Raw genomic sequence first — 72,089 nt, forward strand, 5'->3', positions numbered from 1 at the left:
TTGAGATTGCGATGCGATTTGAGTGTGATTGACAGATCGACCAAAGCAACATGTGTTATTTGTACAAGATGACGTACAAATATGACTAGATTATTGAGATTTCTGTCAGAAAAGTGGTCAGATTACACAGAGTACCGAAAGGTGATTATATCAGACCATGACTTTGGTTAGCTTTGCACGTTTGGCAGAATGTATAGCAGATTCTTCTATATCTCACCTACAGACGGAGGAATAATCAGAGCGGACTATCCAGATATGAGAAGATATCCTTGAAACTGTAGTGCTTGATTTTAGCACCAGATGACAAGATTCATTGTATTGTGTGAGTTTTAATACAACAATAGCTATCAGACGAGTTTGAGATGACTCCTCTGAGGTGTTGTACGACAAGAAGTGCAGATCCCCTCTTTATTGAAATAATATCTTTGAGGTTCTTGATATTGAACCTGATATAATCAGAGATAAGACTGAAGAAGTGAAGTTGATTCAGAAGAAAATAAAGACAGCTCAGAATAGACAGACTAAATATACCAACGTCGGATGATGACCGTTGGTATTTGAGACAGAAGAGTACATATTGGAATTGACTGGGATTGAACAGATTGATGGCAGATAATGGTGTTGATTCGTTATGAGCTGTTGATGGGTATATACGGATGCTGTATAACCTGTATTTGAGATCGATTCTATCAGAATTATTTCAAATGGTATTATGATATTATACTTCTTGAATTATTATTTCATATTGAAATCAGAAATCCGTGAAAGAGAGATACTTCAGAATGAAGACTACTCTGCTGTTGGAAGTACAATAAAGTCATTAGGGCCTCGAAGAGGCTACCTGGAAGACTGAGTCTGATATGAAGTAACGATGTTCAGAGTATTTCACTGATGTGAGTTTCTGATTGATTTTGTTATACATTTCTTTTTCATCTGATTTGATTGCCTGTGATTTCGGGGACAAAATCATATCTAAGGAGGGGAGAAATGTAATGCCCGAGATTTAATTACTGTAATCAGACGTTGATTAATTGACAGAATTGAGGTTATAGGAACTCAAATGAAGAAGCAGGGCATCGTTACAGTATAAGCCAAGATGTTGGACCGAACATCTGGTGCCCGAGCGATAGAAAAGAATCGCCCGAGCGCCAATGCACCATGAATTTACTTCTTGTACAGAATGTTTGGCGCCCGAGCAGTAGAATATTACCGCCCGAGCGCCAGGAGATGATCGGCTGAGTATCTCGACAGAAACTTTCGCGCCCAAGCGGTAACTTGTGACCGCCCGAGCGCCAACCGATGTGTGTGAAAAATGATGACATGTAGCCTTACATGAAAATTGGATATATATATGTTACATTCCTTCCTCAGCAATCAAAAAAAGGAAAAACGAAGAAACGAAGGGGAAAAGCTAAGTTTTTTATTTTAATTTGGAAGCTACACAAGATCTGCCCGTCTGATTTTGAATCCGAGTACAACACCGTGTTCCTATTGACGAGAGCTTTAACTGGACGTAAGTTTTACTACGTTTCGATATGTCTTGGAATTATGGTATTGTCAGAATCGGATATGATTCATATATATGATGTTCCTGACATGTTAGACATCATAGAATCGAAGTCAGATTGAGAAACAGATTGATTATGAAATTGTTATGATTTTTCAGAAGTATATTGATTGATATTGGACAGATTTGGATTATTGATTGATTTTAGATGGTATTGGATATTGGTTATGGATTGTAATTGATATCTGTTGATATTGTATTGACGGGGATATCGAGATTATTGCGTTATGTCGTTGATTTCGAGTTAGATTCATAATTATACAGATATTGATTACAAACCGTGATATTGTATCTGTGATGTTGAGATTGACGGGGTTACTGAGAGTGTATTGTTATGCCGTCGAAACATCAGCAAATTGATATTGATCAGATTCAGTATTTATTGAGATTGTACCGTATGTCGTTGACATTGATCAAATTGTATGTTGATTTGAGTATTGATCAGAACAGGTCTTGAATTGAGTTATACATTGATACAGTGTATTCGATATTGTTATTGACAGATTGATTTGACAGGCAGTGAATTTGAGACTTCGACAGAGTCAGATCGACATAAAGAAACGAAAGGTATAAATAAATGTTGATTCGGGATTGCACAACTCGAGTAGATTTGACTTGAGTTTCCCAAAATCACATACTGAATGATTATTGCATTCGATATTTGCAATCCTTGATATTGATATGCTTACTCTATTGAATTGTAGCAAAGCATGACTTAAAATTGGGCAGATCCACCTAGTCTTTGGTAGAACCGCCAAGTCACTGGACTTTTGGATATATATCTATAGACTGAGGAGAAGACCGAATCCTATTGCAGATCTTCGATATAGACCGCCATAGTCTGGGACTAAGAACGTATGTAAGGCCCGAAATTATATCATTTTAATACCGAGATTATTTAATTTACAAATTTTGGAATGATGAATTAAATTCCACGATTTTTGTAATTAATTAGGATAGAAATGGAATTAAAAAGAGTTTTGAGGACCAAATTGCAAATAATGAAGAATTCAGGGGCTAAAGTGCAATTATGACTTTAGTGGACACTTGTCACACATGCAATTTGTTATATATATATAATGTATATTCTTCATTTCTTCGAGACCAGTAGCAAGAATCGAAATTTCCCCTACAAATTCTCTCAAGTTCCTCCAAGCTTTGGATTGTGAGTTTGTTTGACTCGGTTATCCAAATTTTAATCCGACTTCAGTTCTGTGATCCTCGCTTCGACAGCTACAACTGGACGTAAGTTTGATTGTGTTCTGTTATCATTTGAAAATATTATGTTGTAGGAATTTGATTTGATTTATATATGGTGTTATGGACATGTTAAACATCGTAGAATCGAAGTCAGATTGAGAAACAGATTGATTATGGAATTGTTATGATTTTTCAGAATATATCGATTGATATTGGACAGATTTGGATTGTTAACTGATTACAGCTGGTATTGGACATGCGTTATGATTTGTAATTAATATTTGTTGAGATTGTATTGACGGGAATATTCAGATTGTTCCGTTATGCCGTTGATTTTGAATTAAATCCAGATTGATCCGAGTTGGTATTGATTGGAGTAGTATATTGATATGGTACTATTGATATTGCCATTGCCAGATTGAGGGATTGACAGACCTTGAATTCCAGACAGAAACGACATCAGAATTTCAATAAAAGAAAGGTATAAGTCAATATGGTATTGGGAGATCGACTCAAGTAGGATATACTTGGGTTTCCCTAAATCACATACTTATTGTTATTATATGCATTGATTTGATTATTATATGATGTTCTATTGATTTATAGGAAGCATGTAATAGATGAGTATTAGACGAGTGATCTTGTGACAGAAGTGCCTGATAGTGGTGGGATCGCCACGGGCACATTGCACGATGTCACAAGATAGTGTGTTGGCGATTGTGCCACAGTCTGTGACGGATAGGTCAAGACACTGGATGTTTGGTTATATCGACGTGGATAGAATCGGAGTTTCTTGTATTACTGTTGGTCGATATAGGAATGCCATCGTCTGGAAACCGGGATCCCTAGACTAGGATTGAGTCTTGTCTGAGTCGTGGAGTCACGAGTATTGTCGATAGTTTTATATTGATTATATTTCAGATTTTGATACATATTGCTGTTATCTGTCCATGCTTTTATGTTTATCATATGATTGCATGTTCGTTGATTTATACTGGGATTATATTCTCACCGGAATTATCTGGCTGTTGTCGTGTTTGTATGTGTGCATGACAACAGGTGGGATAGGATCAGGGTCGAGGAGATGACGAGAGATCATGAATAGAGTGGAGACCACGGACTTTGACGTTGCTGTAGATAGAGTTTGGACACGTGATAGCTAGTTGTTGAACCTGAGTTTTGAATGATCGTATATAGTATCAAACTTGTGCTTGAATACTGATATGTATATCAGAATGATTTCCATTACGTTCCGCGTTAAAAAAAAATTAGACCCTCTTTATTATAATTGATTAAATTGTCCCAATGACGATTATGAACTTGATTAGCGTCCGGGTCCCCACAACAGGTGGTATCAGAGCGATAGATCCTTTAGATTGAGATAGGAGCTAGTGAGCGGGGTAGAATGTGTGTTCTTTCCTGCTTTTGAATGCTAGCATGTCTTACTGCTTTAATACATGTTACTTGCTTATCTGATTTGATATGGTAATATGTTTTATTGAGAATGAATCAGCACCGATTCTGGATCAACAGTAAGATGATCGGAGGAGGACTGAAATAGAATTCTTGTTTGGGGTCACTAATCCTTTTGATTATCAGATATGCCTCCGAGAAGAATACCAGAACAGGGTAGTACTTCGAATCCTCCGATGGACGTTACAGCCACTTCTATGGAGACATTATTGAAAAGGTTTCAGTCGTTCCATCCACCAACTCTGAAGGGTACTGAGAATTCAGTGGATTGCGAGAGTTGGCTAGACGATATTGAGATGCTTTTTGAATCCTTGAACTATAATTATGAGAGGAGAGTGAAACTGATAGGGCACCAGTTGCATGACGTGGCAAAGAATTTGTGGATTACAACAAAACATGCATTGTAACATCGAGGTACGACTATTACCTAGAATGTCTTTAGAACTGAATTCTATCAGAGGTTCTTTCCAGTGTCGTACAGGAAGGATAAGGGAGCGGAGTTTGCAAACTTGAGACAGGGCCAGCTGAATATTGAGGAATATGTGACTAAGTTTTCTACTTTGTTGCGATTTGCTCCACACGTGGCCGAGAATGAAGAAGCTATTGCTGATCAGTTCATCAATGGTTTCAATCCTGAGATTTTTACATTGGTGAACACAGGGCGACCGAATAATTTTACTGATGCCCTGAACTGAGCCAAGGGAGCCGAAGCCGGTCTGATAAGACAGAGAGGAGCTTCGTTTTTGCCTTCAGCACCGAGACCACAGATGCCTCCACCATCTCCCAGATTTGAGAGTGGCAGTGGGAGTGGAAAGAAAGATTTCCTGAAAGCTAAGGGAAAGCAGTTCAAGAAGTCTGGCAGCAGTTCTTCCAGTTCTAGTGGCTCGAGACAGACTGGTCAGGGCCAGAGTTATACAGGACCCTATTGCAGCACCTGTGGAGGGAAGCATTCCACTGAGCAGTGCCGAGGAGTGTTCGACAGTTGCCGTATTTGTAGGCAGCAGGGACATTTTGCTCGAGTTTGTTCTCAGAGAGATTCTCAGAGATCACATGATGCAGAGTCATCTGGATCAGTGGCTCAGACAGGGAGACTGACCATTTGCTGTTAATTCTTTCCAGCCAGCACCGTCTACTCAATCACAGCAGAGTCCAGGAGGAAGCCAGACAGTGAGCCAGCCTCCGAGACAGCAGGCCAGAGTGTTCGCTTTGACTGAGGAGCAGGCTCAGGATGCACATGATGATGTTGTTGAAGGTAACTGTTTTATTTCTGGGTATCCTGCATATTTATTGATTGATACTGGTGCATCGCATACATTTATTTACGAGAGATTTGCATTGATGCATGCATTGCTTGTTGAGTCCCTATATACTGTAGTATCTGTCTCTTCACCTTTGGGGAAAGGCCTTGTATCAGTGACTTCTGTTAAATCTTGTATGCTACAGTATGACGGACATGAGATTGAGTTAGACTGTATTGTGCTTGGGATATCTGATTTTGATTGTATTATCGGTATCGATATGTTAACCAAGTACATGGCTACAGTCGATTGTTTCCACAGGATTGTAAGATTCAGACCTGAGATGGCTTATGAGTGGAAATTTTATGGTAAGGGTTCTCGAGTTAGAATTCCTTTGATATCAGCTGTGAATATGACTCGATTATTGCAGAAAGAAGCGGATGGATTCCTTGTATATTCAGTTGATTTACTGAAGTTGAGTCCATCATTGGCGGATTTGCCAGTGGCGTGTGAGTTTGCTGATGTCTTTCCAGATGAGATTCCTGGATTGCCTCCGATTAGAGAGATAGTGTAGAACCCGTATATCAGTAGACGTATAAGCCATGCATAATTCTAGATTTTTAAATTTAATTGACTTCATTGCATGATTATTTTAAATGCATTTGTTTGAAGTTAATTATTTTATTATTTCAGTTCAGTAGTTTGATTTTTAGCATTTCAGTTATTTCAGTGAGGCCGGACCGGAGTTGGAGTTTTGAGATAGAATTTAAGATTCGAGAAATATTTCCAGAAGTTAATTCAGCTAGCAACCAAGTTCATTTAAGTTAGAAAGGGAGGTTTGAGGATTTAATTTAATTATTTGAGGTGATTAAGAAATGAACTCATTTAAGTTATTTAATTAAGGGGTTAGCTCACTAAAATTATTTAAAGGATTAGTAAGGCTTTCAAGGATTATTAGTTGACTAGATAATCAACATTTCCCTTTATTTTATCATGCATTTTTCGGCCACCCTTAGTTGCTAGAAGATTCATTTTCCAACTCATCAACTTTGACCAATTCTTTGCATGTAATTAGTAGGATAATTTTAGGATTTTTGGGAGCACAATTTAATTAAATAAATGGACATATCCTAGACTAGAAAATAAGCAAAATTTCGGCCACTACCTCCTAGAAGCATCCACCAACTCATTTGATATCAATTCAAAATTTAAAATTCAAAGGGGAGTGGACTTGGTCTTGATTCTTCCTTATATTGTGCACCCTTCTCCTCACCCCTCATAACCATTTTTCCCCCCCTCTCCTTTTCGAAAATTCAGAGTGAATTCACACTCATTTTCAGTAGAAAAATCGTGAGGTACCTAGCAAAAAAGAAGAGAGAAAAATCGAGAGCAAGGTAAGGTAGAAAAGAGAAGCGCTCCACCTCCTCCGTGCCGCGTCGTCGTTGTTTCGTTAGTTTTCTTTCGAAAAGAAACCAGTCATGTCTAGATTTCTTTCAAACCTCAATCAAGTCATATTATCATTTATTTTTCAGTACATGATCATGTTTATTCAAGTAAAAATCGAGATCCATGTCAAAACATTTTGAAACCACACATGCAGAATTTTCGAATTCCATGGCAAGCTTCACGGTTTCTTTTGGTTTGTGAGTTTCAGGTATTGGATCGACTCCAGGCTCCCAAGGCGGCTTGTATACATGTAGTAGGATGCATTAGGACCATGTTGGTCCATTCAAACCAGCCCCATGCTTGCTGGAAATTCAGAATGACAGCAACATCCCCATAGGTGCAGAAATGTTGTTCGAAAAATTCAGTTTCTTGTCATGGAGGAAGGATCTGATCTTGGCTGCCCCAAGGGCCTATATCCATGGTTGGATCACTTCCCTAGCAAGTCTAAGACGTGACTAAGTTTCCCTTTTGGTGGCTTGGTCCATGGTTCATCGGTTTTTAATAAAAACATCACAACAGCCCCTATACCCCTTCGGCTACTTCGGTTGGACAGCTTTTGGTTTCGGTTTGTGTTTGCTTGGTGTAGATCTTGGTTGGCCTATGGCCCTTAGCCACGGTTCATATCATGCTCCTAGATGTCTAGATCGTGCCATGGTCAATCAAATGGCCATTGGAACGACACGAGACATCGATCATAGCATAAACACTACACACGCATGAACGTTGCTCTCGGTTGGACCCTTCGGTTGAGTTATGGTGTGATGCGGATTGTGGCTGGCCTAGGGCCCTTAGCCATGGTTCAAATCATTCCTTGGGATGTTGGTAAGAGTCTCTGGTCGGTGGTTCACTCCCCTAATGGCCGCTAGTCTCGAAACCAACGCAAGTCTTGTAGTTGCGCAGCTGCTGGAAATTACAGCAAGTTGCTGTGTCGGTTCAGAGGCTCGTTCGAGTTCTTGGTTGGCTTTTAGCCCATGGCCTTGGACTGGACAGTGCCTCATTGAGTTAGGAAGGTCATGTTTTTGACCGTTCGTCATTTGGATCATTTTTGAGGTCGTACGAGAATTTACGGTGCAATGTGCCAAATTGACTCTCGAAAGAGCATTTCGTGTTTTGGCCTCCATTTCACCTAGATTTCGACCCTATCATTTTAGGAGCATTATTTTATGATTTTTTCAGCGTATTTTAATCATGACTATACGTCGGTTCAGTGTCGGTTCAAGTTGGCTCGGAGTCATGATTAAATGCGAAGTCATTAGGCGTCATAGTCGCATCTTTTGAACGTAAATTGCGTAGTTGGTCAAGTTTAAGCTATTGCATATTTTTCATGGCACAGTTAGGTTGCAGCGAGCCTGGGAACGATCCAATCCAATCCAGCTGGTAAAATTACGGGACATTTTCATTATGCCAGTTAATTATTTTACGTGCATTAAATAGAAAATGATTATTTTTGAGATTTATGCGATATGGCTTGTGGTTCATTCACTATGTGAGAGTGTTATTTTATACGGTCGCCAGTGACCGATCAGTTCAGTATGGTACCACCCGGTCGCCAGTGACCGGCCAGCTCAGTTCAGTTTCAGCCTCCCCGGTAGCAAGTTACCGATCAGTTCAGCTTAGTGCAGTGGCCACAGGCGTAAAACATAATCTCAACAGAAAATTTTACCAGATATTTCAGTACAGGCTCCAAGGAGCAAATATTTTTACAGTGATTTCCAGTTCAGTTATGCACGCATTATAATTGCTTAGTACAGATTATTTTCAGTATGCCTCAGGACAGGATATGTTAACTCATGCATATTTTAAATTCAGATTTTTACTCGTTACCTGCGATATATGCATGCTGAGTCTTTAGGCTCACTAGACTTGATTGTTGTAGGTACTGATGAGGCCAGGGCCGAGGGCGGGGACCAGTGAGCCAGCTTGGGTCGGCAGTAGTGGCGCCCGAGGACCTCAGAGCAGCAGTTGTTATTTTTTTTCCGCAAACAATTTTATCAGTCGTTGGATATTTTTAAATCGTTGTTGTTGGCAAAACTTTAATTTTCTTCCGCTGCAATATTTTGAAATATTGAACTTTATTCCCCAGTGATTTTATGAATGAGGCCATTTAAGTTCTTTTAAAAAGAAAAATTTTTAATTTTCCGCAAATTTTCAAGAAAGGAGTTTTAGGCCCCTCACAGTTGGTATCAGAGCGGTGGTTCTGTATAGGGTTTCACTACTACTGACCGCGAGAAGCTCACAAAGCCACGCCTTTGGTCTGTAAGTTTTTCAGTTCAGCATTTTGTTCAGCATTTTAGTTAAAGCATGAATTAGTTTGTCAGCATGCTTCCAGATTTTCAGTATTTCATAGTCCATTTAAAATAAATTATGGAATTATGCATGTTAGTTACGTATGGGTTATGTTGGAACAGTATGCCCCCTAGACGCATTTTAGAGCGCAACAGAGAGGAGGAGCCTCGCCGAGAAGACAGGGAGGAGCGTAGACCAGAGGGAGACCTACCACCTCCTCCACCGCCCCCACCGGACATGAGTGCCCAGATGTTAGCTGGGATGGCACAGTTCTTCGCACAGTTTGCGGGGGGCAATGCCGCAGCCGTAGCCGCAGCCGCAGCCAGGCCGACAGGGCCCGAGGCTGTGTATGAGCGATTCATGAAGATGCGCCCGAAGGAGTTCTCTGGGGCGTCTGACCCCATGGTTGCCGAGGGATGGATCAAATCCCTCGAGGTTATCTTCGATTTTATGGAGCTGGGGGACGCAGACCGAGTCCGATGTGCCACCTACTTGTTCACTGGAGACGCCCGCTTATGGTGGGAAGGAGCTTCGGTAGCCCTGACATTGGCTACACTTTCTTGGACCCGCTTTACGGAGGTTTTCTACTCCAAGTATTTTGCTGAGGAGGTTCGCACCAGGCTGACCACCGAGTTCATGAGTCTGAGACAAGGGGATATGTCGGTTACGGAGTTTATCCGTAAGTTCGAGAGGGGCTGTCACTTTGTGCCCCTGATAGCGAATGATGCCAAAGCTAAGCTGATGCACTTCCTGGTGGGTTTACGGCCGATCTTGCGCCGGGATGTTAGGGTATCTGACCCTGCTACTTATGAGGTTGCCGTCTCCAAGGCGTTAGCCGCAGAGCAGGATCTGCGGGATATCGAGAGGGATCGCCAGGGCAAGCGCCCAGTCCAGGCACCGCACCGCCCTCCTCCTCATCAGCATCAGCAGCAGAATAAGAGGCCTTTTCATGGACCGCCCAGGAACCGAGGCCAGCAGCAGCAGCGGGGACGCCCAGCCCCGAGGACTCAGGAGCACCCAGTCTGTCCTAGGTGCTCACGTCGCCATCCTGGAGCATGTATGGCTGGCTCAGGAAAGTGTTTTAAGTGTGGCAGTCCAGACCACATGTTGCTGCAGTGTCCTTAGAGGCATCTGCCTACCCAAGGCAGAGTTTTTGCTCTCCATGCCGCGGAAACCAACCCGGAGACTATGTTGTTGACAGGTACCTTTAAACTTTAAGTTATTATTTGAATTTCCGCGTTTTGGGAATCGGGATTTAGATTTTGAACTTAGAACTGTTATAGGATTGCATGCTCTACTCAGATTTATTTCGGGGAAATTAAGCTAGAGGAACCTTGACCTTTGCATGTCTATAAGTTTAGATCTTGTAGTGGGATTCAACTTAGAGCTCCGCTCTTTCAGGGAGAAATTTTATATCTGGTTCCGCTACCAAGGCCTTGATAGATTCAGGGGCCACTCACTCGTTTATTTCGGAGGTCTTTGCTAACTTCCTCAAGATCCAGACCATTGGGCTAGATACAGCCTTTTCAGTAGAGTTGCCGTCAGGCGAGGAGATGGCAGCTACCAATGTTATCCGAGATATAGACCTTGAGCTGCACGGTAATCTTGTTTATGCGGATCTGATTGTGCTACCGATGCCTGAATTTGACATCATCCTAGGGATGGACTGGCTATTGAGGAACAGAGTGTTGATAGACTTCCAGCGGAGATCTGTTCTTGTCCGACCGCCTGGAATGGAGCAGTTCTTATTTGAGCCGGACAGGTACTTTCCTTTACCGCGCATTATTCCTTATGTTCAGGCTAGGAAGCTCATGCATAGAGGGTGTCGGGCATTTCTAGCAACCTTTTTATCTGTCCCCGAGGAACCCAGCCAGTCAGCCTCAGATGTTCCGGTTGTCAGAGATTTCTTAGACGTTTTTCCCGAAGACGTCTCTGGTATGCCACCAGAGAGAGAGGTGGAGTTTTCCATTGAGCTTATGCCCGGTACGGCTCCGATATCCAAAGCGCCGTACCGACTAGCACCGACAGAGATGGCAGAGCTTAAGAAGCAGATCCAGGAACTTCTCGACAAGGAGTTCATTCGCCCAAGCTTTTCTCCATGGGGCGCGCCAGTCTTATTCGTGAAAAAGAAGGATGGCACGATGAGGCTTTGCATTGACTACCGGGAGTTGAACAGGGTTACAGTGAAGAATAAATACCCACTGCCGAGGATTGAGGATCTGTTTGACCAGTTGCAGGGAGCTTCGATTTTCTCCAAGATAGATCTGCGTTCCGGTTATCACCAGTTGAGGGTGAGAGGTGCTGATGTTTCGAAGACAGCTTTCAGGACTCGTTATGGTCACTACGAGTTCCTTGTGATGCCGTTCGGTCTGACGAATGCGCCAGCGATCTTCATGGATCTCATGAATCGCGTATTTCAGCCGTACCTCGACCAGTTTGTGATAGTGTTCATAGATGACATTCTCGTCTACTCCAAGAATCGGGAGGAGCACAGCAGGCATCTGACCACAGTGTTGCAGACATTGCAGAAGCACAAATTATTCGCAAAGTTCAGTAAGTGCGAATTCTGGTTAGAGAAGGTGGCGTTTTTGGGCCACATTGTTTCTAGCAGTGGTATTGAGGTAGACCCAGCAAAAGTTGTAGCAGTCAGAGATTGGGTTGTGCCTCAGAATGCATCCGAGATCCGCAGTTTCCTTGGGCTAGCAGGATATTACAGAAAATTCATCCAGGGATTCTCCTCTATCGCCGTTCCACTCACAGCACTGACAAAGAAAGATGTGAAGTTTGTGTGGAGCGAGGAGTGTCAGAAGAGCTTCGATACTTTGAAGCAAGCTCTTATTTCAGCACCAGTTTTGGCCATGCCATCAGGGCCCGGCGAGTTTGTCCTTTTTACCGATGCTTCGAAGCTTGGTTTAGGTGCAGTTTTGATGCAGCATGGGAGAGTGATAGCGTATGCTTCTCGACAGCTGAAAATCCACGAGAAGAATTACCCTACCCATGATCTGGAGTTAGCGGCCGTAGTTTTTGCTTTGAAGATTTGGAGGCACTATCTGTATGGAGAGAAGTGCCAGATCTTTACCGACCATAAGAGCCTCAAGTATTTCTTTACGCAGAAGGAGCTGAACATGCGTCAGAGGCGTTGGTTGGAGCTTGTGAAAGACTACGATTGTGACATTAGCTACCACCCGGGTAAAGCTAATGTAGTTGCGGATGCTTTGAGCAGGAAAGTCGCAGTGATGGCTCATTTGACGATGCAGAAACCTCTTCAGATTGAGATGCAGAGGTTTGATCTTGAGACTTACCCTCGAGGTAGAGTTCCTCGTTTATCTACCTTAACTATCCAGTCCTCTCTTATTGACCGTATTCGCAGCGGTCAGGCAGCAGATGAGCAGTTGGCACAGTGGAAGAAGAGAGATGAAGCCAAGGGCAGTGTTTTGTATTCAGTCAGCGACGGTATTGTGAGATACCGAGATAGGATATGGGTTCCTAGCAGTGATTCTATCCGAGCAGATATCTTATCAGAGGCCCATACGTCCCCGTACTCCATTCACCCTGGGAGTACGAAGATGTACAAAGATCTGCAGCTATTGTATTGGTGGCCAGGAATGAAGAAGGACATCATGCGTTTTGTATCCGAGTGCCTGACTTGCCAGTTAGTGAAGGCCGAGCATCAGAGACCAGCAGGTTTGCTCAAGCCTCTCCCTATTCCCGAGTGGAAGTGGGAGAATGTTACCATGGACTTTGTGACCGGATTGCCGAGGTCAGCCAGAGGATCGAATGCTATCTGGGTGATTGTAGATCGTCTTACCAAATCAGCGCACTTCTTGCCTATTAAGACGACTTTCACCATGGTTCAGTATGCAGAGCTGTATATCCGAGAGATAGTCCGACTCCACGGTATTCCAGTTTCTATCGTATCCGACAGAGATCCCAGATTCACTTCCTCGTTTTGGAAGAGTTTGCATTCGACTTTGGGTACGAAGTTGCTGTTTAGCACAGCTTTCCATCCGCAGACAGATGGACAGTCGGAGCGAGTTATTCAGATCTTAGAGGATCTTCTCCGTGCTTGCGTCATTGATTTCTCTGGGAGTTGGGAGTCGAACTTACCATTGGTAGAGTTCACCTATAACAACAGTTTCCAGTCGTCCATAGGTATGGCTCCGTATGAGGCGCTGTATGGCCGCAAGTGTAGATCTCATGTTCATTGGGATGAAGTAGGAGAGAGAGCAGAGTTGGGTCCAGAGGTTGTTCAGCAGGCAGCAGATGTAGTAGTCAAGATCCGTGATAGAATGAGGACTGCTCAGAGCCGACAGAAGAGTTATGCCGATCAGCGGAGGAGAGAGTTAGAGTTTGCTGTGGGCGATCATGTCTTCGTGAAAGTGGCACCTATGAAGGGTGTCATGAGATTTGGCAAGAAAGGGAAGCTCAGTCCGAGATTCATTGGACCGTTTGAGATCCTCGACAGAGTTGGGACGCTAGCGTATCGTGTGGCTCTTCCGCCGAATCTGGCCGGAGTACACAATGTCTTTCACGTCTCCATGCTGAGGAAGTATATGGCAAATCCTTCGCATGTGCTGAATTTCGAGCCGTTGCAGCTTACTCCGAACTTATCTTATGAGGAGAGACCCGTGCAGATCCTAGACAGACAGGAGAAGAAACTTCGGAACAAGTTGATTAAGCGAGTCAAAGTCAAATGGCTCAACCATTCAGAGGAGGAAGCTACGTGGGAGTCTGAGCCGGAGATGAGAAGTCGATACCTTGAGTTATTCGGTGAGTTCTAATTTCGAGGACGAAATTTATTTAAGGGGGGAAGGATTGTAGAACCCGTATATCAGTAGACGTATAAGCCATGCATAATTCTAGATTTTTAAATTTAATTGACTTCATTGCATGATTATTTTAAATGCATTTGTTTGAAGTTAATTATTTTATTATTTCAGTTCAGTAGTTTGATTTTTAGCATTTCAGTTATTTTAGTGAGGCCGGACCGGAGTTGGAGTTTTGAGATAGAATTTAAGATTCGAGAAATATTTCCAGAAGTTAATTTAGCTAGCAACCAAGTTCATTTAAGTTAGAAAGGGAGGCTTGAGGATTTAATTTAATTATTTGAGGTGATTAAGAAATGAACTCATTTAAGTTATTTAATTAAGGGGTTAGCTCACTAAAATTATTTAAAGGATTAGTAAGGCTTTCAAGGATTATTAGTTGACTAGATAATCAACATTTCCCTTTATTTTATCATGCATTTTTCGGCCACCCTTAGTTGCTAGAAGATTCATTTTCCAACTCATCAACTTTGACCAATTCTTTGCATGTAATTAGTAGGATAATTTTAGGATTTTTGGGAGCACAATTTAATTAAATAAATGGACATATCCTAGACTAGAAAATAAGCAAAATTTCGGCCACTACCTCCTAGAAGCATCCACCAACTCATTTGATATCAATTCAAAATTTAAAATTCAAAGGGGAGTGGACTTGGTCTTGATTCTTCCTTATATTGTGCACCCTTCTCCTCACCCCTCATAACCATTTTTCCCCCCCTCTCCTTTTCGAAAATTCAGAGTGAATTCACACTCTTTTCAGTAGAAAAATCGTGAGGTACCTAGCCAAAAAGAAGAGAGAAAAATCGAGAGCAAGGTAAGGTAGAAAAGAGAAGCGCTCCACCTCCTCCGTGCCGCGTCGTCGTTGTTTCGTTCGTTTTCTTTCGAAACGAAACCAGGCATGTCTAGATTTCTTTCAAACCTCAATCAAGTCATATTATCATTTATTTTTCAGTACATGATCATGTTTATTCAAGTAAAAATCGAGATCCATGTCAAAACATTTTGAAACCACACATGCAGAATTTTCGAATTCCTTGGCAAGCTTCACGGTTTCTTTTGGTTTGTGAGTTTCAGGTATTGGATCGACTCCAGGCTCCCAAGGCGGCTTGTATACATGTAGTAGGATGCATTAGGACCATGTTGGTCCATTCAAACCAGCCCCATGCTTACTGGAAATTCAGAATGACAGCAACCTCCCCATAGGTGCAGAAATGTTGTTCGAAAAATTCAGTTTCTTGTCATGGAGGAAGGATCTGATCTTGGCTGCCCCAAGGGCCTATAGCCATGGTTGGATCACTTCCCTAGCAATTCTAAGACGTGACTAAGTTGCCCTTTTGGTGGCTTGGTCCATGGTTCATCGGTTTTTAATAAAAACATCACAACAGCCCCTATACCCCTTCGGCTACTTCGGTTGGACAGCTTTTGGTTTCGGTTTGTGTTTGCTTGGTGTGGATCTTGGTTGGCCTATGGCCCTTAGCCACGGTTCATATCATGCTCCTAGATGTCTAGATCGTGCCACGGTCAATCAAATGGCCATTGGAACGACACGAGACATCGATCATAGCATAAACACTACACACGCATGCACGTTGCTCTCGGTTGGACCCTTCGGTTGAGTTATGGTGTGATGCGGATTGTGGCTGGCCTAGGGCCCTTAGCCATGGTTCAAATCATTCCTTGGGATGTTGGTAAGAGTCTCTGGTTGGTGGTTCACTCCCCTAATGGCCGATAGTCTCGAAACCAACGCAAGTCTTGTAGTTGCGCAGCTGCTGGAAATTACAGCAAGTTGCTGTGTCGGTTCAGAGGCTCGTTCGAGTTCTTGGTTGGCTTTTAGCCCATGGCCTTGGACTGGACAGTGCCTCATTGAGTTAGGAAGGTCATGTTTTTGACCGTTCGTCATTTGGATCATTTTTGAGGTCGTACGAGAATTTACGGTGCAATGTGCCAAATTGACTCTCGAAAGAGCGTTTCGTGTTTTGGCCTCCATTTCACCTAGATTTCGACCCTATCATTTTAGGAGCATTATTTTATGATTTTTTCAGCGTATTTTAATCATGACTATACGTCGGTTCAGTGTCGGTTCAAGTTGGCTCGGAGTCATGATTAAATGCGAAGTCATTAGGCGTCATAGTCGCATCTTTTGAACGTAAATTGCGTAGTTGGTCAAGTTTAAGCTATTGCATATTTTTCGTGGCACAGTTAGGTTGCAGCGAGCCTGGGAACGATCCAATCCAATCCAGTTGGTAAAATTACGGGACATTTTCATTATGCCAGTTAATTATTTTACGTGCATTAAATAGAAAATGATTATTTTTGAGATTTATGCGATATGGCTTGTGGTTCATTCACGATGTGGGAGTGTTATTTTATACGGTCGCCAGTGACCGATCAGTTCAGTATGGTACCACCCGGTCGCCAGTGACCGGCCAGCTCAGTTCAGTTTCAGCCTCCCCGGTAGCCAGTTACCGATCAGTTCAGCTTAGTGCAGTGGCCACAGGCGTAAAACATAATCTCAACAGAAAATTTTACCAGATATCTCAGTACAGGCTCCAAGGAGCAAATATTTTTACAGTGATTTCCAGTTCAGTTATGCACGCATTATAATTGCTTAGTACAGATTATTTTCAGTATGCCTCAGGACAGGATATGTTAACTCATGCATATTTTAAATTCAGATTTTTACTCGTTACCTGCGATATATGCATGCTGAGTCTTTAGGCTCACTAGACTTGATTGTTGTAGGTACTGATGAGGCCAGGGCCGAGGGCGGGGACCAGTGAGCCAGCTTGGGTCGGCAGTAGTGGCGCCCGAGGACCTCAGAGCAGCAGTTGTTATTTTTTTTCCGCAAACAATTTTATCAGTCGTTGGATATTTTTAAATCGTTGTTGTTGGCAAAACTTTAATTTTCTTCCGCTGAAATATTTTGAAATATTGAACTTGATTCCCCAGTGATTTTATGAATGAGGCCATTTAAGTTCTTTTAAAAAGAAAAATTTTTAATTTTCCGCAAATTTTCAAGAAAGGAGTTTTAGGCCCCTCACAGATAGACTTCAGCATTGAATTGATGCTAGGTACAGTTCCGATTTCTAGAGCTCCGTACAGAATGGCACCGATTGAGTTGAAAGAATTGAAAGATCAGTTAAAATATTTACTGGCCAAGGGTTACATCAGACCGAGTGTATCTCCTTGGGGTGCTCCAGTACTGTTTGTAAGGAAGAAAGACGGTTCAATGAGAATTTGTATCGACTATCGGCAACTGAACAAGGCAACGGTAAAGAATAAATACCCCTTGCCTCGCATTGATGATCTATTTGATCAGTTGCAGGGTTCCTCGGTGTATTCCAAGATCGATTTGAGATCTGGATATCATAAACTGAGAGTCAAGGATTCTGATATCTCAAAGACAGCATTCAGAACTAGGTATGGACATTATGAGTTTATTTTCATACCATTTGGTTTGACGAATGCACCGGCTGTATTCATGGGGTTGATGAACCGTGTCGTTCAGAGATGCCTTGATGATTTTATTATTATATTTATTGATGACATATTGATTTATTCGAATAATATGATTGAGCATGCTGATCATCTGAGAACTGTGTTGAAAATTTTGAGGGCTGAGAAATTGTATGCTAAACTGTCGAAATGTGAGTTTTGGTTGAGACAGGTAGTATTTCTGGGATATATTATATCCGGAGACGGTATATAGCTGTTGATCCCAGTAAGGTTGAGGCAGTGATTTCTTGGCCGAGACCGACATCAGTGCCCGAGATTCGCAGTTTTATGGGTTTGGCAGGATATTTATCGTCGATTCATCAAAGATTTTTCTAGTATTGCCAAACCGATTACACAGTTGACTCAGAAGAATGCTCCATTTGTTTGGTCTGAGGAATGTGAGATCAGATTTCTTGAATTAAAGAAAAAACTGACCAGTGCACCGATCTTGACGATTCCATCAGGTACAGGTGATTTTGTGGTTTATTGTGATGCATCTCATCGAGGATTGGGTTGTATACTGATGCAGCGAGGGCATGTTATTGCTTATGCCTCGAGACAGCTGAAACCACATGAGACTCGTTACCCAATTCATGATCTTGAATTGGCGGCCATTGTCTTTGCTTTGAAGATATGGCGACATTATCTGTACGGTGAAAAGTTTGAGATCTATTCTGATCACAAGAGCCTAAAGTATCTGTTTTCACAATCCGAGTTGAATATGAGGCAACGAAGATGGCTCGATTTATTGAAGGATTTCGATTGTGAAATAAAATATTATCCAGGAAAGTCCAATGCAGCAGCTGATGCACTGAGTCGAAAGGTATGTTCCTTACCCTTATCGACGATAGGTGTCTCGAATATGATAGAAGACTGCTATTTGTCTGGATTAGCTTTTGAAACAGATTGTCAACCTCTGAGATTATGTGCAATTCGAACTGAACCAGAATTGATAGTGAGAATCAAAGAGGCACAGAAAGTTGATCAGAACGTACAAAATTCGATTGCTATGGTCAGAACTGGACATCAATCGGAGTATCAGGTTCATGATGGTATTTTGTATGTGAATAATCGTATTGTTGTGCCGAATGTTTCAGATTTGAAACACCGAATATTGACAGAAGCGCACAACAGTCGTTTTAGTATTCATCCTGGTGGCAGGAAAATGTATAATGATTTGAAGACACAATATTGGTGGAAACAAATGAAATCTGATATTACTGAATTTGTAGCCAAGTGTCTGAATTGCCAACAGGTGAAAGCCGAAAGAAAGAAACCAGGAGGATTGTTACAGAGTTTGTCCATTTCTGAATGGAAATGGGATCACATTTCCATGGATTTTGTGACGCAGTTACCGAGATCCTCCAGAGATTGTGATGCGATTTGGGTCGTGATTGATAGATTGACCAAATCTGCATGCTTTATTCCGTACAAGATGACATACAGATATGATCAAATGGCCGATATTTATGTCCGAGAAGTGGTCAGATTGCACGGAGTGCCGAAGTCGATTGTTTCAGACCATGATCGTCGGTTTACTTCGCACTTCTGGCAGAGTTTGCAGCAAGCTCTAGGTATGAAGTTACATCTGAGTACCGCATATCATCCACAGACTGACGGACAGTCAGAGCGGACGATTCAAACATTGGAAGATATGCTGAGAGCTGTAGTGCTTGACTTTAGCACTAACTGGCAAGATGCATTGCCACTTTGCGAGTTTTCGTACAACAACAGCTATCGGACGAATATTGAGATGTCTCCTTTCGAAGCGTTGTACGGAAAGAAATGTCGATCCCTTCTTTATTGAGATGATATCTCTGAAGTTCCTGAGATTGGACCTGATATGATCAGAGATATGACTAAAAAAGTGAAAATGATTCAGAAAAGAATGAAGGCAACACAGGACAGACAAGCCAAATATGCCAACATCAGACGACGACCGTTGGTATTTGTGGTCGGAGACCGAGTATTTTTGAAAATTTCACCTTTCAGAGGAATTGTCAGATTTGGCAGGAAAGGGAAGTTGTCTCCACGATACGTTGGTCCATATGAAATTCTCGAAAAGATAGGAGATCGTGCCTATCGACTCGCCTTACCGCCTTCATTATCAGGAATACATGATGTCTTCCATGTATCTATGCTGCGGAAGTATCTCCCCGATGATTCTCATTTTATTCAGCCAGACGAGACCGAGCTGGATGAGACATTGAGTTATGTCGAAAAACCGATTCGGATTATTGATCGTAAAGAAAAACAGCACAGAACAAAGACAATTCCGCTCGTGAAAGTGCAGTGGACTCGTCATGGCACTGAAGAAGCTACCTAGGAGACTGAATCAGACATGAGACAGGAGTTCTCAGAGTTATTCCACTGATGTGAGTTTCCTATTTCAGTTTCTGTTGTTTCTGATTTGATTGCCTGTGATATAATTGCTTGAGATTTCGAGGACGAAATCATGTCTCAGAGGGGGAGAATTGTAAGGCCCGAGATTATATCATTTTAATACCGAGATTATTTAATTTACGAATTTTGGAATTATGAATTAAATTCCACGATTTTTGTAATTAATTAGGATTGAAATGGAATTAAAAAGAGTTTTGAGGACCAAATTGCAAATAGTGAAGAATTCAGGGGCTAAAGTGCAATTATGACTTGAGTGGACACTTGTCACACATGCAATTTGTTATATATATAATGTATATTCTTCATTCCTTCGAGACCAGTAGCAAGAATCAAAATTTCCCCTACAAATTCTCTCAAGTTCCTCCAAGCTTTGGATTGTGAGTTTGTTTGACTCGGTTATCCAAATTTTAATCCGACTTCAGTTCTGTGATCCTCGCGTCGACAGCTACAACTGTAAGTAAGTTTGATTGTGTTCTGTTATCATTTGAAAATATGATGTTGTAGGAATTTGATATGATTCATATATGGTGTTCTGGACATGTTAAACATCGTAGAATCGAAATCAGATTGAGAAACAGATTGATTATGGAATTGTTATGATTTTTCAGAATATATCGATTAAAATTGGACAGATTTGGATTGTTAACTGATTATAGATGGTATTGGACATGGTTTATGATTTGTAATTAATATCTGTTGAGATTGTATTGACGGGAATATTCAGATTGTTCCGTTATGCCGTTGATTTTGAATTAAATCCAGGTTGATCCGAGTTGGTATTGATTGGAGTAGTATATTGATATGGTACTATTGATATTGCCATTGCCAGATTGAAGGATTGACAGACCTTGAATTCCAGATAGAAACGACATCAGAATTTCAATAAAAGAAAGGTATAAGTCAATGTGGTATTGGAAGATCGACTCAAGTAGGATATACTTGGGTTTCCATAAATCACATACTTATTGTTATTATATGCATTGATTTGATTATTATATGCTGTTCTATTGATTTATAGGAAGCATGTAATAGATGAGTATTAGACGAGTGATCTTGTGACAGAAGTGCCTGATAGTGGTGGGATCGCCACGGGCACATTGCACGATGTCACAAGATAGTGTGTTGGCGATTGTGCCACAGTCTGTGACGGATAGGTCAAGACACTGGATGTTTGTTATATCGACGTGGATAGAATCGGAGTTTCTTGTATTACTGTTGGTCGATATAGGAATGCCATCGTCTGGAAAGCGGGATCCCTAGACTAGGATTGAGTCTAGTCTGAGTCGTGAGTCACGAGCATTGTCGATAGTTTTATATGTATTATATTTCAGATTTTGATACATATTGCTGTTATCTGTCCATGCTTTTATGTTTATCATATGATTGCATGTTCGTTGATTTATACTGGGATTATATTCTCACCAGAATTATCTGGCTGTTGTCGTGTTTGTATGTGTGCATGACAACAGGTGGGACATGATCAGGGTCGAGGAGATGACGAGAGATCATGAATAGAGTGGAGACCACGGACTTTGCATTGCTGTAGATAGGGTTTGGACCCGTGATAGCTAGTTGTTGAACCTGAGTTTTGAATGATTGTATATAGTACCAAACTTGTGCTTGAATACTGATATGTATATTAGAATGATTTCCATTACGTTCCGCGTTAAAAAAAAAGTTTAGACCCTGTTTATTATAATTGATTAAATTGTCCCAATGACGATTATGAACTTGATTAGCGTCCGGGTCCCCACAACGTACCACCATCTAGCTGGGGTAAAGTAGATGGGAGAACGTTGCGTTCTTATTCAGATCGGGATCCCTAGATTAGGACGAGTCGAGTCAGAGTCTAGGAGTCACAGAGTATGTTTCAGAGTTTGTATTGATACATGTTGTTCAGATTTGATACTTGTTATTGATATGTGTTTCATGCTTCTATACATGTTTTTATATGAATGCATGTTTACATTGTTTATACTGGGATATATATATCTCACCGGAGTTATCCGACTGTTGTCTTGTTTGTATGTGTGCATGACAACAGGTGGGACAGGATCAGGATCAGGAAGAGGATGAGAGATTATAGTTAGCGTGGAGATCCGGGCCTAGAAGCAGAATAGGATTCAGCACTGGATGTATAGTAGTTGAACCTAGTTGAGATAGAGACATGTAGTACATGATTTGCACTTTAATTTTGATATGTATATCAGATAGATTACTATTACGTTTCTGCATTTATAATTTAAGAAGAAAAAAAAATAGTCCCAATTTTCTTAATTGTTATATTTGACATTAATAATGATTAGAAGATGATTAGCGACCAGGTCCCCACAGCATGGGAGGTTGGTTCAGGGGCTGGGTGTGACACCCTAAACACAAAGGTGCATAAATGCATTTAAAAGTTTATTATTATAACTAAATTTTATTATTTTCATTTTATTGTTTTTATCACATTATTTTTTCAGTACCAATTTTATTTGTCCAAAGTATCTAGAAATACATTAAAATACATCACAATACACTTAAAAATTCATCAAGTACTATAAGTTCTCATTTCAAGACCAAATACCCAAAATATAATAAAATATTATAATTAAGCTCAATATATATGTTAAGTAATTAAGTACAATAATTATTAAGTTCAATGTAAGATAATTTATAATTAGGTTTAATACATAGGTTTAATATAATATAATAATTAGATACAAGAACATAATAATATTAAGTTTTGGATAAACATAATTTTTTCCATTTAATAAAAAATAAAAATTACTATGGATAAATATTAACTTTTTCATTTTAAAATTTTTTTAACAATTAATAGGATAAATATGAAAATCAGGCTATATATAGCTGAACTCCCTCAGTTTCAATTCAAAAAAACCAACCGAGAAGGAGAGAAGGAAACGAAAGAAGGAAGAAGAAGGAAAGGGAAAAAGTGGAAGAAAAAATAGAAGAAAATCCATAAACCTTTCCGAAAAAATTCCAATAAATCACCAACTATTCACCTCATATCGTAAAGCAATAAAGCACTGGAGGTGACGTAAAAGGATCAATTAAAAACAAGAAAATCAAACAAAGATATTCTGAAAAACGGCAACGGAATCTCGTTTCAAGCAAGGACTTGCTTCAACAATTCGGATTAGTAATCAAGCCTAAACTGTAAGTTATTAGGTGAGGAAATTACTATTCATTCTTCTATTAAAGCCTTTGGAATTTGGCCTGGAAATTTCAATAGCATTTATTTAAAGTTCAAATATCATCTACAGTTCATTTCGATTACTAATATATTTTCTTGCATATTGAATGGAGTCATGGACAACGGATTTTGGTCCGGAAATTGAATCCATTGGACAACGTGGCTTCGGCCCGGAAAGTGAGTCCAATGAACAACGGGTCAAAAGTCCCGGGTATATGGTTCATCTGAACAACGCGCACCCTATATTTCGGTCCGAAAAATGGTTCACCCGGCTCGTAAAAGGATCTTATAAATGCTCAATTAGAGCCACCAATGTTAATTTATGAAATAATTGCATTTATCTATTATTCGTAGTAATTTTATAGCATTCATTACATCTAATTTGTTAGGCTTATTACTTCATGCACAATTATGTTGAAGCGCTATTTTAACTTATTTAAAAGATATATATTAATTCAAACTCACTAAGTTCTCAAAGACTTAACCCTCTGTTTCTCTTCGTCTATTGTAATTTCCAGACACAGGAACCCCAAAATGGGAACAAGAGGAAAATAACTGAAGCTGAAATAAGAGCATTTGAAATACGTGATGATCTGATTATAAATAAATGTTAAACTTCCGCTGTAAAATAATTGTAGATATTTGAAATAAGAATGTAAATATTTATGTATAATCTTTCAATGATAGTAGAAAATATTTAAATTTTTATCTACAATATTTTTTAATAATAATGGTAAAAATAAAGATAGCAGTTCAATAAATAAAGATTGTAGAAAATGTGGCACTCAGTAAGGAAATAATTATGAATTCCTAAATCGGACGTCACACTGGGCACGCTGGCTAGAACCTAGCAACTTAAACGTAGAGTCCATGCTAAGAGAGAGTCTCAGCCACTTCTTGGTTGGAGGTTTGGTTTTGAAGTTTTGGTTGAATCCTATGGGTTAGCTTGGGTCCAGTAGGTTCCTAAGTGGTCTGGGAAGGGGTCGTCTCGTGATGGTCCGAGCTTGGCTCGGTGAAAAACTAACATGGCTCGGTGATGGCTAGAACCGAAGGTTTAAGGTTTTTTAATTGGAAAATTAATCAAAACACGGCTCACGGGAGTCGAGTCGTGGTTCACGAGGGCTAAAATAATATAAAAAGTCTAAATTTTGAATTTAGAAATTTTATATTAAGGTTTGAAATTTTTCGGGATTAAAACGCATTAAAAACGAATAATCACGAATTAATTAAAAAGTCTAATATTTAAACTAAATAAAATTATGAGAAAATTATTTTATGCTTGAATAATTATTTGGTACATGTTAGAGTCGGGGAAATTAAGAAAAAGCCAAAAATGGGAAATTTTACGTTTAGGGGTAAAACGTTAATTTTACACCTGAAAATTAGTAAACGTCATGGCAGTGTTCTGAATGCTGTTTTATATGCTATTATGTTTATTTTAAATGTTAAGGATTTTCATATGCTAAAATGTTTATTTTAAGGGTTTATGGAATTTTATGATTTATTATGAACCGATAAAGTTAAAAGATATGTTGCATGCTTGTTTTTAAAAGAAAAAGATATTAAATGCATGATTATTATAAAGTGATGAAAATGTAAAACGTTGAAGGAAGTGAAGTAATTGTGACTATTGAGGATATGAGGATAAGAATGGGGATATCGTGAGGTAAAAAGCCCCAGAAGGAGCCCATTTATGGGAGAAGACCTCAGAGGGAGCTCGACGATCATATTTCCATTCGATGAGGATATGCCAAGGCTCATTTGACGAGTAAGTGTCTCTAATGTCCCCGCCGCCCAGTACTGTGGTAACATGTAGATGGATCCATCGACTTTATGAGGATGAGAAAAGTTACAATTAACGATCTGAATTCTATAAAAAGAAAAAATATTTATGATCATGATGAAAGGATACATGTTATGAAATGAGAAAAAGGAAAATGTTGAGGTTTATGTTATGCATGTCATGAAAATGCTATTTTTACGTAAAAACTATCTTTAACTGTTTTATGTGATTTTATACGTATTACTTGTTATCAAGATTATGGTTTGTTGAGTCTTTAGACTCACTAGGTGTGAAGGTTGCAGATGATTATGATGTTAATGTTACTGGAAGTCTTGATGGTTGAACTTGCTGGACTGTCGGTGCACATAACCCGAGGACTAGTGCTTCTACTTTTCGCACTTATTATTTATGTTTACGATTTACGTTAAAAGATTTTTAAGACTATTTATTTATGCTTTAGAGTGGTTTTTGAGAGGATGATAATTTTCAAGTTTATTGCTATTTAGGTTGGTAAACATTTGATGATTTTGTGCTTTGAGATATTTCTTTAAATTTTCAAATACTACTTGGTTGATTTATTTTTTTAAAATAGTGAAAAAATATGTTATATATGTACGCAAGTATTTCGGCCGAAATCATGAGAGGTTTTAAAAAAAAATATTCTAGTACTTTTTAAGCAAAACGATTAGCAGATGTTTCAATCACTTCTCGGGGAACCTTTCCTTCTGCAAGTGTAGCCATACCCAATCACCCTTCTCAAATACCACATTCGTCTTCCCCTTGTTCGCTTGTTTGGCATATTGTTCATTTTTCTTCTCAATGTTGGCCTTGGCCTTTTGATGCAAACCTCTAACAAACTCAGCCTTCTTTTTGCTATCCATGTTTAACCTTTCACTCACAGGTAAAGACATCAAATCCTACGGAGTCAAATGAATAAAACCATACAAAATTTCAAATATCGAATAATTTGTAGTAGAATGCACTCTACGATTATAAGAAAACTCAACAAATGGTAAACATTTTTCTCAATTCTTTAAGTTCTTTTTAAAAATAGCACGCAAAAGTGTTCTTAAAATTCTATTAACAACTTCAATTTGTCCATCCGTTTGAGGATGACACGTAGTAGAAAACAACAATTTTGTGCCAAGTTTAGCCCTTCCAAAAGTAACTCAGAAAATTAACATCACGATCAGACACATTAGTCTTAGGCTTGGCATGCAACCTAACGACTTCTCTAAAGAACAAATCTGCAATGTTAGATGCATCATCATTTTTATGACAAACAATAAAATGTGCCATCACAGAGAATCTATCAAAAACAACAAATATTGAATCTCTCCCCTTCTTATTCATAGGCAATCCCAAAACAAAATCCATAAATATGTCAATCCAAGGTTCACTTGGAACAGGAAGTGGGGTATACAATCCATGCGGTTGTATCATAGACTTATCTTGTCTACAAGTTATGGACTTATCACAAACACGCTCAACAACACGCTTCATATGTGGCTGATAGAAATGTTCATGTAAAGAATTCAAAGTTTAATCCATACCAAAATGTCCCATCAAACTACCCCCATGTGCCTCCCTAACAAGTATTTCACGAATCGATGACTTAGGAATGTACAATCTATCTTTTCTAAATAGGAAACCATTATGAAAATAAAATTTGTCTTGTAGACCATGCATACATGTTTCAAATATCTTCTTAAGATCCTCATCCATCGCATACAACTCTTTCACATGCCCAAACCCAAAAATATTTGATTCCAAGGAAGAGATAAGTATCTCCGTGATATTGCGTCGGCAACTACATTTTTCTTACCTTGTTTGTACTTGATTATGTAGGGGAATGTCTCTATGAATACCACTCACTTGACATGCCACTTGTTCAACTTTTGTTGCCCTTTAAGGTGCTTTAGAGACTCGTGATCCGTTTGAATATCAAACTCCCAAGGCCTCAAGTAGTGCTGCCACGTCTCTAGAGTCCTCACAAGTGCATAGAGCTCCTTGTCATATGTCGGGTAATTCAGCGCTGCTCCATTAAGCTTCTCACTAAAGTATGCCACCGCACGTCCTCTTTGCATCAAAACTCCACCAACACCTACACCTGAAGCATCACATTCAATTTCAAAGGTATTAGCAAAGTCAGGGAAAACAAGTAAATGAGCATTAATTAATTTTTGCTTAATAATATTAAAGGACATCTCCTGCTCCTCGCCCCAATGGAATTGAACGTTCTTCTTTATCACACCCGTCATCGGTGCTGCCAGTCTGTTAAAATCCTATACAAACCTCTTATAGAAGCTTTCAAGGCCATGAAAGCTTCGGACTTGACCAATAGTAGTAGGCGTTGGCCAATCTCGAATAGCACTTACCTTGTCTTCATCCACTTGTATTCCCTGTTAGCTTACCACAAAACCAAGAAAGACAAGTTTGCTAGTACAAAAATCACATTTCTTTAAGTTAGCATGCAAACTCTCTGCTCGAAGTGTGATTAGCACAAGTTTTAAGTGTACAACATGCTCTTCTAAATTTTTTCTAAACACTAGTATATCATCAAAATATACCACAACAAATTTCCCTATGTGTGCACGCAAAATATGGTTCATTAACCTCGTAAAGGTGCTGAAACGTTAGTTAAGCCAAAAGGCATTACCATCCACTCATATAACCAGTATTTGGTTTTAAAATCCGTTTTTCACTAATCAACTTCCCTCATTCTTATTTGGTGATAGCCACTTTTCAAGTCAATCTTGCTAAAAATACATGCACCATGCAACTCATCTAACATATCATCTAGTCTAGATATGGGATGCCTATACTTAATCGTTATGTTACTGATTGCCTCTACAATCCACAAACATACGCCATGAGCCATCTTTCTTAGGAACTAATAAAATAGGTACAACACAAGGAGACATGGATTCACACACAAAACCCTTATCTAACTACTCACTTACCTGTCGTTAAAGCTCCTTAGTCTCTTCTGGATTGCTTCTATAAGCTGGATGATTTGGCAATGCACTTCCTGGCACAAAATCAATTCGGTGCTCAATCCCCCTCAATGGTGGTAGTCCTTGAGGTAACTCCTCCAGAAACACATCTTCAAATTCCTGCAAAAGTGAAACAACAATGCTCGGAAGGAACCCGTCTATATCACTTGTGTTAAGGAGGATCTTCTTGTAAAGAATAAGCACAAGTGGTTCATGTGTGTGTAACATTTGCTTCAACTCACTCTTTTGGGCCATATACGTTTTTTTCTTGACCTCTTTCCTCTCATTTTATTTTCTCTCTTTTTTCTTTTGTATGGCCGTCTCACTTTCTTGATCACTCTTTTTTTTCAGCCATCTCATTTTTGTTCTCAAAGGTCATCTCACTTTTTTGTTCACTGGCTTTTTCAGCCTCGTCTCTCTTTTTTTTTCAATTGGTCCTCCAATACTTGTTTCGGGGACAAACGAAATAAAACAATGTGTTTCTTCTTGAGGACAAAATAATCCCTATTCCAAAACCCATCATGCGTCACTCGCCTATCATATTGTCATGGTCTCCCTAACAAAATATGAGAAGCATGCATTGGCACCACATCACACAATACCTCATCAACATACTTCCCAATAGAAAAAGACACCAACACTTGTTTGTTCACCTTCACTTCCGCACAATCATTCAATCATTGAAGCCTATATGGTTGAGGATGCTTCATTGTTGGTAAACCCAATTTCTCCACCATTCCAACACTAGCCACATTATTACAACTCCCCCCCATCTATGATTAGATTGCAAAAATTTTGATTTACAAAAAACCTAGTATGGAATAAGTTCTCTCTTTGGTTAGTATCCTCCTCCTTGACTTGGGCACTCATGATATGCCTAGTCACTAGTGGTTCGCCTACAACCGCCTCATATCCCTCATCAGGATCTTCTAACGCATGCATCTTATCATCATCACCCTCTTTCTCACCCTCACTTTGAGACTCATATTCACCATAGCAATTCAATATCAATACCCTCTTATTAGGACATTAGCTAGCAATATGACCAACTACTTGACACCTAAAACATTTAATGTAACGTACCGTACCTTTTAACTACTTTAAAATTTGTGAAAAAATAAAAATTTTCTTAAATACAAAATAAACTTTTAAGTTTCGGTCGTCAACAATTGTTCATCCAAAACTTTTATAATAAAAGAGGTCACTAATAAAGTTTTCTAAAGAAAAATACTTGTTTAAACATCGTAACCCAAAACATGAAATCAGAGTAGTTAAATCATTGCATAAAACTAAAAAGAAACATGGGCGGTTCTCGGTTTTAGCCCCCCACTCAGTCCAAGCCAGCTCACTGTTCCTCACCCCTCGTCTCCTCAAAGTCATCCTCACCTGCATCGATCAATTCTAGTGAGTCTAAAGACTCAACACGTATAAACTGGGCATAACAAGTATTACGTAGTAAAACCACATGAAATTTTTAAAATAGGGCGTACATACTTGAAACTTGAACATGCATATAAAAGCTTGAACATACATACATAACATAGACGTGCCATAATGTGCAACTTTTCTGAAACATGTTTGCAACATGCATACTTGAACATACATGAACTTCATCATTTTGCGTAGAGATATATTTCAAAGCTAGTGACCCATACATAAATACACCTGATCAGACTAAACCACAGTACTGGGTATGCAGGGAAAGTCCATTACCACATACATGAGATCCTCGTTCATGCTTTAACGGGTGGATTGGTCCCTGGTCATGCTTTACCGCTTGCCAATCCTGATCTAAACCCGGTCATGCTTTATCGAGGTGGAGAGGTCATCGACCACGTTTACCGACTTCCAAACCCATACATAATTTGGTCACAAAACATTTAGCATACCTCAAAAACTTAAAAATATTTTCTTTTGCACGTCGAATATACTTACTTGGCGTTGAGGAATTCGTTGGATCTCGCTTGGGGCCACTACTGCACATACTAACATGAGTTCAAACACTTATCTTTCATAGCTTAGACATAGGTAATCGTGCTCACCACCGAAGTAAATAAATAGCTTATGACATTCTAAATCACTTGGGACTTGACCTCGTATAATCATCGTACTAAACCAAGACATCGAACCCCAAAACAATCAACATAATTTTTCCCAAAAAGGAAGTACACGGACCCCGTGCCCAGGTCCGGCTACGGGTCCGTGTAGGCTCTGTAAACTATGCCCGAAAAGAACTAAGGACACAGACCCCGTGTCAGGGTCCGTCTAAGGATCCGTGAAGGCTCTGTAAGTTGACACTTCGAAGGAAACAATGGCATTGTCCCCGTGTAAGGGTCCGGCCCCGGGTCCGTGTACCTGCGGGAGAAGTAAATCAACGAGAATTTATGTGCTTGTGATTTAGTCTCCCCAACTCGATCATCCCGACCTTGAAACAACACCTCGAGACCCATCCTAGAATACTATAGCACTAACTCAAGCCTATACAAATGCCCCAAAACAACTACGCATCACAAGCAACGCAACAATTCCGTGAACACGACATTTGACACCAAAAGCATTCCTACGACTTCTAATTCAACCTGGTGCTTAATGACACAAAACGAATCACCAACAGTCATCTCAACATCATTCTCGACATACCTAAACATAGCAGCAGTCACCCGTTGATCCCTAACGAAGCCTGCAACCATAAAACTTCAAGAACACATCAAGAACGTATTTTTCGGAAACATGCAGTTTGAGCAGTCCCACGAAAACGATCATAACTCACTCAATTCTTATCCAAATATTTCGAATTTTATATCAAATTGAATATATCAAAAAGTTCTTCGTTTCATATGTTAAAATTTTTTCAAGAAAAGCGACCGAAAAATCACAGTAATTAAAATGACAGCGAATTCGTGTTTTGAGATCCAAAAACAGTTTCAAAAGTGATCCAAGCATCTTTTCTCAAACTCCTACATAACATACACATGGTTTTCATACAATAAACATCAAAATTATTACTATGACAAGATCGATGCAGAAACGAAAGAATATACATGCCTTTTGATGATTTGAAATATCGACACGAAGATACCAAAACGGGAACGGTGCGAGGATTGATCCGAGACGAACGTGGAACGATTTTCTTGGAAGAAAAGTAACAAAACTCGCTGGAAAATATACAGAGGATGGAGCGTCTGCACTCTTGCTAGAAGAACCCTAGGTTTGCTCTCAAAATAAAAAAAAAAAAAAAAAACTAATGGCATATGTGTGTGTGTGTGTCACGTTTGTGTGGTGTGTGTAAAAGTGTGTGTGTGTGCGTGTGTTACTAATTAAAATGAAGTTAATTAGGGGCTAATTATCTTAATTAAATAATTGATGAGCAATTACATAGTAATTAAAATACCAATCCCCCCTTAAATTACTAACCTCCCTAAATTTAAAATAAAATACACAAGTGTTAAACTTTAAAGGTTTTAAAATCTTAAAATCACTAAATAAATAATTTAGTATATAAAATGCTAAAAACATAATAAATCATTTAAAATGCCCCATCTTAACTTTAAAATAAAATACCACATTTTAAAATTGCCAAAATCGTTGCTAGTCTCTTTTCCTCGATCTCGCATCGAATAATCGCCTGAAACATGAAACTCGTGAAAATATTTTAACGTACATCACATAAACATAATTAATTTAAAACAATGCATTTGAATAAATCATGCATCGCTAAAAATCCATTTAAACTTGAATAAATCATTAAACAATTAAATAAATGTATGGGTTTTACGTGTAATGAATTTGGGCTCTACAGTTCCTCCCCCACTTATATAAATTTCATCCTCGAAATTAAATCTTACCAAACAACTCTGGGTAGCGATTCCTCATATATGCTTCTGTTTCCCAAGTGGCCTCCTCCACTGCTTGATTCAGCCATCGGACTTTGACAAACTTGGTCACCTTGTTCCGAAGTTTCCGCTCCTGTTGACTAGGATTTAGACGGGTCTTTCTTCATATGACAGATCTGGAGCAAGCTGCAACGGCTCATAACTCAAAATGTGCGAGGGATTTGCTAGGTACTTTCTCAGTATCGAGACATGGAAACACATTGTGTACCTCGGCCAGGTTCGGCGGGAGGGCAACACGATAAGCTAGTGTCCCAACTCTGTCATGAATTTCAAACGGTCCAATAAACATCGGACTCACTTTGCCTCTCTTCCCAAATCTCATAACACCCTTCTATCTTTACAAAAAATGTGATCACCTATGGCAAACTCTAGATCCCTTTTTCTCTTTTGACGAATCTGGGCTGTCTTCATCCTGTCTCGGATCTTGACCACCACATCTGCAGTCTGCTGAACAATCTCTGGTCCAAGTTCTGATCTCTCACCGACTTCGTCCCAATGAATCGACGTCTGCACTTCCTCCCATACAATGTCTCGTAGGGAGCCATACCAATAGATGATTAGAAATTGTTGTTGTATGTAAACTCCACTAGAGGCAGCTTAGATTCCCAAGTCCCATGGAAATCGATTATACATGCTCGCAATAAATCCTTAAAAATCTGAATCACTCGCTCGGACTGGCCATCTGTCTGAGGGTGGAAATTTGTACTGAATAGCAACTTCATCTCCATAGCTGCGTGCAAACTCTTCCAGAAAGACGATGTAAATCTCGGGTCCCTGTCGGACATAATAGAATCTAGGATCCTGTGCAATCGAACTATCTCCCTGAAATAGAGCTCCGCGTACTGCATCATGGAGAAAGTTGTCTTCACCGGCAAGAAGTGTGCCGACTTAGTAAGTCGATCCACTATAACCCAAATAGCATTAAATCATCTGACTGACCTCGGCAAACCAACAACGAAATCAATGGTGATATTCTCCCAATTCCACTCAGGGATAGGGAGTGGCTTAAGCATCCTTGCTGACCTCTGATGCTCTGCTTTCACCTGCTGACAAGTGAGGCATTCAGACACAAATCGGCTGATATCTCTCTTCATACCTGGCCACCAATACAAAATCTGTAAATCCTTGTACATCTTGGTACCTCCTGGATGAATGGAGTACGAAGATTCATGTGCCTCTGTCAGAATATCATCTCTGATCGAATCAACACTAGGCACCCACATCCTACCTCTGTACCTCACAATACCATCGGACACTGAGTAGAGTACACAGCCGTTGGCTTCATCCTTCAGTCTCCATTTCTGCAACTGCTCATCTGAAGACTGACCTGCACGGATTCGGTCAAGCAACAAAGACTGAACTGTCAGATTAGAAAGCTTAGGAGCTCTATCCTTAGGATAAACCTCTAACCCAAATCTCTGTATCTCTGACTGAAGAGGTCTCTGTACTGATAGTTGAGCTACTACTACAACTTTACGGCTCAAGGCATCTGCCACAACATTAGATTTCCTCGGATGGTAGCTAATTTCACAATCGTAGTCTTTTACCAACTCCAACCACCGTCTTCTCATGTTCAGCTCTTTCTGCGTGAAGAAATACTTGTGACTCTTGTGATCAGTGAATATTTGGCATTTCTCGCCATACAGATAGTGTCTCCATATCTTCAATGCAAAGAGAACTGCAGCTAACTCAAGATTATGAGTCGGGTAGTTCTTCTCATGCACATTCAACTGCCTGGAAGCATAAGCTATAACCCGACCATGCTACATCAACACTGCGCCTAACCCGAGCTTAGATGCATCGGTGTACAACACGAAATTACCTTGCCCTGCCGGCATTGCTAAAACTGGTGCTGAAATCAGAGCATGCTTCAAAGTGTCAAAACTCTTCTGACATTCATCGCTCCATATGAATTTAGCATTCTTCTTGGTCAGTGAGAGGAGTTGCACTGCTATAGAAGAAAATCCCTGAATGAGTTTTCTGTAGTAGCCTGCTAGGCCTAGGAAACTGCGGATTTATGAGGCATTCTATGCTCAACCCATTTCTTAACTGCTGCTACTTTAGCTGGATCCACCTCGATACCGCTGCTAGATATTATATGACCCCAAAATGCTACCATCTCCAACCAAAATTCACACTTACTGAATTTTGCAAACAACTTCGACTCTGTAAGACCTGCAAAACTGTACCCAAATGCTGAACATGCTCCTCATGGCTCTTCGAGTAAATGAGAATATCGTCAATGAATATTATGACGAACTGGTCTAGGTAGGACTGAAATACTCGATTCATGAGGTCCATAAATATCTCTGGAACATTCGTCAGTCCAAACGGCATCACTAAAAACTCGTAATGCCCATATCTGGTCCTGAAGGCTGTCTTATGAATATCTGCATCTTTCACCTTCAGCTGGTGATACCCCGATCGAATATCTATCTTCGAGAACACTGTAGCTCCCTGCAACTGATTGAACAAGTCCTCGATCCTTGGAAGTGGGTATTTATTCTTGATTGTTACCTTGTTCAGTTCTTTGTAATCGATAAACAACCTCATGCTCCCGTCTTTCTTCTTCACAAAGAGCACTGGTGCGTCCTATGGTGAGAAACTAGGGCGGATGAATTCTTTATCTAGGAGCTCCTGAATCTGCTGCATGAGTTCTAACATCTCAGCTGGAGCTAACTGGTACGGTGCCTTAGAGATTGGCACGGTGCCTGGCAAAAGATCAATTGAAAACTCCACCTCTCTTTCTGGTGGAAGGCCTGTGACGTCATCCAGAAAACGTCAGGAAAATCTCTGACTACTGGCACATCAGCTATTGACGGAGTGGGTGCGTCAGGTGCAGACACAATGCTGGCCAAGAAAGCCTGACAACCCTTGTGCATAAGTCTCCGCGCCTGCATGCAAGAGATCATGCGAGGGAAACTCCTCCATCTCGATGGCTCAAAGAGAAACTGCTCCATGCCCAAAGGCCTTACCAACACTGACTTTTTTTGGATGTCGATAAGAACTCTGTTCTTCTTCAGCCAGTCCATTCTCAAAATGATATCAAGTTCTGGCATCGGCAACACGATAAGATCGGCATACACTAGGTGGCCCTGCAGTTCAAGATCGATGTCTCTGACCCACTAGTAGCTGATAATTCTTCCCCTGAAGGGACTGTCACTGAATAGCTCACGTCGAGTCCAATAGACTTGACGTCTAGATGATTGGCCAACGTCTTTAAGATAAAAGAGTGGGTGGCCCCTGAATCTACCAAGGCCTTCGTGACGACTCTTTTTATAAAAATATTCCCTGAGAGACGATAGTACAACACAGAACTTATATCCTAAAATTCTAATATTAACCTCAAGCACAGTAGAAATCTTAACACCCAATCACCAGAATTACTAACTAGCACACTAGTAATCCCAAAACCAAATTCAAAACATGCGGAAAAATAATACGGTGCTTAACTAAATGATTTTACCGGTCAATAATTTAGTGTCTGGGTTCGCCTCCTAAGCATGCATGTCTAATACTCTTCCCTGAGTCGGCTGCCTCCAATGTAGGCACTCCTTTAACATGTGATCGATGGCTCCGCACTTAAAGCACTTGCCCGATATATATAAACACTGTCCCGGGTGCTGGCGGTGGCACTTCGGGCACACCGGGTACTCACCCGGCCTTTGGGGAGACTTCTGTTGTGGAAGAGGACCCTTGCCCTTCAATGGTCCCTGAAATGACTTCTTCCCTGGCTGCCCCTGGTAAGGTCTCTTAAATTGAGGTTGTTGTTGCTGCTGTTGCGGTGCCTGATAGGGCCTCTTGCCCTGCCTGTCAACCTCGACGTCTCTCTGGTCTTGTTCTGCTGCCTAAGCTCTAGACACGGCAACGGCATACGTAGTTGAACCAGCAACCCTCACATCACGGCGCAAGATCGGACGCAAACCATCCATGAAATGCCTCAGCTTCCCCTAGGCATCGCTATCAGGGGCACAAAGTGACACCCCCTTTCAAACTTCCTGACAAAGTCCGCCACGCTGCTGTCTCCCTGTCGCAGCGTCATGAATTCCCGGGTCAGTAGTCCCCGAGAACTCCTTATGATTCATCCTCCTAAACCTTTCATACACAGCCTCTGGACTTGGCTTCGCTCCCGTGTCCACTGCCGCCTGATTCCCCGCAAACTGTGCGAAGAACTGAGTCATACCTGCAAGCATCTGTGCCTGCATATCTGGCGGTGGAGGAGGAGGAGCGTCTCTCCCCTCCTCTCGAGCCTCTCTGTCCTCATCCCTTGCTACCCGATTAATCATGCGTCTAGGGGGCATATTGTTCCTACCATTTACCCAACACGTAAACCCAATGTGCATTAATATAATATCAATAGCATAAGACGCACGTAATTTGGACTTAAAACATGGACATGCTGAAATCATGTCTTAAAGCTTATTACATGGAATAATTCAAAACCTTAAAACTTACAGACTTGAGGTGTGGCTTCGTGAGCTTCTCGCGACTGGCAGTAAGCGTAACCCTTTACAAGAACACCGCTCTGATACCAACTGTAACGTACCGTACCTTTTAACTACTTTAAAATTTGCGGAAAAATTAAAATTTTCTTAAATACAAAATAAAATTTCAACTTTCGCTCGTCAACCTATTGTTCATCCAAAACTTTTATAATAAAAGAGGTCACTAATAAAGTTTGCTAAAGAAAAATACTTGTTTAAACATCGTAACCCAAAACATGAAATCAGAGTAGTTAAATCATTGCATAAAACTAAAAAGAAACATGGGCGGTCCTCGGGTTTAGCCTCCCACTCAGTCCAAGCCAGCTCACTGTTTCTCACCCCTCGTCTCCTCAAAGTCATCCTCACTTGCATCGATCAAGTCTAGTGAGTCTAAAGACTCAACACGTATAAACTGGGCAAAACAAGTATTACGTAGTAAAACCACATGAAATCTTTAAAATATGGCGTACATACTTGAAACTTGAACATGCGTATAAAAGCTTGAACATACATACATAACATAGACGTGCCATAACGTGAAACTTTTCTGAAACATGCTTGCAACATACATACTTGAACATAGATTAACTTCATCATTTTGCGTAGAGATATATTTCAAAGCAAGTGACCAATACATAAATACGCCTGATCAAACTAAACCACAGTACTGGGCTAGCAGGGAAAGTCCACTACCACATACATGAGATCCTCGTTCATGCTTTAACGGGTGGATTGGTCTCTGGTCATGCTTTACCGCTTTCCAATCCTGATTTAAACCCGTTCATGCTTTACTCGGGTGGAGAGGTCATTGGCCACGTTTACCGACTTCCAAACCCATACATAATTTGGTCACAAAACATTTAGCATACCTCAAAAACTTACAAATATTTTCTTTTGCACGTCGAACATACTTACTTGATGTTGAGGGATTCTTTGGATCTCGCTTGGGGCCACTGCTGCACATACTAACATGAGTTCAAACATTTATCTTTCATAGCTTAGACGTAGGTACTCGTGCTCACCACCGAAGTAAGTAAATAGCTTATGACATTCTAGATCAATCCGGACATGACCTCGTTTAATCATCATACTAAACCAAGACACCGAACCCCAAAACAATCAACATAAATTTTCCCAAAAAAGAAGTACACGGACCCCGTTCCCAAGTCCGGCTACGGGTCCGTGTAGGCTCTGTAAACTATGCCCGGAAAGAAGTAAGGACACGAACCCCGTGTCAGGGTCCGTCAAAGGGTCCGTGTAGGCTCTGTAAGTTGACACCTCGAAGAAAACAATGGCACGGACCCCGTGTAAAGGTCCGGCCCCGGGTCCGTGTACCTGCGGGAGAAGTAAACCAACGAGAATTTATGTGCTTGTGATTTAGTCTCCCAACTCGATCATCCCAACCTTGAAACAACACCTCGAGACCCATCCTAGGATACTATAGCACTGACTCAAGCCTATACCAATGCCCCAAAACAACTACGCATCACAAGCAACGCAACAAATTCGTGAACATGACATTTAACACCAAAAGCATTCCTACGATTTCTAATTCAACCCGGTGCCTAATGACACGAAACGAATCACCAAAAATCATCTCAACGTCATTCTCAACATACCTAAATGTAGCAGCGATCACCCGTTGATCCCCAACGAATCCTGCCACCATAAAACTTCAAGAACACATCAAGAACGTATTTTTCGAAAACATGCAGTTTGAGCAGTCCCACGAAAACAATCATAACTCACTCAATTTTTATCCAAATATTTCGAATTTTATATCAAATCGAATATATCAAAAAGTTATTCGTTTCTTATGTTAAAAGTTTTTCAAGAAAAGCGACCGAAAAATCGCAGTACTTAAAATGATAGCAAATTCGTGTTTTGAGATCCAAAAACAGTTTCAAAAGTGATCCAAGCATATTTGCTCAAACTCCTACGTAACATACACATGGTTTTCATTCAATAAACTTCAAAATTATGACTATGACAAGATCGATGCAGAAACGAAAAAATATACATGTCTTTTGATGATTTGAAATACCAAAACGACGATACCAAAACAGGAACGGTGCGAGGATTGATCCGGGACGAACGTGGAACGATTTTCTTGGAAGAAAAGTAACAAAACTCGCTGGAAAATATACAGAGGATGGAGCGTCTGCACTCTTGCTAGAAGAACCCTAGGTTTGCTCTCAAATTTAAAAAAAAAAAAAACTAATGGCATATGTGTGTGTGTGTGTCACGTTTGTGTGGTGTGTGTAAAAGTGTGTATGTGTGCCTATGTTACTAATTAAAATGTAGGTAATTAGGGGCTAATTAGCTTAATTAAATAATTGATGAGCAATTACATAGTAATTAAAATACCAATCCCCCCTTAAATTACTAACCTCCCTAAATTTAAAATAAAATACACAAGTGTTAAACTTTAAAGGTTTTAAAATCTTAAAATCACTAAATAAATAATTTAGTATATAAAATGCTAAAAACATAATAAATCATTTAAAATGCCCCATCTTAACTTTAAAATAAAATACCACATTTTAAAATTGCCAAAATCGTCGCTAGTCTCTTTTCCTCGATCCCGCATCGAAAAATCGTCTGAAACATGAAACTCGAGAAAATATTTTAACGTACATCACATAAACATAATTAATTTAAAATAATGCATTTGAATAAATCATGCATCGGTAGAAATCCATTTAAACTTGAATAAATAATTTAACAATTAAATAAATGCATGGGTTTTACGTGTACTGAATTTGGGCTCTACATTTAATATCTCTAGAACAATTAAGAGGAGTTTCAGATTTAACTTGCACTCCTTGTTTAGGCATCTCTTGCTTTGTCTCAATCTTGGGCCTGGTCATCACCTTACTCTCCTCACGTTTCACCACATTTGGCCACCAAGAAAATGACGAATCCCTAGTTTGATTGGTGCAGCCTACTCCTCGTCTCTTGAGTTGTTGTTCCATGTTTATGGCCATTTGTACCATCTCGTCTAGATCCAAGTAGTGTCTAAGCTCCACTTGATCTTGAATCTCCCTGTTCAAACCACAAAGAAAACATGTCATCGTCGCATCACTATCATCCTCTATATTTGTCCTAGTCATGACTACTTTTAACTCTTTATAGTAGTCCTCGACACTCCTCGTACCCTGTTTCAAGTTTTGCAACTTCTTAAACATCTTCCTATAGTAGTGGTTGGGTACAAACCTCTTCCTCATGACCGGTTTCGTCTCATCCCAAGTTTCAACGAGTCTCTCATTATACCTCCTCCTAGTGGTCACTAGTTGATACCACCGAATAAGTTCATAATCTACAAGCTCAACCACTACAAACCTAACCTTTTTGAGTTCGGAGTATTGGTGACAATCGAAAACAAACTCAACTCGCTTCTCCCATTCTAAATAAGCCTCTAGGTCAGACTTACCGTGGAAAGACGGGATCTTCATCTTAATGCTACCCATATTACCATCATCCATATTCTCATCATTGTATCTACCTCGCACGGCTTCTCTTCTCCATCTACCAAATCCTCTATCTCGTCCGTTCCTACCCAAATTTTTGTTTTGGCTCTCCTCATCTCAAACCAAATCATACTCCTCTTCATCTTCTCCTCTACCCAAATCTTTAGGCTTAGATTTGTTCCCACTAGTGCTAACTTCAAGCCTACTCATCCTTTCATGTAACGGCTCCAACTCGACCCTCATCATCCTTGAGAAATGTCAAAACAACGCCTCCATTTAAACCTTAGACAAGCCTTGGTTAGAACTATCTCCTACCTCCTTCTCAATTTTTCTTTCGAACATTGTACCTGCAAGAAACGTTAGTAGAAATAAAATAGAATATTCCTCACCCAAATTCTCACGGTCACTCCAAAGAAAATTCGTTTGTCTCCCCCTTTCTTTTTTCCCTCACAAAAAATACTCACCAGTCACTCCAAAGAATATTCACACGACTCAAGTATTTCCACTAAAATTCGAGAGTTCCCTCAAGGTGCTCAAGCTTTGTATTTTTGTATATCAAACAATCAAATTCAACTCGTGAATAATTGTGATCAACTCACTTGGACTGCGTAGACAAGAAATTTGGATTTTTTTTATTGTGAGAGACAATTGAATATGACTCACAATAGATAATAGAACAAAATACCAAAACAAAAAAATGGTGAATTTTTGGAATTTTGGTAATTTTATTTTATTTATTTTTTGGCTGAGTGCTACTCAAAAATCAAAAAAAAAAATCACGAAAATTCGAGAAACTGATGAAGAACGACAGAACAAAAACAGCTTTGAAAAAGGAACGAAAGAATAAACAGATCTGATAATAGAACGAGATAATATAGCGATAAAATTACTTGAATTCAATGCGCCTAAGTTCTAATACCAAATGATATGAATCCTCGAACGTAAGAAAGGCAAACACGATTAAATTCGAATCGCGGCCTCAATTCAATAATGAACAAGGATCGTTGTTGTGTCCCGATCTTTTGAATCAAGTGTGTACGTGATTTTCACCTCTAAACTATGAAAAGCTTAGCAACAAATAACCACAAATAAACATTCGAAACTCGAACAAACCTTCAAAGAACTCGTCTTTGACAATCCGCAAAAGACACGACCGACAAATGCCACAAAGTAAAACTTTGATAAGTTTGATTTGAAGAACAAAGCAAGGCATTGAATGTTTGAGAGAAAACTCTAAAAATTTTGAATTCTGTCAATAATAATTTGAAAATTGTGTAAAATTTCATTCCAAATATGTTTACTTATCAAAAGGATATGAAATCTAGATCCCAAAATAATTAAAACTCTAAATTAGGAAACTAAATATTTTATCGCAGTTGGGCAGCGCTCGGACGGTAGGATTTGACTACTCGAGCACGGGGTCTGCTGGAATTTTGGCGCTCGGGCGGTAAGATCTTAGCGCTCGAGCGCGGGGCATTCTGGAAGTCTTCCTTGGACAGTAAGTGTGGCACTCGGGCGGTATGATTTGGCCGCTCGTGCGCCGCTGCTACTGGAATCCTCATCATTTGTCACTTGAATAATGTTCCTATGACTCCCAGACTTACTCCCATGTATCACGAATCCTTTGGCACTTTTCACCTCACTTGTAACCCTTTCTTGATTGATCATAACTCCGTCTAATGCTTCCTTGAATCTTTTCAAACGTCCCCTCATGATCGGTCCCTCTGACAACACTAAAGGATCTCATGTCTTCTTTGGAGCTTGGCCTACCATGATCACATCATCCTCCCCTTCTTGAAAAGGATTTGTCCTTAAATTTTGTTCATCACATACATCAAACAACGAAAGATCACTAACATTAACATGACCTTCAAAGAAAAATTTGTAGCAAAATGATATAATCAAAGGTAATGTATTGACTATGAGGAAATATTTTCTCTAGTCACAATGTTCAATTCTATTAGGATATTGCTAGTCATAATATCATGATATGACCAAGAAATATGGCAGATAGATTCAAAGACAAAACTAGTTAATGGTGATATTAAGGTACAGATTTAAATGTCTCAACCTGAAAGATTCACATCAGTAGAAAGTGAGCATAAATTATGCAAACTTCAAGGATCCATCTATGGACTCAAGCAAACATCAAGGACAGGGGTGGAGCCACCCTTGGGCTAGGGTGGGCTCCAGCCCCCCCAAATTTTTCAATTTTTTTTTTTGGTTTTTCTGTATTTTTTTATTTTTGCCTTATTTTTGTGTTTGGTTAGCTTTAATTTATTGATGTAAATTTGAAGATTTTTTGTTAACTATGAGTAATTTTTTAAAATGATCTTCTGCAAATACCTATAATCAAATTTGACTTTAGCTCGCATTTTGCTCTAAAGGTTGAAAAACTTAATGTAAGGTGATTTTTAACATTAGCTTTAAGTTCCAAATATATTTTTAAAGTATATTTACAATAACTCACAAATATATTAAATTTAGCTAATATGATAATACAATTATGTTGTTACTACATATTTTATTATATCTTTATTTAATTTCTATTAATACTAAAAGTTTTATAGAATTTTAATTTTTTTAGTATGAACTAGTGTATGTTTATAAGAATTGATTTTGAGAAAAATAAAGTAATGATTTTGAGAAATTGCGCAAATTTTTCATGTGAATCATAGTATGTGATATTAAAAGATTTATCAATGATTTAAATTTTGTGCATAATGACTTAAATGATGTATCAAGCTTTTTATTTTCTATTATTGTCCATATTATTCTTTGATGTTTGTCAATATCATTATTTTTTTTACGGTTATGTATGTAAAATATCATTATTATTTTTTTTACCGTTGGTTTTATAAAATAATGTGAACTGACTTTGGCTTTTGACTGCAATGATTCTTAAGAGTAAAAAATTTGAAAAATCCTTTTTGGAATTAAAATAAGGCCATACATCAATTCAGTATATGAGTGAACAAAATATCGATTTCAACTCAAATAACTTATCGAGCTGAATTAATTTAAAAATCAATTTGTTTAATTGGAATTTTGGTTTTAGTTTTTAAAATCTATTACAGGTCGTTCTAATCAAAAAAATGATTTAATCACAGTTGAGCACCACTATCGATTTAATATATTTACAGATACAATAGATTTTCAAGTTGAAGAGCTTAATAATAGATATAAGGATGAAACAGTTGAACTCCTTAAACTTAGTTGTGCTTTGGAACCTAAAGAAAACTTTAAGCTTCTTAATGCTGATCATAACTATCAACTTGTTGAGAAATTATATTATCTTGATTTCGATTCACAAGATTTGTATCACTTGAGAATGCAATTGGATCACTACAAACTTGATGTTGCTGGCCATGAAAGATTTCAGAATTTATCAGTTATTTCTGAATTAATCAAAGATTAATTGTCAGGAACCTACGATTTGATTGACACGTGATTTATACATTTTTATCTATTTCGTTTACTTATTTATCGAATATGATATATTTATTTAATTGACATCTTGATTCTTCGTGTTTTAACTCGTCCCGTTTCTACAGCAACAATGGAACGAGCATTTTCAACAATGAAACTTGTTAAAACAACTATTCATAACAAGATGGAAGCATAGTTTTTCAGAGATTCTATGGTAATTTACATCGAACGAGATTTGGTTGAAAAAATTGATAACGATTTAATAATTAATGAGTTTTATTCTAAGAAGAATCGAAGAGCACAACTTAATCAGTGTTTTACTTCCATGTTTTTGAAGGTATTAAATACTCTTGTTCTATGTTTTCATGAAGTCAATCACTAAAAAAAATACTCTTACAGAAGCGGTTTTTTTCAATTTTAAGATCGGTTTTTAACCGCTCCAGCACTTGTACCACCGTTTTCAAAATCGCTCCTCTTATTGATGCCCTTATATCTTATAGAAGCGGTTTTTTCAACCGGTGGTACAAGTTGAAGAACTACTTTTATTGTTTATTTTAGGTGCGGTTTGATAATGATCGTACCATCACTCATATTTACAACAGTTTCGAACCGTTTTTGTAGTTGTGTATTTAGGAACCGTTTCAAAGTGTTTTAAAAGGCGTGAAGTGTAAGAACAGTCTTACACCGCTCTTACATGCCATGGATAGAAGAGCAATTTGCAACCGCTATTGATGTTGCCAATTAAAGCGCAGTTTGAAACCAATTGTACATATTGTGAATATTACAACGGTTTTGGACCGCTCCCATAGTTGTGCATTTAGGAGCCGCTTCAAAGCGTTCTAAAAAGAGTGAGGTGTAAGAACGGTCATTCGCCGATCCTACACGCCATCAATATAAGAGTGCTTTGCAACCGCTATTGATGGTAGCAACTGAAGAGCGATTTGACATCAATCATACACGTCGTGCATATCACAACTTTAATAAAGGTTGCAAATCACTCCTATAATGTCATCAATAAAGGAGCAAGAAATATAGGACTGGTGTCAAACCGCGTTGGAAACAGTTGGCAATAAGAATAGTTTTCCTTTGTTCCTATACGTTGTCGATATGAGAGTAGTTTTCAACCATTTCTAAATATATGAAATTAGGAGTAGTTGTAAACTACTTTTGAAAAGATACTGGATGTAGGAACTTCTTGGAACCGTTCCTCAAGCCAAGAATATTAGAACGGTTTCCAATCACTCTTGAAATTAATAATTTTAAAAACACTTCCAAACAAATCATGTGGCGATAAATTTGGAGTAATTTAGGACCGTTTCCAACCAGTGAATTTAAGAGTTGTTTCAAATCGTTCGTAAAACAAAAGATGTAGAAGCAATATTTGAGCCGATAATTTAAAATGATTTTAATAAAATTATTTGGAATTTCTCCTAAATCCAATTTAGCAATAATTTATTCTTTTATAATATTTTATTTAAAACAAATATACATTATTTCGAAAAAATTCATCAACCAATAAAACTAGATAAAAAAATTATTCATCAAATAAACAATAAAAAAACTTCATATTTAATATTTCACTCCACAAAATTAATGTTACCATGAATTAATAAAGCACTATTATCCACAGAAAATACCAATAATACTCATATTTCTAATATAAAATAACCCAAAATATTTCAAATTCAATGGATAAAATGGTAAGGTCCTGAAATTAATTATCCGGTAATTTTGGCATAATTAGAATAATTATTGAGTTGTAAATTAAAATAATTATTTATGCCAAATAATTTTTGTAGGTGTGTTAAAAATATGTATTTTAGAATATCGGAAAATTTAACGATATAAAATACATATAGAGTTTAAATAACACACGGGAGCAAGATTAATGCAGAACCGGGATTTTATTGGGCATGTGTTACTATTTTTTTTAGTAACTAATATACATATACATACACACAACTTATCTTTGAGAGAGAGAAGAAGCCAATTTCCCAAACCCATTCCCATAGCTTTCTTTTTTATTTTTCTTCAAAATTTTCGTCACTTTCAGCACCTTCATTTTGGAGAGGTCATAACTTTATCGTCCGGCGTCGAAATCACGAACGGTTTGCGGGGTTTTCCTCCTTACATCAATAGCTTCGTTTTGAACCATGAATTGCTACTTTTGATGCTCGTTCAGCCCCAATCTAACCCTGTTTTGTGGCTGTTCCTGTTCGAGTTTCTTGTTCGATTTTAGGTGAGCTATTGCTTGCTTTTCTTGGTTCTTTGGAGTATATTGAGCAAGGATTTGAAACTTAAATCTTACCTTGCTGTTCCTGCGTTTTCCAGCTAGTTTTCAGTTTGTTTTTTGGTCGTGAATAGTGTTTTTCGACGTCTTTTCCGGCGAGTAGCAACATTGGACCGCTAGCGACTAGTTTATACTTCGATCTTGGTAATTTTGGATCCAATTCCAGATTTTTCGGTGCATAAGTAGGCTGCCCCGAAGTGTAATTTTACTCGCTTCGATTTAATTTCGCTATGTCGATTTTAACGCATTATATCGACGTATATTGGGTATATATTGTAGGTTCGTTCGTTGGAGAGCTTTGAGGTATAAATCGAAGAGTTTGTGAATTAGTATCGAGTTAAATCGTGTGATTATTTTGGAGAATTACGGTTATTTAGTTGAAATTTCAGAATTGTTGAAATTGATTTGGGAATTAAGTTTTGATAATTAAAAATCAATAAGTTGGATGAATTTAGTTTTATTGGCGAATTGTGAATTATTCGACCTATTTTTATCATTGTTAGGTCGAGGAGATTAAAGTTGAGCTTGTTGTGATTTTAGAGTCGGTTTAGATATGTTACAGTTCGGTAACATACGACAGTAAAACATAAATTATGTTTAATTGTAATTCTGTGTTGCACTGATCGTGTTTATGATTTTTTGACTGTTGTAATATGTTAAATGTCTTCGTTGTGATATATGTTTATTATTGTGATATATTATTGGCATTTAGCATCGGGCATATAGTTATGACATTCATGTTGAGCCTATCGTTCTTATTAGCCCATTGTTGATATCCAGTTGTTATCTGGCACTGTTGTTTATCTCGGGATCAACGTGTGGCTGATAGGCCTATACACATGGGACCGTAAATGTGATTGAACAATCCCGTGGTTAGTTGTGGGGACCCGGGCTCTAACTCAATTGTCTTTGGGATTAATTGGATCTTTGCTAGAAAATGTGGATCAAAATTTTGCTTTTAATATCAAAACAATTGTACATAAATCATACATCAACGTTATCTCAATTTTATTTCAACAAACGTCGGTACATGTCTTGTTCCATTAAAGTCATACAAAATAGCGTTTACAACAAACTACATAGCAAATGTACAACTACTAGTTCATTTCTCACGCCCGAAATCACCATGCTATCCAATCTCAGTCACGCTCTCCTTGACCCTGATCCTGTCCCACCTGTTGTCATGCACACATACAGACACAACAACAGCCAGGATACTCCGGTGAGAACAAATCCCAGTATAAAACATGTATACATGCATGTCATGCAATTATATAAAACATCATAACACATAAATCAGTAATTATGACACATTAATGAATACAGATAAAACAATTCGACTCTTATTCTTTAACTCAGCTCATATCTAAATCTAGGGATCCCGGTGTGAATAAGACATAACAATCTCCCACCTACTCTCCCAATCGGGGTGGCGGTACGTCTTATTCCCGAACTTCGGCCCTCTCTGTATCGAATATCTACAATAGGAGTCGATATTCTCCTACGTACGTCGAGATCACCAAACATCCGGTATCTTGGCATGTCTGCCAACGACTCACCTATCTCATGTGCATTGCTACAACTCTATATACAAGGCATAACCGTATCAATTTATAAACAATCTAGTATGTGATTTTGGGAAACTCAAACTGAATCTGATTCGAGTTGTGTCTTCCCGAATCAACATTGAATTATACCTTTCGTTGTTCAATCTTTGTCGATGTCAAGTTCTTGATGTCGAAGCTTGTCGAGATCAATCTGAAATGACATATTGAATCGATACAAGATCAACATTCAACTCAAACCAATACATATAGGTATCAATATTCAATCTCGGTACACTTGGACGACATAACAGCGTAATCTCGCGGTACCGGTCATCTCAAACCTCAATAATCATAACAATAACTCATAATCATCACCAACATGTTCCATAATCTCAAAATCTGTACAATCTCATTCATATATGTGCTGGAAAATAATAACAATATCATACGATGTCCGTTCTTCGATCCGGTTGCGAATATATGTTGCTTATAATCTCAAGAACATCTAATAGTAATCATATCTGATTTCTCCCAACATCTCAACTTCAAAACATGTTGAAATGTAGAAATACTTACATCCTTTTGTAGCTGGTAACAAGAGGAGTACGGAACCGAAGTCGGATCGAAATTCGGGTGGTTAGATATTGTACAAGCTCATTTCTAAGCTATGAAGAAACTTGAAGGAATTCTGGAGCTTTTCTGGTTTTCTCTCGTCCATATCCAACTGAAGAATGAAGACAACACATGATATATTCATGGCAAGGACAAGTGTCTAATTCTTCATTCTGCACGTCCCACCGTGAGTGCGCTACACATTGCACCGCGGGTGCGCCGAGCATACTGTTACACTTCCAAAATTTTAGAAGAACGACCGCGGGTGCGCTGGCTCTTTTACCGCGGGTGCGCATGCCCTCACTATCCCAACACCGCGGGTGCGGTAGCTTTTATGGCGCGGGTGCACTGACTCTACTGTACCACCAAAACTCGAATTGTAATATCGCTTCTCCATGTCTGTTCTTCTATTCCCTTATTCATAATACATGATAACTCAAAAGTATCAAACTAAGATCTTGACAATTACATTTCTCCCCCTATTAGATATGAGTTCGTCCTCGAACTCGCAAGCAATCAATCAAAATAGGTAAAAGAAGCAATATAATTAAAAGCTCAATAATACTCACGTCATAGAAATAATTCTGGATATCTCTGTCTCATCTCTGATTCTGTCTCCCAAGTTGCCTCTTCAGTGCCATGACGACTCTACTGGACTTTCACTAGCGGAATAGTCTTCGTTCTGAGCTGTTTTTCTTTCCAATCAAGAATTTGAATTGGATGTTCAGTATAACTCAAAGTGTCGTCAAGCTCGGCTTCATCAGGCTGAATGACATGAGAAACATCAGGCATATATCTACGCAGCATTGATACATGAAAGACACCATGTATCCCAGATAGAGAAGGAGGAAGCGCAAGTCGATATGCACGATCACCAATCTTCTCAAGAATCTCGTACGGACCGATAGTATCTAGGAGACAATTTCCCACGTTTTGCCAAATCTGAAAATACCTCTGAATGGAGAAATCTTCAAAAATACTCTGTCTCCCTGTTCAAATACTAACGGTCGACGACGTACATTTGCGTACTTGGCTTGCCTATCCTGCGCTGTCTTCATTCTTTTCTGGATCACTTTTACTTTCTCAGTCATTTCTCGAATCATATCAGGTCCAAGTTCTGGTATTTCAGATATATCATCCCAATATAGAGGATATCTGCACTTCTTGCCATATAATGCTTCAAACTGATGCCATCTCAATGCTCGTCTGATAGCTGTTGTTGTACGAGAATTCACAAAGCGGTAGTGAATCTTGCCAACTAGTGCCAAAATCTAGCACTACAGCTCTCAGCATATCCTCCAGTGTCTGGATAGTCCGCTCTGACTGTCCATCGGTCTGAGGATGATATGCAGTACTCAGGTGCAATGTCGTACCTAAAGCCTGCTGTAAACTGTGCCAGAAATGTGAAGTAAATCGGGGATCACGATCTGATACGATAGACTTCGGCACACCATGTAATCTGACCACCTCTCTGACATAGATTTCTGCCATCTGATCATGTCGATACGTCATTCTGTATGAAATAAAGCATGCTGATTTGGTCAGTCTGTCAATTACGACCCAAATCGCATCACAGCCCCGGGATGATCGTGGTAACTTCGTAACAAAATCCATGGAAATGTGATCCCATTTCCATTCAGGAATAGATAGACTCTGAAGTAAACCTCAGGTTTCTTCCTCTCAGCTTTCACCTGTTGGCAATTCAGGCACTTAGATACAAACTCTGCAATGTCTGATTTCATGTGTTTCCACCAAAACTGTATCTTCATATCATTGTACATCTTTCTGCCACCAGGATGTATACTGAACCGACTACAGTGCGCTTCTGCTAAAATCTGTTGTTTCAAATCTGAAACATCTGGCACTACAAGACTGTTATTCACATACAAAACATGATCATGTACCTGATACTCTGACTGATGTCCTGATCTAACCATCTCAATCGACTTCTGAACATTCTGATCATTTTTCTGTGCTTCTTTAATGCGAACAATCAAATCTGGTTCCATTCGAATCGTAGCAAGTCACAATGGTCGACTATCTGTATCAAATGCTAACCCAGACAAACAGCAATCTTCAATCATATTCGAAATACCTATCGTCGATAAGGATAGAGCACATACCTTTCGACTCAAGGCATCCGCTGCTGCATTAGATTTCCCTGGATAGTACTTGATTTCACAATCGAAATCCTTCAATAAGTCGAGCCATCTACGTTGTCTCATATTCAACTCTGACTGAGAAAACAGATACTTTAGGCTTTTGTGATCAGAGTAGATTTCAAACTTCTCGCCATAAAGGTAATGTCGCCATATCTTTAGTGCAAATACAATAGCCGCCAATTCTAGATCATGAATTGGGTAACGAGTCTCGTGTGGCTTCAACTGTCTCGAGGCATATGCAATCACATGTCCTCGCTGCATAAGAATACATCCTAGCCCTCTGTGAGATGCATCACAATATACAATAAAACCACCAGTATCTGAAGGGATAGTCAATACTGGAGCACTGGTCAGTCGTCTCTTTAACTCCTAAAAGCTAGACTCACAGGCTTTAGACCACACAAATGGCGCATTCTTCTGTGTCAACTGGGTAATCGGCTTCACTATACTGGAGAAATCATTAATGAATCGTCGATAGTACCCTGCCAAACCCATGAAACTGCGTATCTCTGGTACAGAAGTCGGTCTAGGCCAACTGATCACAGCTTCAACTTTACTTGGATCAATAGAAATACCGTTTCCAGGTATAATATGCCCCAAAAAGACAACCTGTCTCAGCCAAAACTCACATTTTGACAGTTTAGCATATAATTTCTCATTTCTCAGCGTTTGCAACACAGTTCTTAAGTGTTCGGCATGCTCACTCATACTTTTAGAAATATACCAAAATATCATCAATAAAAACAATAACAAAATCATCCAGATAGTTCTGAAAGACACGATTCATCAGTCCCATAAACACCGCTGGAGCATTCGTTAAACCGAAAGGCATGACGATAAACTCATAATGTCTATACCTGGTTCGGAACGCGGTCTTCGGTATATCAACATCTCGGACTCTCAGCTGGTGATATCCAGATCTCAGATCGATCTTGGAATAGACAGAGGATCCCTGCAACTGATCAAATAAATCGTCGATACGAGACAAGGGATATTTGTTCTTTACTGTCGCTTTATTCAATTGTCGATAATCGATGCAAAGTCTCATCGAACCATCTTTCTTCCGAACAAACAGTACCGGAGCACCCCAAGGAGATACACTCGGTCTAATGTAACCCTTGGCCAATAAATCATCGAGCTGTTCCTTCAATTCTTTTAATTCAATGGGTGCCATTCTATAAGGAGCTCGAGATATAGGAACGGTACCTGGTATGAGATCAATGCTAAAATCTACCTCTCGAACTGGAGGTAACCCTGGAATCTCGTCTGAGAATACATCCGCAAACTCACATACTACTGGCAGGTCTGCCAATGTTGGGCTCGATTTCAGTAGATCTACTGAATATACAAGGAATCCCTCTGCTCCTTTCTGCAACAATCGACTCATAGACAACACAGATATCAAGGGAATCCGAGCTCTGGAACCCTTACCGTAGAATTTTCACTCATCAGCCATCACTGGTCTGAATCTGACAATCTTCTGGAAACAATCTACAGTGACTCTGTACTTGGTTAACATATCGATACCGACAATACAATCAAAATCAGCCAATCCAAGTACAATGCAATCTAAGTCAATCTCGTGATCCTCGAAACTGTAGCATACAATGTCTAACCGAAGTCACAGATATAAAACCACTTCCCAACGGAGAAGAAATAGACACTACAGCAGATAATGACTCGACAGGTAAAGCATGCATCAATGTAAAGCGCTCAGAAATGATGTATGAGATGCACCCGTATCTATCAATACATAAGCAGGATAACCGCAAAGAAAACAGTTACCTGCTATCACATCATCTGGTGCATCTTGGGCCTGCTCTTCTGTCAATGCAAATACTCGAGCCTGTTGTCTGGGAGGTTGGCTCACAGTCTGGCTCCCTCCTGGCCTCGACTGAGACGGTGCAGGTGGCGGCTGGAAGGAATGGACAGATGATGCTTGCCTCTCATGCTTAGATACTGATGCAGACAATCCTGCACCCTGTGATCGCTGTGACCCTCTCTGTGGACAGACTCTGGCGAAATGTTCTTGCTGTTTGCAAACATTACATCGCCCAACCACTCCCTGACACTGATCTGTAGGATGTCTGCCTCCACAAGTACTGCAATACACACCTATATACTCTGCACTCTAGCCAGGACCCCTCTGTCTCGGGCCACTGGAACTGGATGAGCTGCTGCCCGATTTCTTGAATTGCTTCCCTATGGCTTTCAACCAGTCTTTCTTACCACTACGGCTACCACCACTCTCAAATTTAGGAGGAGGGGGTGAAAGTTGTGTAGTAGGCTGTGGAGGTTTTGGAGTCTGCACCATATACGATGCTCCTCGCTGCTTTATCAAGCCAGCTTCAGCACCTTTCGCCCGGTTCAATGCATCAACAAAGTTGTTCGGTCTGCCGGTATTCACCAGGGTAAAGATATCGGGATTCAAGCCGTTGATAAACTGATCTGCAATGGCCTCGTCATTCTCTGCCACGTGAGGAGCAAATCGGAGCAATGTCAAAAACTTTGCCACATATTCTTCCATGTTCAGCTGCCCCTGTCTCAGATTGGCGAACTCGGCACCTTTATCCTTTCGGTAAGACACGGGAAAGAAGCGTTGATAGAACTCTGCTTTAAAAACTTTCCAAGTGATTTCTGTGCCACGATGCTCCAATGCTCTTTTTGTGGTAAACCACCAATTCTTCGCGACTTCATGCAGTTGATGGCCAATTAACTTCACTCGTCGTTCATCGGTATAGTCAAGGGACTCAAATAACATTTCAATGTCGTCTAACCAGCTTTCGCACTCAATAGCGCTTTCAGTACCTTTCAGTGTCGGCGGTTTAAAGGATTGAAACTGTTTCAGTAGTGTCTCCATCGGTGTTGCAGTAACATCCATCGGATCATTAGAAGTACTGCCCTGTTCTGGTACCGGACGTACAGGCACTGCTGCTCTTCGAGGAGGCATATCTGATTATCAAACGGATTAGTACACAATGCTATACAATCTGTCTCAGTCCTCCTCTGATCATATACCTCTGATCCAGAATCGGTTCTGATTCATTTTATTCTTAATACATGTCGCAATCAATCAGATAAAGAGGTAACCATGGATTACTACAAGAAACATGCTTTCATATAGAACATATGTAAATCAACACACAATTAATAGCATGCTAGCATCATCAAAGCAAGGAAGACGACTCGATCTACCCCGCTCATTCACTTCTAGTTCAGTCTAAGGATCTATCGCTCTCATACCGCCTGTTGTGGGGACCCGGGCTCTAACTCAATTGTCTTTGGGATTAATTGGATCTTTGCTAGAAAATGTGGGTCAAAATTTTTCTTTTAATATCAAAACAATTGTATATAAATCATACATCAACGTTATCTCAATTTTATTTCAACAAACGTCGGTACATGTCTAGTTCCATTAAAGTCATACAAAATAGCGTTTACAACAAACTGCATAGCACATGTACAACTACTAGTTCATTTCTCACGCCCGAAATCACCACGCTATCCAATCTCAGTCACGCTCTCCTTGATCCTGATCCTGTCCCACCTGTTGTCATGCACACATACAGACACAACAACAGCCGGATACTCCGGTGAGAACAAATCCCAGTATAAAACATGTATACATGCATGTCATGCAATTACATACAACATCATAACACATAAATCAGTAATTATGACACATTAATGAATACAGATAAAACAATTCGACTCTTATTCTTTAACTCATCTCATATCTAAATCTAGAGATCCCGGTGTGAATAAGGCGTAACAATCTCCCACCTACTCTCCCAATCGGGGTGGCGGTACGTCTTATTCCCGGACTTCGGCCCTCTCTGTATCGAATATCTACAATAGGAGTCGATCTTCTCCTACGTACGTCGATATCACCAAACATCCGGTATCTTGGCATGTTTGCCAACGACTCACCTATCTCATGTGCATTGCTGCAACTCTATATACAAGGCGTAACCGTATCAATTTATAAACAATCTAGTATGTGATTTTGGAAAACTCAAACCGGATCTGATTCGAGTTGTGTCTTCCCGAATCAACATTGAATTATACCTTTCGTTGTTCAATCTTTGACGATGTCAAGGTCTTGATGTCGAAGCTTGTCGAGATCAATCTGAAAGGACATATTGAATCGATACAAGATCAACATTCAACTCAAACCAATACATATAGGTATCAATATTTAATCTCGGTACACTTGGACGACATAACAGCGTAATCTCGCGATACCGGTCATCTCAAACCTCAATAATCATAACAATAACTCATAATCATCACCAACATGTTCCATAATCTCAAAATCTGTATAATTTCATTCATATATGTGCTGGAAAATAATAACAATATCATACAATGTCCGTTCTTCGATCCGGTTGCGAATATATGTTGCTTATAATCTCAAGAACATCTAATAGTAATCATATCTGATTTATCCCAACATCTCAACTTCAAAACATGTTGAAATGTAGAAATACTTACATCCTTTTGTAGCTGGTAACATGAGGAGTACGGAACCGAAGTCGGATCGAAATTCGGGTGGTTAGATCTTGTACAAGCTAATTTCTAAGCTATGAAGAAACTTGAAGGAATTCTGGAGCTTTTCTGGTTTTCTCTCGTCCATATCCAACTGAAGAATGAAGACAACACATGATATATGCATGGCAAGGACAAGTGTCTAATTCTTCATTCTGCACGTCTCACCGCGGGTGCGCTACACATTGCACCGCGGGTGCACCGAGAATATTGTAACACTTCCAAAATTTCAGAAGAACGACCGCGGGTGCGCTGGCTCTTTTACCACGGGTGCGCTGCCCTCACTGTCCCAACACCGCGGGTGCGGTAGCTTTTATGGCGCGGGTGCACTGACTCTACTGTACCACCAAAACTCGAATTGTAATATCGCTTCTCCATGTCTGTTCTTCCATTCCCTTATTCATAATACATGATAACTCAAAAGTATCAAACTAAGATCTCGGGCATTACATTAGTGCAGCCTTTTTAGGTGAGCGCTGGGGTTGTGTCATCTAGTTCGTTATTTTGTGTCATCCTGTTATATCGCATCAGCTGTATGGAGGCTGAGTCAGGGGTGTTATTTCAGCACAGCTTGGCATACCTCGCATACTTGGCAGGGCGGTTTAGCTGCATGACGATGTAGCTCCTCTGTGTTGTTGCTCGAGCATTATTCCAGTTGTTATCGTACCGTTTGTAGGCTCCTGTTATCCCGGTTATTCGTTGAGGCTTTCATGCATTTCATATCACATTTTATTATATGATTATGCATGATTTATGTTTATTGTTGTTATTGTTGAACTGTTTCATACCAGAATCCTAACCTCAGTTGTTTACTGAGGGGGCTGCTGTGGTTGCTATTGGGCACCATGGTAGATCTCCCGAGTCATTTTGCAGCATCAGGCCGAGGTTCCGCCAGTGGAGCTCGGGTTTGAGGTTGGATTGCTTGGTTCTGTTCAGTGGAGTCTCCCAGTTAGTCTATATGTATGTCTTGAGTTGTTTCAGTCTTGTATTGTAGTTTTATTTGCCGAGGAGATGCCCCGTGTATCTGTAGTAGTATTTGGTTGTTTTGTGATGTTCTGAGTCGACTCTGTGATGTTTATGATATGGTGAGTATTTGGTAAGTTTTAATTTATGTTTAGTCCTGGCCAGTGCGGCTATAGGTTGTTTAATTTCGGTTTTGTTTTAATGACTCTAGTGGGAGTATATTTTGATATAAATTGCTGCTTGAGTTTTTTGGGAAGTTCTATTTACGGGGAGGTCATGCCGAAATTTTTCTAGGCCCTGAGGTCCATTTTAAAGTATTTTAAACCTTTTTCCGCTGCAGTTTTATGTCAAATCATTATTGTTTGATCATTAATTGTCATTAGAGTAAATGGGCCTCACATCTTGGTATCAGAGCGTAAACTGGGATACGCTCGAACTAGAGTCTAGGACACTTGAGTCTTGGCACTAAAATGGTTGTTGCGCCTGTGTATGATAATTGACAACATGCTTATGTGATTATATGATTTGTTTACTTATATTCTAATTGTTTTTGTGGTTTATCATATAGAATGGAGGGAGGTGGAGAAATTCCTGTTGATGAGATTCCTCTAGCTCGAGGTCTAGGTCGTGGTCGAGGTCGTGGACGTGGTAGACCTCATGTCCGTGTGGTTGATGATACTTTTGTTGAGCAAGCTGCTGATCAGCTAGAGCAGCTTAGGATGGATGAATTAGTTGCGCATTTCCATTCTATGCATCCACCTCGATTCAGTGGTTCGGAGGGAGCCGAGAAAGCTGAATTATGGATTTCTGAGATTGAGGAGTTGTTTGATTTGATAGAGTATCCTCTAGAGTGTCGATTGAGATTAGCTGTGCACCAGTTGAAAGATCGTGCCAAAATGTGGTGGTCTACTACATTGATGACCTTAGATGCTCAGAGGATCATTCCATCATGGGATATATTTAAGCTGAAGTTTAAGGAGAGTTAATGTCCTCCATCATTCTACAGTTCTAAAGCTTCTAAGTTTCATAAACTGAAACAAGGCGATATGTCAGTTGCGGAGTATGCAGATTCTTTTTATGCAATGCTAAGATATGCTCCTCATGTTGCTGCAAGTCAGGTTACGGTTGTTGAAAGTTTTATTGAAGGATTGAACGATCATCTGCACCCTTTAGTTTCTACCGGTAAGCCAGTGAATTATCTTGAAGCAGTGGAAATAGCAAAAAGGGCTGAAGCTAGCCTTAAGAGGAGTGGCAATCGAGTTCCTACCCAACATCATCAGTCGGGGAAGCAACAATTCAGTTCATCTGGTTCTGCATCTCTTCGTCCATGTGGAAAACAATTTAAGAAGCCTGGTTCTAGTTCTTCGAGTTCAGGGAACCGTGGTCGAATCGTTACAGTGGACCTTATTGTGATAATTGTGGGGGCAAGCATTCCAGTAATCAGTGTGTTGGAGTTCAAGGGGTTTGTAATAACTGTGGTCGTCCGGGTCATTTTGCTAGAGTCTGTCCTAGTAAGACGGGGAAATCAGCCCAGGCAGGTAGTGGAGCTCAAAGTAATAGAATTCCAGCTGCGTCCCAGTCTTCCCATCAGCCTAGTCGCCCTTCGCATCAGAGCAGAGGGCAAGATGGTCAACAGAATCAGTCATCTTTTCATGTATTTGCTTTGACTGAGGATGAGGCTCAGGCCTCTCCAGGTACTGTCATTACTGGTAACTGTACTCTATGTGGTTTTATAGCACGAGTGTTGTTTGATACTGGAGCATCTCATTCCTTTGTTTCTCATGCATTCGTTGTTTCCCATGATCTTCGCACCACTAGTATGAATTCCAATCTATCTGTTGCTACTCCGATGGGCAAAATGATTATCACTGATAATGTGTTGTTCAATGCGGTTTTGTTTCACGATGAAAATGTTCTGTATCTTAATCTCATAGTCCTACCTATGCATGACTTTGATTGTATCTTTGGTATGGATGTTTTGACTGCAAATCGTGCCACTGTTGACTGTTATCGAGGAATAGTTTGTTTCAGGCCTAACTTTGCTCCTAGATGGAATTTCTATGTCCGTGGTTCTCAAGCCAAAATTCCTCTAGTTTCTGCCATTGAGATGAACCGATTGTTAGATTCTGGTCATAAACTTTTTCTGGTTTATTCTGTGGATCTATCGCAAGATGAGCGACGGATTTCTGATATTCCTGTAGTCTGTGAGTTTCCTGATGTGTTTCCAGAAGAGATTCCTGGTTTTCCACTAGAATGAGAAGTTGAGTTCAGTATCGAATTAATGCCAGGAACAGAACCCTTATCTCGAGCACCATATCTTTTAGCCCCTGTTGAGCTGAAAGAACTGAAAGAACAATTACAGGATTTGTTGAGTAAAGGTTATATTCATCCGAGTTCTTCACCGTGGGGTGCTCCGATTCTATTTGTCAAGAAGAAAGATGGTACGATGCGGATGTGTATTGATTATCGGCAACTGAATAAGTTTACTATCAAGAATAAATATCAACTCCCTAGGATTGATGACTTATTTGATCAGTTGCAAGGTACTTCGGTATATTCTAAGATTGATCTCCGTTCTGGGTACCATCAAGTGCGAGTAAGAAAAGAAGATGTTCCGAAAACAGTTTTTCGCACGAGATACGGACACTTTGAATTTTTTGTTATGCCTTTTTGTTTGACCAATGCTCCTGCTGTGTTTATAGACTTGATGAATCGAGTATTTCGTAAATATCATGATCGTTTTGTGATTGTATTCATCGATGATATTCTTGTTTATTCCAAGTCCGAGGAAGAGCATGCCAAACATTTGAGATTAGTTCTTCGAAATCTTCAAAAGAAGCAATTGTACGCCAAGTTATCCAAGTGTGAGTTTTGGTTAGATAGAGTTGTGTTTCTTGGCCATGTCATATCTCAACATGGTATTTCTGTCAATCCAAGTAAAGTGGAAGCAGTTCTGAACTGTGCACGACCGACCAATGTGCCAGAGATTCGTAGTTTCATGGGTTTAGCTTGTTATTACCTGAGATTTATTGAAAATTTCTCAAAGATTGTTAGACCTATCACTCAACTGACTCAGAAAAATCAGAGATTCATTTGGTCTGATGAATGTGAGTCAAGTTTTGTCGAGTTGAAGAAGAGATTGACTTCTGCACCAGTTCTTACCATTCCAAGTGGTTCTGGAGGATTCGTTGTTTGTACCGACGCATCAAATAGAGGATTAGGTTGTGTTCTAATGCAGCATGGCAGAGTTGTAGCCTATGGTTCTCGTCAGTTGAAACCGCATGAGTCTAAGTATCCTGTTCATGACTTGGAGTTAGCTGCTATCGTTTTTGCTCTCAAGATTTGGAGACATTATTTGTTTGGGGAGCAATTTGTAATCTATTCTGATCACAAAAGCTTGAAGTATCTGTTCTCTCAGTCAGATCTGAATATGAGACAGAGACGTTGGATGTATCTTTTGAAATATTATGATTGTGAGATCCAGTATCATCCGGGAAAAGTGAATGTCATTGCCGATGCTTTGAGTCGTAAGGTTGTTGATGTTAATTTATCCTCGATTCGTGTTTCTAAGTTACGAGAGGATATTTGCATCTCTCGGTTGGATTTTCAAATCCAAAGTAATGCTGTTTGTGTATCTCAGATTTCTGTTGGGCTAGAGTTGATTCAGATTGTAAAGTCAGCTCAAAAAACTGATGATCGAGTTCTGAAATCTTATGAGTTAGTATCTCAAAGACACCAATTTGGTTTCTCAATTCACTCAGATGATTCTCTTCGGTTGAATGGTAGATTGGTTGTCCCAAATATTCCTGAATTGCGTACAGCCATCCTTAGAGAAGCTCATTGTACTCGATATAGTATCCACCCAGGAGGAAGGAAAATGTATCATATTCTATGGCCTCAGTTTTGGTGTAAGAATATGAAAAAGGATGTGGCTGAGTTTGTGTCTCGTTGTATGATCTGTCAGCAAGTCAAAGCGGCACGAATGAGACCGGGAGGATTACTGCATAGCCTTGCGGTTCCTCAGTGGAACTGGGAGAACGTAGCTATGGATTTTGTCACGCATTTGCCACGTACTTCTCGTCATTTCGATGCCATTTGGGTGATTGTCGACATATTATCTAAATCGACACACTTTATTCCGTATGAGAGGACATATTCGTATAAGAAGATGGCTCGTCTGTATATATAAAATGTTGGGAGACTTCATGGAGTTCCAGTTGCAATAGTCTCAGATCGTGACCCTAGATTCACATCAAAATTTTGGAATAGTTTCCAAAAAGAAATGGGTACACGGCTTGTGATGAGTACTGCGTACCATCCTCAGAGAGATGGTCAGAAAGAGCGTACGATTCAGACACTCGAGGATCTGCTTCGAGCTGTAGTCATGGATTTTAAAGACAGTTGGCAGGAAGCTTTACCACTAGTAGAATTTTCATATAACAACAGTTTCCAGGTGACTATTTGTATGGCTCCTTTTGAAGCTTTGTACGGCAGACGATGTCGATCACCTCTTTGTTGGGATGAATTTGGTGAGAAGCAGTTGACTGGACCTGACATTGTTCAGGAAATGCATGATAAAGTCCAGTTGATTCGTCAAAGAATGAAAGCTGCCCAAGATCGTCAAGCTAGTTATGCTAACAGACGTCGTCGGCCTCTAGAATTTCAAGTTGGAGATTTTGTGTTTTTGAGGATCTCTCTGTTTAGAGGTGTTGTTCGTTTTGGCATGAGGGGTAAGTTATCACCTCGTTTTGTTGGCCCCTACGAGATTGTTGAGCGTATTGGGACTTGAGCTTATCGTTTGGATTTGCCCCACTCATTGTCTGGCATCCACGATGTTTTCCATGTTTCTATGTTGCGTAAGTATGAGACTGATCCGTCTCATGTGATTTAGCCTGATGAGGTTGAACTTGACCCTTCTTTATCGTATACTGAGTATCCTGTTTGTATCTTGGATCATAAAGATAAAGTCTTACGCAATAAAGTTATACCACTTGTACGTGTTCAATGTTCGAGGCATGGTGTAGAAGAATCAACGTGGTAAACAGAAGAGAAGATGAGAGCATCTTATCCATATTTGTTTGATTATTAGTAATGTATTGTTGGTTTTTGTATCGTGTGTAAGATGTATGAGTATAAACAGAAATTTCGAGGACGAAATTTGTTTTAAGGGGTGGAGAAATGTAAGGTCCTGAAATTAGTTATCCTATAATTTTGGCATAATTAGAATAATTATTGAGTTGTAAACTAAAATAATTATTTATGCCAAATAATTTTTGTAGGTGTGTTCAAAATATGTATTTTATAATATCGGAGATTTTAACGATATAAAATACATATAGAGTTTAAATAATACACGGGAGCAAGATTAATGCAAAACCGGGATTTTATTGGGCATGTGTTACTATTTTTTTTTTTTTTGTAACTAATATACATATACATACACACAACTTATCTTTGAGAGAATGAAGAAGCCAATTTCCCAAAACCCATTCCCGTAGCTTTCTTTTTTTTTCCTTCAAAATTTTCGTCACTTTCAGCACCTTCATTTTGGAGAGATCATAACTTTACCGTCCGGCATCGAAATCACGAATGGTTTGAGGGGTTTTCTTCCTTACATCAGTAGCTTCGTTTTGAACCATGAATCGCTACTTTTGATGCTCGTTTCAGCCCCAATCGAACCCTGTTTCGTGGCTGTTTCTGTTCGAGTTTCTTGTTCGATTTTAGGTGAGCTATTGATTGGTTTTTCTTGGTTTTTTGGAGTATATTGAGCAAGGATTTGAAGCTTAAATCTTACCTTGCTGTTCCTGCGTTTTCCAGCTAGTTTTTAGTTCGTTTTTGGTCGTGAATAGTGTTTTCCGACGTCTTTTCCGGCGAGTAGCAACATTTGACCGCTAGCGACTAGTTTATACTTCGATCTTGGTAATTTTGGATCCAATTTTAGATTTTTCGGTGCATAAGTAGGCTGCCCCGAAGTGTAATTTTACTCGCTTCGATTTAATTTCGCTTTGTCGATTTTAATGCATTATATTGGGTTTATATTGTAAGTTCGATCGTTGGAGAGCTTTGAGGTATAAATCGAAGAGTTTGTGAATTAGTATCGAGTTAATCGTGTGATTATTTTGGAGAATGACGGTTATTTAGTTGAAATTTCAGAATTGTTGAAATTGATTTCGGAATTAAGTTTTGATAATTAAAAATCAATAATTGGATTAATTTAGTTTTATTGGCGAATTGTGAATTATTCGACCTATTTTTATCATTTTTAGGTCTAGGAGATTAAAGTTGAGCTTGTTGTGATTTTAGAGTCGGTTTAGGTATGTTACAGTTTGGTAACATATGACGGTAAACCATAAATTATGTGTTGCACTGATCGTGTTTATGATTTGTTGACTGTTGTAATATGTTAAATGTCTTCGTTGTGATATATGTTTATTATTGTGACATATTATTGTCATTTAGCATCGGGCATACAGTTATGACATTCATGTTGAGCCAATCGTTCTTGTTAGCCCATTGTTGATATCCGTTGTTATCTGGCACTGTTGTTTATCTCGGGATCATCGTGTGGCTGATAGGCCTATACACATGGGACCGTAGATGTGATTGAACAATCCCGTGGTTAGTGCATCCTTTTGAGGTGAGCGATGGGGTTGTGTCATCTAGTTCGTTATGTTGTGCCATCCTGTTATATCGTATCAACTGTATGGAGGCCGAGTCAGGGGTGTTATTTCAGCACAGCTTGGCATACCTCGCATACTTGGCAGGGCGGTTTAGCTGCATGACGATGTAGCTCCCCTGTGTTGTTGCTCGAGCATTATTCCAGTTGTTATCGTACTGTTTGTTGGCTCCTGTTATCCCGGTTATTCGTTGAGCTTTTCATGCATTTCATATCACATTTTATTATATGATTATGCATGATTTATGTTTATTTTTTTTATTGTTGAACTGTTTCATACCAGAATCCTAACCTCAGTTGTTTACTGGGGGGCTGCCGTGGTTGCTATTGGGCACCATGGTAGATCTTCCGAGTCGTTTTGCAGCATCAGGCCGAGGTTCCGCTTGTGGAGCTCGGGATTGAGGTTGGATTGCTTGGTTCTGTTCAGTGGAGTCTCCCAGTTAGTCTATATGTATGTCTTGAGTTGTTTCAGTCTTGTATTGTAGTTTTATTTGCCGAGGAGATGCCTCGTGTATCTGTAGTAGTATTTGGTTGTTTTGTGATGTTCTGAGTCGACTCTGTGATGCTTATGATCTGGTAAGTATTTGGTAAGTTTTAATTTCTGTTTAGTCCTGGCCAGTGCGGCTATAGGTTGTTTAATTTCGGTTTTGTTTTAATGACTCTAGTGGAAGTATATTTTGATATAAATAGCTGCTTGAGTTTTTCGGGATGTCCTATTTACGGGGAGGTCATGCCGAAATTTTTCTAGGCCCTGAGGTCCGTTTTAAAGTATTTTAAACATTTTTTCGCTGCAGTTTTAAGTCAAATCATTATTGTTTGATCATTAATTGTCATTAGAGTAAATGGGCCTCACAAAAATAACGTGTTTTTCAAATTTCTTCTAATCACTGTCCGACTCTGACATTGATGGAGATCTTCGACTTTCATGTGCATTTTATTGAGTATTTAACTGTTGCTACATAATATCTGCCATGATAGCTGTCATCTAGGAAAAAAATTATTTAATACTGTGCATTTATATAAGTACTTTAGAATCAATTTATCATTATTCAATATGTGACTACCTGTATAGGTAATAATTCAGGCTTATGAGATCCTCCAGCAGTTCCAGTTATCATACTTTGAATTACTCTTGTAAAATTTTTGAGTTGTTGTTCATGTATCTATCTCATCCGCTCCATTTCTTCTTGCCTTTGTTCGTCCATACTTTTCATTTTATCTTCCATTTCTCGTAACTTATTAGTAACATCAGAAGTAGGGAGATTACTCTGTGTTAAAAATAATCTAAATTTATACTGATCTGGGAAAACTTGGCTAGGTAATGCACCAGCTCCTAGACATCGAACCCGACCAGAATGCTCTAGTCCAAATATTTCACTTAAAATTATACATATAATTAGTATTGTACAATGCATAATTATATTTAAGAAACAAAATAAAATTGTAAATAGACTATAACCCGAAATGCTTCCTCATGCACTTCTGTTGGTTGTGTTACCTCGGGCTTGTCTAGGAGGTGACGCAGCACCGCATCATTTAGTAAATCCTAACAAAAAAAAAATTTGTCAATAAAATAAAAAAATATTGAGAAGCTATTTCAAAGCGTTGAAACAATTATAACCTCAACTCGTATTGCTTCATTATCAACAAGAGATCCTCCTTTCTTTTTACTTTGTCGACTCAAATGTAATATTTCAATACAAGTTGGTTTTCTGCCATTTTCTTGAAACTAAACATAGAAAAAAAGATTTTTGATTAAATATGCAGAAGTTATAATAACACAAAACTCACCTGTATTGAATGATATCATTACAATAATAAAATCTGGATAATATTTTCAAATACTAAGCATAGAAAATATCTCAACAAAATTGACTACCTAAATCGTATATGTTTAACAATAGCTCCCTTATATCTAATCTAAATCTGCCATAAGTTTAGGAAAAAATCATGTAATATAATAAATCGATTGTATGAAAATATTCGTGAAGTGATTTTATGATCTAATACTTACAAACTTATATTCCAAAAATGCAATATTTGTCCGTCCTTGTGCATGTATCCCTCTTTTTTTACTCTCATTTTCTCGATTTATTCTTCAAGTCCTCTGGAAAAATACAAATATATAAAATTTATCCAAAACAAAAATATATATAAAAAAAAATCAGTCAATATAAGAACAACCTCATTAGACTTCCAGTAATGACACAAAGCTTGCCATAATTCTGGCGTAAGGTCATGGGGAATGGGACGAATTGACACAAGTTCCCTTAATGGAATATTTGGATCATAAGAAATAGCTTTAACTTGGGTCTTCCATCGCCTCCATGAAACTCCCATCATCCGCATCACACTAGCTATATGTTGATCGAGGATATCAAAACTTGCATGTGAACATTGAAAAAGTTATAATAATGTTTTGAATTAAGTATGAAATATAATATTTATTAACTTACTGTTAAACGTTCCCATGCATCATCCAAGCAACGCTTACGCATTTTTCTCCAATCTAAAAAATCAAGGGGCAAAACATTTCCATCGCGAGCAATGGTGCCCACAAAATTGGCAAACATCGGCTGCATTTCTCCATAAGGTGACCTCTTTCATTAAATGTTACTACTAAACGGTCACCGGGTGCTAAGGAATGAACATCCTTCATAATAGTTTTCCCACGTTTCTTTCGTTGGTTTTGGGATGAATGTGTGATCTCGTTGTGACCTAAAAAATATGCAAAATATAATTATATTTTTCAAGCTACACATAACCAACAATTTATACTCAAAAAATATTTTTAACCTCCTCAATTATGCTCCTCGTTTTGTCTTGACTCCATTGTATTGTTTTGTGTTGCATTGTTTTGTGGGTCTAATAGTGGATTTGATGAAGTGATTTGTTAGTCGGGTTCATATTCGTGTCCTCTATTACTCGTATCATCTCTACGAGATCGTCCACTTATATTCTGAAGCAACTTTTGCATTCTTTTATTTGTCATATTTAATATCAAACCTGAAAAATAAAAAAAAAATTGCACAAAATAAATATTAAATATATATAATTAACAAAACAATAAATTTATTATATTAAAAATTTCTTACCAGATAAAGAATATAAACCCTGATTATCATAGTCAATAATCAAATATTACAATACGAAATCATATAATACAAATATCTTGGGAGCCAACCGATGCAAAAACGAATATTTCTTAGAATGCTCGAGACTTGTAGGCATAATTCTTTAATTGAAATATCAGTGCAATTGATTTCACTGATATTAATTTTAATTAAAAATATGATATGAATTGGAGTTTTTTTTTTTAACATTAAAAATAAAATAAAATTGAGAGCATATGTGATTATTTATTGTGAGGACACACACCGAAGGACGCTAAAAATTGATTGAATAAAATAAAATAAAATTAAGAGCACATGTGATAATTTATTAATAAGAATTGCACATATTGCCACACACCGAAGGACACTAAAAAATTGAGTCAATTTGATATATTGAAATGAAATATTTACACAAAATAGTGTGGATATTCAACATGTGGCTCTTTTTTATTTATTAATTTTTTTTTAATAAACGTCGGTTGAGGATGTACCCCTCCCAATCCACCTACATAAACACATCCATGGTGATCTTCTCTTCTCTAAAACAGATCCCAAATTTATTATTGATTGCACCAAATCGACACAAAAGAGGATCAATCGAAATGAAGATACACGGTCCCAAAAATTCATAAGAAAATTAATTATCGATCTGAATATATCAATTTTTAAATACACGTGACAAACCAAGTATGAAACAAATTACATTAATCTATAAATTCTCAATTGATCAAAATTCAAGAAAACCGTACAACCATGTAAGGAAGGTTCATCAAATTTTGATAGTTCAAGAAATAATCACATACAACAAAATAAATTACCTCCAAATGCCAAAAGAAAAAGCAACTTCCTGTAGAAAAAAGAAGTGAATGATAAGAGATTGAGAAAATTTGATAAGAGACTTGGATGTGTATCTTTTTATACGACACTTTAAACTTTAATACGAAGGAAAATGTTTCAGATTAAGGCACTTTAAAATTTTAAATAGATGTTTTATCTTTTCAGATTTTTTTTAATTGGAGAAAAATTGGTGTTTTTTAAAAGTAGAGAACTTTTTGTGGAGAGATTTTTGTAATTAAATTGTTTAAATGAAAATTTTGATGGTAAATGTTATAAGATCTACCGCCAAAATTGTTGCATTTGTGAAATTGAATATACTGTTAAATAAAAAAATTAAAGAAACCAACATCATTATCTAATCAACTTACAAAAATTTCAGATTATATATCGAGGAATGATTTTTATAGATTTATTATATCATTTTCATATTTTATGAAATTTTCGGATTCCAAAAAATATATCGAGATTCCATAAAATAAAAATTATATCTTACATAAAGATGTAATTATTATTCTAGAGGTTCATGTATTATTATATAATATAGATTTAATAAGATTAAACAAATATATCGATATTCCATAAAATAAAAATTATTAAACAAATATATCGAGATTCCATAAAATAAAAATTACATCTTACATAAAGATGTAATTATTATTCTAGAGGTTCATGTATTATTATATAATATAGATTTAATAAGATTAAACAAATAAAAATGTAATTGATAATAATTTTTATCAAAAGATCATGTGAGTTTTGTTTTGACTGAAGTTCGTAACAAAAGATCTTTGCAATCTCGTATGAAGTTAATATTGGCGGCAATTAATAAATTAAACAAGTTGAACAACTCCATCCAAACGGTGCTTCAAAATTAGATATTGTGAGTTTTGTTTTGATGGAATATCTACACTTATATATTATTATCATCACTTTATATTTTTTAACTTTACTTTAATTTTATATACAAATAATTCGCGCAAAACAGGATGCTAATTTCAAGAAATGTTTTATGGTCTATTATGAAATATATTCTCGTAATAGTTTAAATTTAAATTCTTATTTGTATTTTCTAAATATAAATAAGGTATATGCTAAAATAGGAATAAAATTTTGTAACGTATTATTATGTGTGTATAGGATACAAAGATAATATTATTAATTTAAATTCTTGTTTATATTTATAATTTGTTGTAAATTGATTGTCCGTAAATTGATATTATTATTATTATCATGTATCTTAATTACTACTTTAATATATACATTTTTAACATGTTTTTAAAATATCTAAAATTTTTAATCCAAGTTTATTAGATTTACAAAAAAATTGACTGTTTTGAAAAATACTTATTTATTGTTAAAAAAATTATGGAAAAAATAATATATGATTTTTTAGATGTCTTTTTCTATTTTTTTATTAATAACAGTTCAGGTCATTCAAGATAAGTAAGCTAATTTAACGGCAGGATATTGTTATCCTAATTTAACTGTCATCTCAAATAATATAAAAATTGTTGATATAATAATTTTTATAATGATATTTAAAATTTAAATATATTAACTACATTGTATTGAGTACAATATTTATCTATGCGGAGTAGAACAACAGAAACTTGATGTTTGAACTGTTGTAAGGTTTGATATATTTGAATTGGACCGTTACCACCAACTATACATTTTTATAAAACGAAAAATATTCGGCTATATAATTGAAATCATAGTCAATGTCATGGTTCGATTCACATTGGTTGCAATAAGTGAACTTATTGAGAGGATGATTGTTGGTCCAATAATTGTCTATGCCAGTAGAACAATTGAAACGTGATCTTTGAGCTAAAGTATGTTTTAAAATATTTATTAATTAAAATATAAAAAATAAATAAATAAGCTTATTTTATCTTGTATTATTATATAGTATAGATTTAATAAGATTTAACAAATAAAAATGTAATTGATAATAATTTTTAAGACCATGCTTTTCAAATGAATCGAAGACTTTAGCAGTTGTTTTTTAGAAATTTTAAAATGAAAGTTTGTAAATTTTGAAATTGAAAGTGTAGAGCCCAAAATCAGTACACGTAAAACTCATGCATTTATTTAATTAGTTAAATCATTTATTTAAATTTAAAATGATTTTTTAAGTGATGCATGATTTATTTAATTGTATTATTTTAATGTTAGGTGATGCACGTTAAAATAGTTTTCTCGAGTTTCATGTTTCAGGCGATTATTCGATGCGGGATCGAGAAAAAGAGACCGGTGACGAGTTTGGCAATTTTAAACGTAGTGTTTTATTTTTAAGTCAAGATTGGGGCATATTAATTAATTTAATAAGTTTCAGCATTTTAAAGCCTAAATTATGTATTTAGTGAGTTTACAATTTTTGAAACTTTTAAAGTTGACTTTGTGCATTTTATTTTGTTAAAAAAGAGAATTTTATAAAATTAGTGTGTATTTATTTTGATTGAGGAGTTTGTTTAAAATTAGTGTGAGTTAACCTTTTATTAGCATTTTAATTAGTTAATTTAGCAATAATTTCTCCTAATTAAAACACACACACACGTTACACACACTCACACACATTTACACGTTTTTACACACACCAAAACACACAACACACACCTACACATTTTATTTTAAGATTTTTAATATTTTGGAGAGCAAAAACCTAGGGTTCTTTGCTAGAGAGCAGCCGCCCCTCCCCTTCAGATTTCAGCATATTTTCGTTGAGTTTTCTTCAAAAGAAATCGTCCCACGGTCGTCCCCTCTCTTCCTTCCCTCGTCGGAGTCATCGTTTCGGTAACGTTAAAGATCTAAAGGCATGTATATTCTGTTTTTCCTGCGTCGATTTAGTCATATTATGTGTTGCGATGTTTTTATGAGAGAAAATACATGTGTGATGTGTAGAAGTTTGAGCAATCATGTTTAGATCACTTTTGAAACCATTTTTGGGATCTCAAATCTCATTTTTACTGATATTTTAAAAACTTGTGATTTTTCGGTCGACATTTAGGGAAAACTTTCAACGTAAGAAACGTATAACTTTTTGATACCTTCGATTTGATATAAAATTCAAAATATTTGGATAAACATTGAGTGAGATATGATCATTTTCGTGGGACTGCTCAAACTGTGTTTTCTGAAAAATTATGTTATTGATGTGTTCTTGAAGTTTTATTGTTGCAGGCTTCGTTGGGGATCGACGGATGATCGTTGCTGCATTTAGGTATGTTTAGTTTGATGTTGGGTTGGTATTTGGTATGCCGGTTAGTGTCGATAGGCACTTGAATTCATTAGAAGCCGTAGGAAACGATTTGGGGTCAATTTCCGTGTTTTTGAGTTGTATTGTTTCGTAGGGTGGATGTCGTTGTTTTGGGGTGGTTGTACGGGTTTGGATTCAAGGTTATAGTATCCTATGAGGGGTCTCGAGGTGTCGATTCATGGTCGGGATGATCGAGTTAGGAGAAATAAGCCTTGAGTATATGAATTTTCGTTGGTTCACGCGTACCGAACCTGCACGGACCCGTACACAGAACCTGGCACGGGGTCCTTGCCCTTGTTTCCTTCTTAGTGTCAGTAAACCGAGCCTACACGGACCCTTCGACGGACCCTGACACGGGATCCGTGCCTTCGTTTCCTTGGAAGTGGAAAATTTGCGAGTCTACACAGACTCCTAGACGGACCCTAGCACGGGGTCCGTGTCTTTACTTCTTTTCGAGCATTTCTTTTGCGAACCTACACGGACCTATACACGGACTCGGGCACGGGGTCCGTGTACTTCATATTTTGGGAAAAAAATTAGACATCTCATCAGGTTTTATTTTGGGGTTCAAGATAATGGTTAGTACGATAATTAAAAGAGGTCAAGTCCCGAGTGAACTAGAATGTCATAAGCTACTTATTCACTTCGGGATGAGCTTGAGTACCTTAGTCTAAGTTATCCAAGTTAAGTATTTCAAACTCATGTTAGTTTGTGCAGCAGCGACCCAAGCGAGATCCAACGAATCCCTCAACGCCAAGTAAGTATGTTTGACGTGCAAAGAAATAATTTCAAGTTTTTTTGGTATGCTAAATTTCTTGTGACCAATAATGTATGGGATTGGAAAGCGGTAAAGCATGACCAGGGACCAATCCACCTCGTTAAAGTATGAACGGGTTTAGATCAGTATTGGAAAGCGTTAAAGCATGAACGGAGACCAATCCACCCGTTAAAGCATGAACGGGGATCTCATGTATGTGGCAGTGGATCTTCCCTGTCAGCCCAGTACTGTGGTTTAGTCTGATAAGGTGTATTTATGTATGGGTCACTTGCTTTGAAACACGCCTCTACGCAAAATGATGAAGTTTATGTATGTTCATGTATGGACAAGTATGCAAGCATGTTTAAGAAAAGTTTAATGTTATGGCACGTCTATGTATGTATGTAAGTTCAAGCTTTTATATGGATGTTCAAGTTCAAGTATGTACATTCTATTTTGAAGTTGCATGTGATTTTATTACGTAGTACTCGTTACTTCCAGTTTATACGTGTTGAGTCTTTAGACTCACTAGACTTGATAGATGCAGGTGAGGATGCATTTGAGGAGACGGGAGGTGGGGACCAAGGAGCTGGCTTGGACTGAGCAGGAGGCTAGACCCGAGGACCGCCCAGTTTTTAAGAGTTTATGTAATGTCCAAAATACTTTGTTTCATATTATCTATTATGAGTTTTAAACAAGTAATTTTAATAAACTTCGTTTGAGATCTTTTGTCACAATAATATTTGGGGTGAACAGTTTATTTTATCGAATTTTGAAGGTTCGCCTTTTATTTAAGAAAATTTTTAATTTTTTCGCAAATTTTAAGTAGTAAAAAGTACGGTACGTTACAGAAAAGTGTAAGGAAAAAATATAATAAATTTGAGAAGTTGAATGATAGTTTTAGAATTATACATAAAAAAATTCTCCAGTGTGCCAACATTTAATTGCCATAATAAGTTTGTGGCACATGCAATGGACCAACATTAGACGAAAGAACGATGAAGATGAAGATGAAGATGAAGATGAAGATGAAGTTGGGTGATTCTAGTGAGTTTAGGAAATATGGTTTATAATAATTGGTTTTTTAAAATTAATTTGTAAAAGTAAGACCAATAATAATTGGTTTTTTAAAATTAATTTAAATATAAAAATGTATATCGATTTATAATCAGTTTAACCAATTTTTTAAATTCAAAGTAAATACCAAACTGATAAAATTGAATTGAACAATAATTTTTTTAAAAAAAAACCAAACTACTGATTAAATCGAATAAATTTTTGATTTAATTGGGTTCGATCTATTATTTCAGTTAAACTGAGCATTTAGCTCACCCATTGAGGAGATTATGTTTTTTTTTTTTTTGTGTGTTATTCTTCCTACTTATTTTGTTTCCTTATGTATCGTTGACATGTAATGTATATACATATATATAAGTGTATATATTGTATATATTTATTATACATCATGTATGCTTATATGTGTATATATAAAATATTTATACATATGATCACTGCTTAGAATGCTCTTAGTAGCGGTTGATCATATAATCGTTACTTAAATTATTCAATAGGTTCGATTTCCAAACTAACCTTACAAAAGCAATAAAAGTTTTCAACAACACCAGTTCTACGAAAATCAATGTAACAAATGTTTAATATGAATAATTTTCATAATGCTCATAATAGTTATATCAACAAGAGAAATTTGCAGCAACTGATTTATACAACCAATAAAAAAATATATTCAATAGGTGCAATTTCCAATCCTAAAAAAATCAGTGCAATAAAAGCTGTAAACAATACCAGTTCTGTAAAAAACATTGTTAAATATATTCAACATGAGCAGTTTTCATAATGTTCCGAATAATTATATCCAAGGTTCCAAAAAGCGTAAAGCATCCCAAAGCGCGGATGTCGAGCTCCAAGCTTTTCAAGCTTAAGCGAGATTAGCACATGCTTAAGCGTGAAAAAAGCATTTTTTATTTTTAATGTAATTGTAATTATCTCAAAAACCAATTAATAGATAAAATAATACATAAATATGATAAATTTAATTGATGCACTAATTCTCATATTTATAAAAGCATAAAAATCTCTAAATTGCAATCTTTTTTTTTTCCAACTAGATCACATTAAA

The 72,089-nt window shown here is 38.3% G+C and overlaps 2 long non-coding RNA genes across 3 annotated transcripts; both read left to right on the plus strand.

The window, feature by feature from the left end:
• The first annotated feature begins 45,365 nt into the window (after positions 1–45,365).
• Positions 45,366–56,202, plus strand: LOC142518625 (uncharacterized). Of its 2 annotated transcripts, XR_012813602.1 has the most exons (6): positions 45,366–45,427; positions 45,520–45,622; positions 45,758–45,781; positions 45,982–46,039; positions 55,210–55,307; positions 55,879–56,202. It is a non-coding gene; the product is annotated as an uncharacterized LOC142518625 (long non-coding RNA). The 2 variants fall into 2 exon arrangements; XR_012813601.1 differs by lacking the exon at positions 55,879–56,202 and having other exon boundaries at positions 55,210–55,462.
• Positions 56,203–60,790: 4,588 nt separating this feature from the next.
• On the plus strand, positions 60,791–62,489 carry LOC142518631 (uncharacterized). The gene is made up of 4 exons (XR_012813604.1): positions 60,791–61,034; positions 61,128–61,259; positions 61,583–61,624; positions 62,330–62,489. It is a non-coding gene; the product is annotated as an uncharacterized LOC142518631 (long non-coding RNA).
• Positions 62,490–72,089: the final 9,600 nt, after the last annotated feature.

The sequence above is a fragment of the Primulina tabacum genome, chromosome 1 (assembly GCF_025594145.1).
Source record: "Primulina tabacum isolate GXHZ01 chromosome 1, ASM2559414v2, whole genome shotgun sequence".
In the NCBI taxonomy this organism is placed as follows: domain Eukaryota; kingdom Viridiplantae; phylum Streptophyta; class Magnoliopsida; order Lamiales; family Gesneriaceae; genus Primulina; species Primulina tabacum.